The sequence below is a fragment of the Podarcis bocagei genome (assembly GCF_964188305.1).
Source record: "Podarcis bocagei genome assembly, chromosome: 4".
Lineage (NCBI taxonomy): Eukaryota > Metazoa > Chordata > Lepidosauria > Squamata > Lacertidae > Podarcis > Podarcis bocagei.
The window spans coordinates 34068143-34140231 of record NC_138128.1 but is presented as its reverse complement, the minus strand read 5'-3'; the positions used below and the strand labels follow the sequence as shown (position 1 = coordinate 34140231).

General features: G+C 41.7%; 1 protein-coding gene across 2 annotated transcripts; it reads right to left on the bottom strand.

Annotated features, from left to right (window-relative positions):
• Window positions 1–30962: 30962 nt before the first annotated feature.
• Window positions 30963–67597, bottom strand: SLC25A36 (solute carrier family 25 member 36). 2 transcript variants are annotated; one of them, XM_081192732.1, is made up of 7 exons: window positions 67438–67597; window positions 50468–50638; window positions 45394–45471; window positions 40914–41014; window positions 33001–33067; window positions 32381–32670; window positions 30963–31661 (listed from the first exon to the last, which is right to left on the bottom strand). In XM_081192732.1, the coding sequence occupies exons 1-7, from the start codon at window positions 67476–67478 to the stop codon at window positions 31468–31470; spliced, it is 942 nt and encodes a 313-aa protein (XP_081048858.1). In that variant the 5' UTR covers window positions 67479–67597; the 3' UTR covers window positions 30963–31467. The 2 variants fall into 2 exon arrangements, with proteins under 2 accessions (XP_081048858.1, XP_081048859.1); XM_081192733.1 differs by lacking the exon at window positions 67438–67597 and adding an exon at window positions 63620–64032.
• Window positions 67598–72089: the final 4492 nt, after the last annotated feature.

The window sequence follows — 72089 nt, the reverse complement described above, 5'->3', positions numbered from 1 at the left end:
AAAGCAAAGGCATCATAAAGTGCTTACTCTGGAGTAGAGATGGAAGATTCTGTCCATTTTGGGTCTCCTAGTTTCTCGTTTTTCCAATCTTAAATTCAGTTATCCACATTTCTGTAGCAGTTTTCAATTTTTAAAGAAAGATCCTCTTGAAAATTTATCAGCATTTTACTGCAAATTTCTTATAATAAATACATTGTTATGCTGTTTTGACTAATACACTCATCTTTCCAAGCGGGGTTTTTTTGTAATATTATCATTTTTAGGCACACTTTTACCTAATATATGCATTTTTGAAAACAATGCTTAGCGAACTGCATGACAAAATTTGGACAAGTGTGCATTTTGACAGATAGCTGTGTTATGGTTCTCATATTGTTTTGGAAAGTGAGCATTTTAAAGATTTAAATGTGACTGAATTAAATTTTCCCCCATCCCTACCTTGACGTATTCTGCCCCGAACTAGACCAGGACTAAGTGGTTTGAGACAGACTGAATTTTAACAGCTTTTAGGCTACATTAAAATAATGCCAGAGAGCTCTGCAGGAAGCAAAACCTCACTCTGGATGATACATCATAATTTGCCTGATCTTGTGGCTGATTCAATGCTGTCACCTGTCACTATCTGGAAGTGCTTATCACATACAAATGCTGATACGCTCAGCGCTGTTGATGGAAGAGTAACAGCATGACCGCAATCTGCAGCTTCTCAGATAAGGAGACAAGTATGCTTATCATGTTGTAGGGGATCACCTGTCAGTTTCACAATAAGGAGAACAAAGTGCACGCTCTCTGGAATACAGGATGGGTGTGCATGTAGCATCCCCAGTTGTTATCTGAAACCCACCTTGTTTTTCAGTGGAAATTGTGTTAAAGAGTTCCACCTTTGTCTTTTGTCCTTTTTTGGGTGAGGTGGGGTGGAGTGTGTAGGGTTTCCTGTCTCTTTAATATATTCACATTGCACAGAAATTAAATTTCACCACTGAGTTTTTTTCAATGTTATTCTCAGTGACTACAAGTGTCTTTTACCAGCTCTGTTTGGTAAGACAGCTATGGCCATTTCTGGACCGGGATATCTTGACCACTGTTGCCAATGTGCTGGTAACTTCATTGGGGTGGAATATTGCCATCACATTGCCCCACTACTGAAATAATTGCTGCCAGTTAGCTACTGGTTTGTGTTCAAGAGGTTGTTCTTGGCGTACAAAGACCTATGCATCTTGGAGCAAGGATATCACAAGATCATCTCATCTCCAACACACCCAACTGGTTACTGCTTTATCCAGGAGAAGTCTTGATGTCAGAATTGGGCCTTGGAACTCCCTCTTATTATATAGCAGCCAGGCAGCATCTCTATTGTCCTCCGTTGTTGAAGACAATTCTCTTTCAAAAAGCCTCCTAAGTGAATTTATGTGAATTAGTTTCTCAAGCTTAGTTATGTTGAGATGGCGCTGTGTGAGAATGCATCTATTTAAGATAAAGCTTCAGCCGGCACCTGGAATAAGGAGTATAGGATAGCTTTGGAAGTTATCTATGGTGATGTCCTACCAGTCTTTCACTCTGTTGGGAAACTCAAACGCCAGCTGTGACTTATGTAAACTCACCGTCACTTTGGTGGGAACAGACCCCAAGAGTATGTAAGCCCCAAGAACACCGTTGTGAGCTGGAACCTCTGAGTCAGGCTATCCCAAAAGCTCTGCATACCGGCAAGCTCCAGATGTGGAAGTCATACCCATTGTCATTTGAGGGGTTCTCTGACAGTGCCAGGGCTGTAAGATGATGGCAATGCTTTGTAGCTTTCTTTGGACTATTTAATTACCATTTGCTTGTTCACTGTGTTCCAAATTCAAAAAGAACCATTCCCCCTTTGGTAATACACCTGTTAACGGTGTTCACAGAAAAAGGTGCTAATATTTTTCAAGATAACATCAGCCCTGTTCAGATAGGACCATTCCCAGTGATCGTTCCCCAGCTGGCTCCACTTCTGACCTTCATATGTTCAGCATGAAGGTCCCAAGGGGGCTTCCAAGAGTGTCCATTTGAGTGTCCTTAGAAGCCTCTCTGGTGATTGGTCAGCATTCCCAATAGGCCTATTCAGCTCAACAGAGTTGGTGCCCCTCAGAGCTTCACACTGAACGCATAGTGGTCAAAACTGGAGCTGATAACGATATGTTATGGGTGGCAAATAGCCCGCATGTGAGTTATTTAATTCTAGTTCTAATAAGACCTGAATTGGGCTGATATTCTATTGAAGCAGAGGTGGATTTAGGGGAGTTCAGCTGGTTCAGTTGCACTAGGCATAGAGCCTCAGAAGCTGGAGGTGCCACAACTATGAGGTAGAATGGAAAGCTGAGAGGTGGGGAGTGCCAAATTTTGATGTCACACAGGGAACTGCTTAAATTTGGGTCCATTCACATGACATTGGATATCGCCCATGAATCTTTCTCCAACATGCACTTCCAGGATGATAATGAAGTCCACAGCTAGAATCACAGATCCAATAGAATCAGGTATCAAACGGTTCTTCATTAAGTGTGGCTTTTAAGACAATAGAGTAGTTTTGGGAATCCAAAGCGTATGTTTCCCATAGCATGGAGAAGGAAGTCCTTCATCAGGACTTCCTTCTTAGAGCCCTACATTTTCTTGCTCTTGATTTGACCACTAAAATTATCTTACAGCTCTAAACTTGGCTCACATCTATTTTAAGCTATATTTCTTTTTAATAGCACTAATAAAAATAGCATAACTGTGTTCTCTTGAATGTAAGTCATCGAGCTTCAGATTGTCAAAACAAATCAAATCAATTTGTTATGTGTTTGCATGAAGGGGTTGTGGCAAATCAGCGGTCCAAAGAAAAGGCTAAAAAAAGAGAGAGTTGTATAACATCTAAAATCAACACCAGCTATCAGTGGCCCTTTGAACTGCCATATGTAGTTTTATCTTCAATCTGCCTATTTCCATTCAACCATGTCTTTTTTAAAAGTAGAAGTCAAGCAAATTGACATTTGGTCTTAGGATAAATTGTATTTTTACAAATCTGACATGGTATTTTGTCTATTTTGCTCTGGCATAGGATGTAATGACACAGGGCCAGCTTAAGGCTGCCAAGCGATGAATATACTTCCTTCCAAAGAGAAGACATCAATAGTATAAATCAATAGATGATAGCTGTGTACAAGTTAATCTGTTTGCAGCACAAAAGTGTCTCTCTTCTCACTCCAAAATCATTTGTGTTTGTCCTGAACATGCTGCTTTCACTCTGGATCCTGCCATACATAAGAGTGGTTGTGATTACTTGAAATCCATTTGAAAACCCTTCTCTTGGTTCGGTTATCCATACCTTTCCTCCCCAGCATACCCAGGAGAATGAAGGAGGAAGTGGTGATTGTGATCTAGGTACATGCCCACACATAATGTCATTGGGCAAGGGTGAATACACGCCCCATTGCTGGGGCCACATACACCTGTTTTTAAATGGACACAGTGTTGGGAATGAAAATCAATCTGCAAGGAGTTTTTATTTTTAGAATGAAACCAGTTTGTGAAGAAGCCTTTTTCGGGGGCTAAAAATATGCAATGGATCTAGATTGTTTGTGGACTATGTAGAAAAAACAAGTACTCCATTGTTCTGGAATAAAATGTTGTCTTGAGCCTCATATTTGATGGAAGTATAATACTGCCATGAGGTTATTTACTTATTTATAGTTATCTCCTGCCTTTCTCCCCTCATGCTGTTGGCAGACTATATATCTTGAGTGAATTAGAGTGGAATAACCACTTACAGTTTCTGGAGTTAAAGGACTTTATTCATGCAGGAATAAATTTGCAGACTTAGTAGAGAAGAGACAGAGAAAGTCACAGACATCTTGTCATATGGAGAGAAGAATAAACAAAATGGTTCAGTTTTAAGGGTGGAGTTAACTTAGACAAAGAGGCTTACAAACAAGTGCTGGCTGGATTGCTAGACTAACTGTGCCCCCTAGTGGTTTAAACTAACACATGGATTAACTAGTTACAGATAGGTAGCCGTGTTGGTCTGCCATAATCAAAATAAAAAAATTCCTTCCAGTAGCACCTTAAAGACCAACTAAGTTAGTCCTTGGTATGAGCTTTCGTGTGCATGCACACTTCTTCAGATACACTGAAACAGAAGTTGCCAGATCCTTCTATATAGTGAGAAGGTGGGGAGGGGTATTACTCAGAAGGGTGGTGGGAATGGGAGATTGGCAGATAGCTGAGATGAGCCTGTTTACATCAAATCTGACATCAAGAATCACAAAACAGAGAAACCAGTAGGAGAACACTTCAATCTCCCTGGACATTCTATACAAGATCTCAAAGTAGCTGTTTTACTACAAAGGAATTTCAGAAATAGACTGGAAAGAGAAGCTGCTGAATTGCAACTCATTACCAAACTTAAAACCATGGAGAGACCTGGTCTGAACAAAGACATTGGATTCTTATCTCATTATACATGACTAAGCCATTTCTCACCTTCTCACCCCTTGCCTTTTCCTGTAAGACCTATTACAGTCGTTAAGAGTCGTCAACAGGCTCATCTCAGCTATCTGCCAATCTCCCATTCCCACCACCCTTCTGAGTAATACCCTTCCCCACCTTCTCACTATATAGAAGGATCTGGCAACTTCTGTTTCAGTGTATCTGAAGAAGTGTGCATGCACACGAAAGCTCATACCAAGAACTAACTTAGTTGGTCTTTAAGGTGCTACTGGAAGGAATTTTTTTATATGGATTAACTACAAACTCAAGCAAAGGAAATGCATTTGCTTTTCTACAACACATGGAACCCAAGGTGGCTTACATGTAATTCTCAAAGCACCTATCAGTCCCATACCTGCTTAACTCCAACAAGGTGATGGCCTCATGAGCCTTCAGCTCATACATAGATCTAGGGAGCAATCCTATGCACAAGAAGCTGGCAAAAAGCTTGCTGATGTAAGTTAAGTTCTAAATCTTATTCAGCTACGGGACTGCAACTGCTGCTCAACCTAACCCTGTCAGAGGGGAAATGAGTCTTTAATAAAGTGTTCTATGCTGAATTGCCAGATTACATGACAACCTGAATGGGCTTAGGTTCTAGCCTAAGTCTCTCCTCTCTGGTCATACCTCTGCCACACCCCAGGAACACCCTTTGGGGAGGACTTGAACCAGCCTTAGCTTAGTCAGCTTTGACTTAACTGACTGAGCCAGTATGAGCCAAGTTATCCCGGCATATTTTCAGTTAAGCCAGGGTTGGGGGCTGAGCCCAAGATCTGCTATATCCTGAGCTGTTCAGATCTTGCCATATGATTACCCCCTCCCAAATGCTAATCACCCATTTGCCTTCATGATATATGGCTAAGGCATCCCTCACCCCTCCTCAAAGTGTTTCAAATAGAGCTTACTTCTAGATAAGCATGCATCTAAATTGCATTTTTTGGTGTTTTTATATGCATGGTTTCAGGATTACGATAGCGGATAACCCAAGCAGTGGTCCTGGCATGCCAGAGCTAAGTGTACACAACTACAGTAACTATAAACAGATTTTATTTTTATTTGTTTCTCTAAGATGCAATGTGCTTAATAAGGAACAAAATGTGTTAATAAACTGGCACAAAAGACTAAAGTGTATAATTTGTTGCTACGAATTAAGGGAATAGTTATTGCAAAGCACCTCCCCCTTCTCTCTTTGTATTATGGATGCTACCTACACAGTAGTGCGCAGATATCTCATAACGTACTTTATAGCACAAAAAGGACAGTAAAGAGAAGCCAAACATTTTATTTAAATCTCAGGGGGAGCTTAGTTAATGAAAGCAGGCTATAGTAAAACAAATCATAACACTCACTCGGAAATCTATGTAACTTGAGAAGCTGTCCCTGCCTTCTAAATAATTGGTTGTGTTGTTCTCCTGTTACTTAGCATTTTTCAATAAACACAATCAAAACACTAGATTATTTTTTAAAAATTGGGTAAGAGTAATTGTAAACATAAATCAGATGAAGGAGCACCACTCCAAAGGGCACAAAAGATCTAACGCGTTTGGTTTGGGGAAGCTTTTATAGGTTTTCATTTTTACTGTGCTTATTATAGTTTCAATCAGCTTTTATTATTCAGGAGGTTATTAGGAAGTATAAATAGGCTTGGCAATAAACTAAATACGATGGTTTTAAGACTGAAATAAACAAGGCTAGAAGGTAATTCGAGAAAAATGACGTATCTAATTTTTTTCTTCCGTGTGCTCAAGCCCTGTTGGATAGGACCAAGGTTCCATCAAGTCTAACATTCTGTTTTCATATCATATGCTTCCAGGAAACCCACAAACAAGGCAGTATAGCAGCAACTTTTGTTGCCCTCTGCTAAGTGGCATGATGTTATGGACTGGCTGGATGCAGAGGAATAGAGGGAGGTGTCGGCTGGAGAACCCCCAAAGGGTAAAGGCTCAGAGCTCAGGGATTGGTAGTGGAATGATGTTGAGTGGTCAAAGGGAGTAGAGGGAGAAGATTGGGAGGAAAAGGTGTCCGAAGCTGAAGAGGTAGCAGGGTTTAGTGAGCAGGGAGAAGTCCAGAATATGAAGCGGGAGAAGAGGGAGGCTAAGAGGCAGAGATGAGTCAGGTTGTGAAGAAGCCAGGATGTCTCCCCCTCCTGGTGTGACAAGCTCCTCTGCCCCTGGTCTGCCAGCACCTGAAGAGGTATGAAGAGGGAGGAGCAAAGACAGGCAAATTGGCATAGCCTCAGATTGCTTGGGAAGGACCTAGGAGAGGAGGAGATTTAGGTAGCAGTGGGAATGCTGGGACCTTTAGCCTTCACAGTTGCCTCATAGGGGTAAGACCTATCGAGAAGAGCTGCTGAGCAGGCCTTGTTTCTTCCCAAAAAAATTAACTTTACATACACTGTGTGATTTATTGCTGGCTGGCTCCCGGACACATACTGACTTCCTGCTTGTAATCCTGATTATTATCACCTCGACCCAGCAGATGTTATTTTCATTTAATACAACAACCCCTAAACACTTGCATATTAACTGAAAACCTTAGTCAAATCCAGGACAGGCGAGCAGATCTAGGACACACAAGAGACAATGAGGGTAGAGGAGCCAGTCTTGCGGACTAGCCTGCTAGCAGCCACTTTAAAGAGCTTCCTGTTGCAGATATGAGGAGCTTATACTGCCCAAAGAAAGCCACATGGCATTCAAGGAACTGCAGGAATGCAGAGTGAAAACTGACACTGCAATAGAATTAGTCCCAGCTAATGACAGAATTATGGATATATGGAAATGCGTGTGGTGGCACTGAAGCCTGCCTACACGAGTAGTTGATATCATTTTATGTCTCGGTGAGGAGAGTCTCAGGCTTATCAATTCCAGGCTATCGAGCTCGCGTTCCTCTGATAATAATGCATATCCCCGACTGAGCAGGTGAAGTGAATTAGGAAGAAAGGGTGGGCAGACATGGAAGGCTTACATAACATGGTATTGTAGGATTCAGGCTCCTGCAGCTAGCTGGGTGGCTCTGATATCATCTGCATGTGCTGCTGCTGTTATAATAATCATGGGAATGAATCACAGTAGTATTTGCAGTTTCTGTGCATAATTTCCCTTCTCTTCACCCCCCCCCAATGCTTTAATTTGGGTCAAAGCTTCCCATGATGGAGACATCTCATTAGCCTATAATAGTTCTCCCCCTCACTCTCCTGCTCTTCATCTCATAACTATTATACCATTGAGGAAGGAGGAGGCGGGCTCCATCACGGCTCAAATCTCTTTAGAAATGCTACATAAGTAAATCCTATCCCTTCTCTGTCCGATAACCATCCATTTCTTTACATATTTTAGAGTGGATTGGACAGGAGAGAGTTAATGGAGCTGGACAGCGCCTTGGTATAGCTAAGTTACCATCACCTTCCTTTGTTGAAGAAGATTGTCTGATGGCAGTCTCTGTTGCTGGCCTTTTAAATGGCTAGGACCGGGGTAGTCAACACAATGCCCTCTAGATGTTTTGGACTGCAACTTTCATGGTCTCTGACCATTAGCTGTTTTGGCCTGGGATTGATGGGAGTTGTGACCCTAACTACCTTGGCAACCACAAACAGTGAACCACAGTGTGGTGTAGTGACATTAGGTCACTACACACAGTCTGTGTACAAATTACTGGCTTACAACTAGGTTATTCTTTTTCTCAGGTTGCATCAAAATGCAGTATTTCATAAGAAATGACAGACTAGATCTGAATTGTGGGCAATGTCTTGTGTGAACTGCTTCCCAAACTAATGGTGGGATTGCACCAGATGCCGAGTAAATAAGATTGTGCACACAGCTTATGATGGCTGGGAACGCATGATCAAAGATGTGAGATCCCAAGAGAACATCTAGTTTTGTACCAAGCGAATGGCTACAGGCAGGGTGCCAATGGCAGTAAAACACAACAGTTCCTGTTTGCCAAAGTATGTGACGAACATTTCCCCCTTACGTCTAGACTGAGAATGTTTTCTGCTGACACTCTAAGTTAGAAAATGAGGTGGCTATTACTAGAAGGTTGGATTGAAGTCAGTGGTGCATTCAAGTACTTTTAAAGCCATGTGCTCAATTGGAATCTCAGCGATAATAAGAATATGAAAATTGGCTCGTAAAACATGTCTAAAGAAATAAGAGCAGACAATAATGAGATACTTAAAAATGTAAATGAATCGCTTTAGATTTCACAGGGTTTGCCACCCCCACCCCCAGAAGAATAATGAAACTGAACTTTGGTTATCAAGTAAAGTTCTCCATAAACTTCTTTTATTTTATAAAAGAACCGCTAAATGATTTGTCCCATTGGGGTATAACTCTTAATGATTTCAGCTAGAGAAATAGGCAAAATTAAAGCCGCTTAATGTTTTATTGCTGGCTGATGCTTCCACATTGCTACTGGTCTTTCCCCTGTCTCACATGCTAGAGAAGTCTTCTCACACAGATAGGTCTGATTCAGTATAAGGCAGTTTCCTATGTTGCTAGGGTGTGAGAGTTCAACTGATCTGGATGTTTAAATAATGGCAGCTTCAAGTGAGTCATAGAAAACTGTAGTGAGATGCATTTTGATATGAAACCAGGTGTATTTTGACGTACGGACACTTCCAACACGCAACCTCTTCCCTCCTGCTGACAACCACCCAAGAAACCAGGACAGCTTCTTGTGTCCAACAGATCTGCATTGGACAAGTGCTTTAAAACATGTTCATAAAGAATCTGGAGTTAAGGGTGGCGAGGTGTAATCTTTACTGACGACACCAAATTATTATGTGTTGGAAATGGTGGAGTCAGACTCAATGGTAGCCAGATTTTGTCTCCATCCTCCTGCATTCTTCAAGGACAAAACTGAGACAAAGAAGAGGGGAGATGCACACCTGGGGCACAGCTACTCCATTCGGGACCAGGGAGTCTCCCACAACTGCCATCCCCCTGTCCCCCAGAAACAGTACTTCTGTTCTGTCAGGATTCAACCTCAATCCATTAGCTGCCAACCATCCTCCAACCACCTCCAGACACTCACATGGACAAGAGGAAGCGTGTCTTCGCACAATGCAAAGTGATGACTTGAAATTGGTTCTAATAGGGCTATTCATCATCATCATCAACAACTTTATTGCACTAGCCAAAGGCCATGGCATCATTCACAAAGGGAACAAAAAGAAAAACAACAATAACCATAAAAACATCAGGCACTGCAGATACAATAAACCACAATCACGTTTCCTCAAAATTATTTGTTGCATACGATGGAATAGCAAGGGGTTCTCAGGTAGAATGTGCCAGCTTAAATGTCTGAATCACTTTTGCAATTGACCACTGTCAGAGCTGCCCAAGGTCCCAGCTCACCAAGGACCAACACCAGTTCATCGTTATATACAAAAGTCTTTATTGAAGTTCATTTACACATCGACAGCTGCAGCGTGCAGCTCTACGTCTGAAACTCTAGACCGCCGAAGCTCCGTCTGAATCTCCTCCCCCCATACACCAATTTAAAACTCTAGCCTTGCTCCACCTTTTCCGCTGCTCTTTCCGCCTCTGGCTCCGCCTGTCAGCTGGGGTCTCGCCCTTCCTAGACTCTTCTGACGCTGAATCCCCTGACTCTTCTCCTTGCCTCCGGCGGGCTTTAGGACCTGGTTCCCAATCTGGGTTTTCTGCTGTCCCGTGCGCCTGTACATTTGAACTTGGCGCGCGCGCCCAGCCGGCAACCTTCCTCCTGACCGTTACACTGCTCCTGTCACTGCTTCCCCCTTCGGGGGGGCTAGCTGGACCCGACCTCCCTTCCGTTCCCTCACTCTCCGATGGAGGCGTGGTCAGCCCTGACTCATCTTCTCTCCCTGCTGGAGGAGACGCTGGCCCTGCCCCATGGGACTCTTCCCCCCCCACTACGCTCTGGTGGGGAAGCTCGTCCTGATTTCCAGCTGCTGCTTTGGGAGTCCCCGCTGGCCCCTTGTTTCTGGTGTGTCCCCCCCGGGACCCCCCTTGCCCTGACCATGGGCGCCTCCTTCTGGGAATCTTCTGATTCGCTGGAGAAGGTCATGGAATCTCTCGGGTCACTGTCGTATTCCCCTACGCTGCCCTCAGATTCTTCCCCTTCGCTTTCCATTTCCTCTCTCCCCTGTACCTCTGTACCTCTGCTCCTAGTTCTTTTCTCCTGATCTTCTTAGCTGCCAATGTATATAGTGCTGCTTTATAAGTTACGAAGTCATCAGTATCACTCAGCAGCCATTTCACCCTTTCCACCCTGTTTGAGTGTATTCCATTCATGAGCAGGGGTTTTATAAATCGGTCTCTTGGTTCTATATATAGCGGGCATTGCAATAAATAGTGGTACAGGCCCTCTACGCAAGGTTGCCCACACAAAGTCTCCCCTTGTACTGTACTTTGCCATACCGACCATCCACCACCACCAAGGGAATCGATTGGAATCGTAATTCTGTAAAGGCGATACTTAGTACGGCAAGTGGGAGCTTTGTCAAATAACTAGCTCAGATGTGCTCTGTTTTGATAAGTGGGAACCCTGGTGAACTTTTGGTAGAGGCAATCGTGGTTAAATCCCTTTCTGCATCAGACCTGAACAGACAATCTCTTAAGTGCCTCTTATCCCTCTTCATGATCACCTGAAGATCTTGTAATTGATATTGGGTCAAGAGGCGTTGGATTCAAGGGCGATCTGGCTGCGACATCTGTGAACCCATTGATCACCAGGGTTGATTTGGCTGATCTGGCTGGCTAGGTGGGTGTCCCCTTCCTACCTCACTGCTCCATGTGCATCCCTCCCGAAGCTGCACACTCGGTGGAAGAGGACAACCATCCTAGATAGAAGGAGTGTACCATTCTTCGGTCAAGAGTTCTAATAGGAGACTAGACAGGAGGAGGAGAAAGCTATCAGTGGCTACTAGACATGCTAAATGTATACTGCGTTTGAAGTCTTTCTGTATGTAATTAGTTGGGCACTGTGAGGAACAGAGTGCTAGACTGGATAGTCTTATGTTGACATGATATTAAATGCACACCCTCCAACATTTTGAAGCAAAAATTTGGGACGACATCTTATCATATGGGTATTGAAGGTGCAACCATGGCATTATCAACACACTCTAACCAACTGAGCTATCCAGGTAACAAGAAAAGACTCCAAAGAACTCATCAGAGACATGAACAAGGCAAGCATCAAGGGGGAATTTGATTAAGGGTTTGTATCTTTGGTGTCTGTTTCCTCAAAGCTATCTTCGTATCTTGCGTAAGTGAGGGAGAACAAAAGAGCACTTCTACAACTTTAAAATATAATTTGACAAATGGCTGCCTCCTATTTTCCAATTTGAAGGAGGCTCATGAGTTGTGGAACAGGCACAAGTCTGACTACGTTGAATAAAAATAGATTGAAATCTCTACTGCAAACAGAAAGGATAGCCAAATGGTAGTTTTTATAGATATCTCATTGGCACACACTATAAATTTATATCCGTTTGATGTCTAAATTGTTTCAAATAATGGCAAACAAAATGAATCTTCTCAAAAAGCAAACAAAAATTTGGCAGAAACCCATCAGCTTGCCAGAATCTCTAGTTGAAGATGACTTATTCCCCCCCTACAAAATGGTGCTTTTCCATCAGTATCAAGTCCGGAGTCAATACATCTTCATTCCAATGTCTACAAAAGTCAATAGTGTTTTTTAAAGGTTTTTGCGGTTGTTGGTGATACAATTCACAGCAGCAAATAATGGGGCCAGAGAAGCTTGCAGTCAAAATACAAGAGTAAAGGCCAAGCTTGACTTTCCTTCCATAAAGGTCATATAATATATAACTACTTTAATAAATGGACAGAGCAATCCAAAAGGAAAGGGGTGGGAAGGTAAACAGATGAACCACCTTTCTCAGTGCCCCTCCTGAGGCATACTTTCGCCCTTTCTTGTATATATCATATATCATATATTATATATCATATCATATCATATCATATCATATCATATCATATCATATCATATCATATCATATCATATCATATCATATCATATCATCTATCATAAACAGTTTCTAATATTGTGTAATATTGCATTTTAATATTAATGCTGTGTTTTGTTGGCATGTTTGTTTATTACATTTCTATTCCATCTTTCCTCCAAGGAGCTCACATAGTTCTCCCCCCCCCCCATTTGATCCTTGCAACACCCCAGTGAGGTAGGTTAGGCTGAGAGACTGTAACTGGCACAAGGACATGCAATGAGCTTAAAGGCCAAGTGGGAGCAGAACCCTGGTTGCCCAAGTCCTAGTCTGACACTCTGACCACTACACCACAGCCCATCTGGGGACCTCATGTGATGGTGGTGGTGGTGGTGGTGGTGGCGATAAGTATCTGTCTCTCTATCTTCTATCTATCAGCAGTCAAGGGCTGACATATGTTTTCTCCATTTGAGGGACATGTCTGAAGATTAGAATAGCTATGGATCCTTCAGATCCATGCCTTTCACTGGATCACCCCTACTTTGCCTCTATAATGTTGGTGCTCAGAAGTTCAGAAGGTTCAGAAGTTGGAGCAGTGGTGGACAAAAGACCTCAAAAAGTTGGATTCCCCTGTCCTAGAGAAAATTTCAGTCTTTCTCCACCTGCATGGAGGGAGATCCAAAGCAGCTTATGACCCCAGGGATGTCCTGAAGTGGCTTTCATGAGATACCTCTTAGCAGCGGAATGTAATCTGAGTGGAACCCACACACATCCATGCCTTCCCTGATCTTTGAAAGACATATTTCTGAAAAGCGTAAACTAATTTCTAACTACAGCATATAATGATCAACTGGCTGGACATTTGTTATATATGCACAGTGTTGGGTGCTGGTCTTCAGAGACAGCAGACTACCAATCACAACTCTCACATTTGTACGAGTTAATTGAACTATTAAATTCCTTAGTGGACTTGAAGGTTAAACTTACAACCGCATTAGAGCACAGCATCATATTGCACAGAGAGGTATGAAAACTAAGATCTATGTTTTTAGCTGCAGATAATTTGTGTTAGATAATAAAAGGCCATGACTTGTAAAAGGAAAACTCATCAATAGCTTGCTTCTTTATTTACTTGCATGCTTAAATATCCTATCTTTCCCCCAAGGTGATGTACATAGTTCTCCCCATCCCCATTTCCTCCTCAAGGAACCAATCCTATGAAGTAGGTTATGCTGAGAGGTGGTGGTTGGCCCAAGGATATGCAATGTGCTTCATAGCCAAGTCCAATACACTGACCACTACAAGTGTGCTCTATCCATTGTGACAACATTCAGTCCTACCCTCTGCTTCCCATTCTTAAGGCAGTGACCAACTCACAAGAAGGCTATCATCCCATGATGGCTAAGTTTGCTCAGTAGCCCTTAGTGAGGGTCTAGATTTTTGGCAGTACATGGCGGCTAGTGGATTCCACAAATGCACACGTTCCCTAACACTTTCAAAGACTCCTTCAAGGTTTCCAAGAAAAGACTTTGATTGCTGAAACCATACTGATTCTCCACAAGGCTTCTCCTTGGATGTGTTTTAATGTATCAATTTGTTGTTGTTGTTTAGCTGTTTAGTCGTGTCTGACTCTTCGTGAGCCCATGGACCAGAGCACGCCAGGCACTCCTGTCTTCCACTGCCTCCCGCAGTTTGGTCAAACTCATGCTGGTAGCTTTGAGAACACTATCCAGCCATCTCGTCCTCTGTCATCCCCTTCTCCTTGTGCCCTCCATCTTTCCCAGCATCAGGGTCTTTTCTAGGGAGTCTTCTCTTCTCGTGAGGTGGCCAAAGTATTGGAGCCTCATACGGACAAATGTTAAGCTTATAGGTGTTCTACCCCAGCACTGAACTGGACTTCCTGCCTGGCCACATCAAATACATAATTGTATTTCTACCATGATGTCACATGAAGAGGAAACAAGTCAACAATACTTAACAATAGTGCATGCTTTTGCATCACACAGACAGGGGGATGATGCCAAGCCAGGTATTCTCAGAAGTGAGAATCACGACTGGAATCTGCTCAAACTGAAAGTGAATAATATGTTTATGGTTTAATTGCATTGTAGTCCCTGTTTAACAAACACAAAACCAAATAAGCCCCCCCCCACCTTTTTAAGTGCAGCTTTTGAAGAAGTCTGCATGCCATTCAAAGCAGCCAGCAAATTTGATGAGATGTACAGCAGAGACAATCTGAGTTAATTGCTATGGGTGCATAAAAGCTTAGCCATCTGTGCTATTTGATAACTATCAGATAAAATAGTTGGCTGATTATTCAAATTGTTTTCAAATAATTCATTGCAATTCTGCAAGCGACACCCAAAGAGATGCCATCATTATTACTATGCAAATTTTGAATGGCACATCACAGCCATAATTTTTGTTATACGCTTATGAAGAGTCTCCTCCTATCAACTCAAAAGCAAAATAAATAAATAAATAAGCTCAACTGGGGGAAAAACAAAATAGAGTGGAAATGATTTCTGCTTGGCTTCCTGAAACAAGTTTGATGAGGCATTTGTGGTGTTTGAAAATGCTACTTTGGGATTGCTGTCAAGGAACCTTCCCCACCTACATGTGTTCAATTCACATGCAACTATGTATATATGGATGGCACTGGGAAATAATTAAATAACAAAACCACCACCAACAACAATTTATTACTGTATTTATACCCCACCCATCTGGCTGGGTTTCCATTTAATCCATTTAAACTGCAAAAAGGCTCAAAAAGATGAGAAACAGCCAGAAAAGAGTGGGAGAACTGCAAAAAGAGTGTAAAAAATGGGAAAATAACTAGCAATCTCAAGCAATTTGGGGTACCAGGATACCTCCCCTCCCTGCTTGTCATTGTTTCCACATTGTCCTCCAGCGGTGAGAAAGATGGAGAGCCACAATTGCCATCATTCATGCCAGTACAGTTGTTTTTTTCAAGGGTTTCCAGAGGTTTAAAGGGTCTTTACAAGCTTTTTAGATGATGTTCCCCACTATAGGTGATTTCACGTACCCTGGAATGTAGCCCTTGCATAAGTGGGGGGATATCTGCACACCAACACATACTGTATACATCTTTTTTGGATTAGAAGAGAGCCATTTTTTAAAAAAAAAATCCACTGAGGTGTATCTGGAAAACAGTTGTCCTGCTCACGGCATTAGCATTGAAGCATGGCAGATCTGGACTCCAGCTCTGAAATAACTTTCATCAGCCTACTACTGGCACAGACGTATTGTGGACAACCGCTATTGCCATAACTGTGCCTCATTGCAAGATGTCTGAGATCCTGCACCATCCAAAACAAAACTCCCAAATCACTCACAACTCTGTGGACTCTGCTCCTGTGTCTGTCTATGCCATTTTGCACATTGGGGCTCATCCCTAGGAAAGTGTGCGTGGGACCAAAGTCTGAGCTGCAGCCGTTGCATATAAAAATACCTCCCTAAAGGCATTCGGGATGTCCCTGCCAACAATACATAACAGAAATGCCTCTGGTCTTTTTAAAAAAGTTATTCCAAACGTGTGTTTTTTTAGTGGCAAAGGGGTGGAAGGAAGACGTCCCGACAGTAACGGATTGGCATAACAAGCTACAGTGGTACCTCGGGTTAAGTACTTAATTCGTTCTGAAGGTCCGTACTTAACCTGAAACTGTTCTTAACCTGAAGCACCACTTTAGCTAATGGGGCCTCCTGCTGCTGCCACGCCGCCGGAGCCCGATTTCTGTTCTCATCCTAAAGCAAAGTTCTTAACCTGAAGCACTATTTCTGGGTTAGCAGACCCTGTAACCTGAAGCGTATGTAACCTGAAGAGTATGTAACCCGAGGTACCACTGTACAAGAATTTGCTGAAATGGCACAGTTGACAAATAGCCTGAGAGGCAATTCAAAACAAACATTTATGGAAACGTGGGATAGATATAAGATACATGTTCAAAACTACAGTAAAGGCTCTCTATCTATGCTAGCATTCGAGAGAGAATTAGAGAGAGACTGAGTTGAGAAATAAGACCAAGGATACATATTGATATAGGAATGTATTAGATAAAATGTAAAGAAATATACAATAATAAGAGTACATTCATTTGTAAAAAAAAAGGAATATACGAGATAGACAGGAAGCCCAAATTGTTGGTACATATATGATTTTAGAATAGTTTTTTGTCCTTAGTTTTTTTCTTTAGGCATATAAACTTTGTATATACCAGTAAACTTTGTAGACATGCTGAAAATTATCTTATAATAAGCCTTGTAATGTAGTATGATAATGTTTACCAATGTAAATAAGAACGTTAATAAATAAATAAATAAAACTTTTTTTAAAAAGTGTGCATGGGACTGAAGCTGGAGGCATGTACCCGTGTCTTATACTGTCTGCATTTCACTGGACGACCCCTTTGTTCCAGTTCACCTGACTTGAAAAACATCTTTCACAAAAGATGAGAAATCACTTTAATGAATGGTTGGTACATTTTATTTTAGACTTAGGTTACTGCCTAAGCTGGCATTTTTACTTCAGTTATTCTCCTACTGACTGAACAACCTGACACATCCATGAGGAAGCACAGAAGAAAATGTAGCTACGTAAAGAGCCATGAAATGTGGCCTTTTGCCTCTGTCCCACACTTATTCTGCTGAGAAATGTTAAGCATTAGGGTAGAAACCATTTTTAATGGTATTACATAAAAGTCTGTTTCTTTTTATATAGAATAGATGCACTTTCCCAATGAGAGGATTATTTTTGTGCTTAAACCATGTCACAATTTTGCCAGAGGTAGAATTTGCATCATTCACTCCGAGATGAGCTAGGATAGCAGGGGGCAGGAAAAAGAAAGAAAATATGCACTGATTTTTTAAAACAACAACAGCAACAAAACAACTTAAAGAACACACAGTCCTTTCTTAACTTATCTTTGTTCTAAGTACAGTGGTACCTCAGGTTAAGTACTTACCGTATTTTTTGCTCTATAAGACTCACTTTTTCCCTCCTAAAAAGTAAGGGGAAATGTGTGTGCGTCTTATGGAGCGAATGCAGGCTGCGCAGCTATCCCAGAAGCCAGAACAGCAAGAGGGATTGCTGCTTTCGCTGCACAGCGATCCCTCTTGCTGTTCTGGCTTCTGAGATACAGAATATTTTTTTTCTTGTTTTCCTCCTCCAAAAACTAGGTGCGTCTTGTGGTCTGGTGCGTCTTATAGAGCGAAAAATACGGTAATTCGTTCCAGAGGTCTGTAATTGACCTGTTCTTAACCTGAAGCACCACTTTAGCTAATGGGGGCCTCCCGCTGCCGCTGCGCTGCCGGAGCACGATTTCTGTTCTCATCCTAAAGCAAAGTTCTTAACCCAAGGTACTATTTCTAGGTTAGCGGAGTCTGTAACCTGAAGCGTATGTAACCTGAAGCATATGTAACCCGAGGTACCACTGTATGCTATATTTTCAGTGAGCACAGCAAAGAGTAATCGTGGCCAAGGAATATTAGGGGGGGGGGGATATTTCACTTTCTCTAGCTCTTCTCAATTGTGCAAAAATATACTCACCTACTTTAATTTCTTCACTTTTAGCAACGATGAGCAAACCATTTGTTTCCACCACGACATCAAAATGCAAAAGAGATCAGGTGATCAATCCATTTCAGTGGTATAACTTACATTAGTATATGACAAGTTAATTCTGAAGTAAGTCAACTGCGAGGCAATTTACTGAAGCAGAAAAAAATGTGAATCTCTTTGGATAGACAGCACGTAAATTAACAGGCAATGTAGTCCTCTTGAAATCAATGGCAAAGCTCCCATTGATTTAATGGAGCAGGGATTGCAGCAAAATACTGTAGTTTGTGTACTTCCTTACCACAGAGACAAAATCTTCTGGAGGCCACTGATTGGAAATAGATGGCACACATCCAACGAAATGCACTGAAATCGACCTGGATTGGCTCTTGGCATGCTTCATTGAGACCTCAAAAAGCTTATCACAATAATATATATTCCAGACTTACTTCACCATGTGCCATTCACCTGAAGATGACTGGCATTTACCTGTGACAGCATAGCTGGAAGCAGTGTAGATTGACTGAAAACTACACCTGCCATACGCAGCAGTTGGCAGCCAGGACCTTTCTGGGAGGCTTCAGGAAAGTCTGTTTCTCAGCGCTGGATATCATTAGGCAGAGTGAGGTGGCGGCTGCCTCAGGCAACTGATTTGGGGTGTCATAGTAGGGCAGCAAGTTGCTATTAATTATTGTTGTGTTTTATTGCCAGTGTGGGAGAAAGGTTTCAATGGGATTTTCTGACTCGGGTACCAGAATAACTCAACTGGCCTTGGGTACTATCTACCCTGACAGGCAAGTCATTTGCTAATCCCCTGGCATAATAGTGTCTTGAGCCAGCCCTGTCAACTCCTTATCTGTACAATTGATCAGACTTAGTCTAAGGCAGCTTTATATGATCGTGTCAGTCATTTTACATAGGATTGTCCCCCTCCATGCATTGGGAACTTGCTCTTAATTTTTATTCATGTTGCTGCTACTTTATGGGAGACAGGGTTGAGAAGAAAACCAGCAACAGTCAGATCTACAACATATCCTTTCTCCAACAAGCATCAAGCAAATGGCTCTTAGGAGGTCTTCTAGCTAAGCAGCTTTTAAGAGAGAAGCCCACATGGCTTCTGTAGCAAAGCTGTATCAGATGTCTTCAGACTTTTGACTGGGCCGGAGCACAAACCTTGCTCACACCTGCTTGTTTCAGTGAAACAATTTAGGTTTGAATCTATATAACAGCTCTTGATATGAAGGTGGTTAACATTGGTTGTCCCCTTCATGGATCACTGCCTTGCCATGGCGAAGGGGCTTGAATAACTCAGAGAAGCTATGAGCTATGCCGTGCAGGGCCACCCAAAATGGACAGGTCATAGTGGAGAGTTTTGACCAAACGTGATCCACCTGGAGCAGGAACCGGCAAGCCACTCCAGTATCCCTGCCAAGAAAACTCCATGGACAAAGACAACAGGCATATAAAAGTTATGACGCTGGAAGATGAGCCCCTCAGGTCGGAAGGCGTCCAACATGCTACTGAGGAAGAACAGAGGACAAGTACAAGTAGATTCAGAGCTGATAAAGCGGCTGAGCCAAAGCCGAAAGGACGCTCAGTTGAGGATATGCCTGGAAGCGAAAGGAAAGTCCAATGCTGTAAAGAAAAATATTGCATAGAAACCTGGAATGTAAGAACCATGAACCTGGGTAAGCTGGATGTGGTCAAAAATGGGATGGCAAGAGTAAATATTGACATCCTGGGCATCAGTGAACTAAAATGGACGGGAATGGGCGAATTCAGTTCGGATGACCATCATATCTACTACTGTGGGCAAGAAACCCGTAAAAGAAATGGAGTGGCCCTCATAGTCAACAAAAGAGTGGTGAAAGCTGTACTGGGATGCAATCTCACAAATGACAGAATGATCTCGATACGAATCCAAGGCAGACCTTTTAACATCACAGTAATCCAAATTTAGGGACGTGGGTGGCACTGTGGGTTAAACCACAGAGCCTAGGACTTGCCGATCAGAAGGTCGGCGGTTCGAATCCCTGCGACAGGGTGAGCTCCCATTGCTTGGTCCCCGCTCCTGCCAACCTAGCAGTTCGAAAGCACGTCAAAGTGCAAGTAGATAAATAGGTACCGCTCCGGCGGGAAGGTAAACGGCATTTCCGTGCGCTGCTCTGCTTCGCCAGAAGTGGCTTAGTCATGCTGGCCACATGACCCGGAAGCTGTACGCCGGCTCCCTCGGCCAATAAAGCGAGATGAGCGCCGCAACCCCAGAGTCGGCCACGACTGGACCTAATGGTCAGGGGTCCCTCTACCTTTACCCTTAATCCAAATTTAAGCACCAACTACCAGTGCTGAAGAAATTGAAATTGACCAATTCTGCAGATGGTGACAGCAGTCACAAATTAAAAGACGCCTGCTTCTTGGGAGAAAAGCAGTGACAAACCTAGACAGCATCTTAAAAAGCAGAGACATCACCTTGCCAACAAAGATCCGTATAGTTAAAGCTATGGTTTTCCCAGTGGTGATGTATGGAAGTGAGAGCTGGACCATAAAGAAGGCTGATCGCCGAAGAATTGATGCTTTTGAATTATGGTGCTGGAGGAGACTCTTGAGAGTCCCATGGACTGCAAGAAGATCAAACCTATCCATTCAGCCCTGAGTGCTCACTGGAAGGACAGATCCTGAAGCTGAGGCTCCAGTACTTTGGCCACCTCATGAGAAGAGAAGACTCCCTGAAAAAGACCCTGATGTTGGGAAAGATTGAGGGCACAAGGAGAAGGGGACGACAGAGGACAAGATGGTTGGACAGTGTTCTTGAAGCTACTAACATGAGTTTGACCAAACTGTAAGAGGCAGAGGAAGACAGAAGTGCCTGGAGTGCTCTGGTCCATGCAGTCACGAAAACGTCGTACACGACTAAACGACTAAACAACAACAAATATGGTATGGCCGCAAAAGTGGGTCTTGGCAAACATTTATTCCTGAAAGTTCTTTACAATTTTGTTGCTTACATTTCCAAGCAAGAAGAACCGACAGCAACCAGTATGGTTCACTGCAATGAAGCTGGATTTTGGAAGATTCAGGGTGGATTTTTAAAAAAGTACTTCTTCATGCAGTGCACATGTGTATCTGAAGAAGTGTGCATGCACACGAAAGCTCATACCCAGAACAAACTTAGTTGGTCTCTAAGGTGCAATTGGACAATTTTTTTAATTTTTATATTTATTTCGACTGCGTCAGACCAACACGGCTACCTAGCTGAATGCAGTGCACAGTTAAACTATGGAACTTACTCCCACTGGAGACAGCCATCAGCTTGGATATCTTTAAAAAGGAATTAGACAAATTCATGGAGAACAAAGCTATCCATGGCTACTAGCCATGATGGATGCCTCCGCTGCCAAAAAACCAGTTGCTGGGAATCACAGGTGGGCAGAGTGTTACTGCCCTCATGCCCAGCTTGCAGGCTTCCCACAGGCATCTGGCTGGCCGGCCACTGTGAGAACAGAATGCCATTAGCCCTATCCAACAGGCTCATCTTCTCTTTTTATCATAGGCAAAGAAACTGTCACACACCATTGTCACAAAGATTCTGTTTTGGTAACAGCCCTAGGCTAGGCACTGAACCATTTGAATCCCACTAGAATGAAACTGTGTTCTTTCCCCATTTGCTCCTCTTGAATAAACAGAGCAAAAATACACACAGCAGTTTTTACGGCACTATTTCACTACTTATTTGCCTCTCTTTATTATTCAGCTTCTGCATGATTTTTAATTCCCTTTACTCAATACCATATATTTAGTCTCCTTGAAGCCATAGGAACATAAGACCAGTCCTACTGGATCATACCAAAGGCTTATCGAGCCCCAAATTTTCTTTTCCCCACAGTGGCCAAAGAGATGCTCCTAGGAAGCTCAAAAGCAGAACATGAATGAGCACAATACCATACTCCCTTGCTGCTGTTCTCTAGCAACAGAGAAGCATTTCAAACCACAGCTGGTGGTGAAGAGAGGTTTAACCATTCCCTCCCCAATGGTGATCACAATGGAAAGTGCCCCCATGCCACAATTAGCCTATATCTCCATTTCCCTCAATCATTAATTGCAGCAGGGCTGGAAAGGGAAAGGTTAAACCTTACCTCCCTGTGTGCTGTCGACTCAATGGTAATTGAGGACTGCAAGACCTGGGAGAAAGATAGATAGATGATAGATGTGGCCCCTAATGTGGCCACAATCCATGCAATTAATGTAACATGTAGCTGGGCCCTAATACAAGAGTTTCATGTATTCAGATGTAATACATGAATGTAGCAGATCTAGGGTGTGCATTGCCATCTGCAATCTTGAATGGAGGTTTTTGGCTTGAATACAACTGGATGGGTTGAATAATAGGATTAGATAATTCCTTTATGTAGTTTTCCTACAGCACCTGATATGCTGTAGGGGAAAATCATATTCTGTTTGCATGGAATATACAAGCCCGGCCACTGAATCACTATTTTCCTTTCTCGAGTTAAAAGTTTAATATTTTTACACATGTCCAATATTTTGTTAGTGCTAAAAATGGCACTTAAATTTTTAATCCATTCCCTGGAAGGATGTCAAGATTTCAGACCACCCTTACAGCAAAATGAGATGGCTGTCATCTTGCAGCCTACCTAACCTCCTTGGTAATCATAATATATCATTTTTGTTGTGAGTAATTTGAGCCACGGTCCCAGGCCTTCAAGCATATCCAGTATCTATCTGCCTGGAAATCCCCTAAGCAACTTGTGAGTCATTCAATCACCGAAAAGGCTTGGAAGCATTTCTACTAGGAAAGAAATCCCTTACAACCTTTTATTATTACACGTTTTTAAGCAGGCTTCGAAGAGAGAGAGACCTTGGGGAATGACGGATTTGTGGTTTATGCCAATACCTGTGAAAATAGCTGAGCAAAATTGTCATGAAAATTTACTTCCACGGGAACAAAACATACACAACTGCTTTTACCAGACGGTGAATGTTTCTTTAAAAAAATTAATTATATTTAACTTGAACATCCATCAAAGCAAACTCCCTTCAGGAAAGTAGACTAGTGCAAAGCTGTGTTTAGTTAAGAATTAGATAGCTTGTGAATTGGACAAGAAGAAAATAACCCATGCTCCAAATTGGAAAGTGAGCCCCATGGACCGACTGTTCCCTATAAAAGATTTTATAGGATGGGGTCTTTTTTTAAAAAAGGCCAAGGCACTTGGCCAACAACATTAAGGTATCTATTGAAGTAACAAATGCATTGCTTCTCCATGGAAACTGAACCCTTCCTGATAAACAAAATTGAATGCTGTGTCAGGATTCTTGGCAAGGTACAAACAGGTTATAGGAAGGATGAGCAAGAAAGAATAGGCCATGGATGGTGCCTTATAGCAGAAATGGGGAATCTGTGACCCTCCACTTATTGCTAGACCACAGCTCCCATAATCCCTGTGCTGGGGATTTGTAGACTGGGCAGTATCTGAAGGTCCACAGGTTCCTCAACTCTGGTTCATAGAAAGCTGCCATACCTTGATTCAGACCATTAGTCCCTTAAGCTCAGTAAGGCCCACACTGACTGGCAGTATCTCTCCATGGTTTCAAGAAGGGATCTGTTCCAGCCCAACGTGGAAAGGCTGGGGAGTGAATCTGGCACCCTTCTACATGAAAAGCATGTGCTCTACAACTGTGCCATGTCTACAGCCTGCCTTTACTGTTGCTTCTCCTCACACCTGTTCTCTAATTGGATGCATTTCCTTAATTCGAACACCTCTTTCCCTCTGTTTCAGATCTCCAGTGTAACTCTCATCCTTCCTTCTCAGTGGATGTTCCAAGAGTGGATTCACTGGTGTGTTTTGTTCAGTCCAGACACTGAGGTCCAGCGCTGAGGGCCTTCTAGCAGTTCCCTCACTATGAGAAGCCAAGTTACAGGGAACCAGGCAGAGGGCCTTCTTGGTAGTGGCACCCACCCTGTGGAACTCCCTCCCATCAGATGTCAAAGAGAAAAAGAACTACCAAACTTTTAGAAGACATCTGTAGGCAGCCCTGTTTAGGAAAGCTTTTAATGTTTAATAGGTTATTGTATTTTAGTGTTTTGTTGGAAGCCGCCCAGAGTGGCTGGGGAAACCCAGCCAGATGGGCGGGGTATAAATAAATTACCGTATTTTTTGCTCTATAAGGCTCACTTTTTCCCTCCTAAAAAGTAAGGGGAAATGTGTGTGCGTCTTATGGAGCGAATGCAGACTGCGCAGCTATCCCAAAAGCCAGAACAGCAAGAGGGATTGCTGCTTTCACTGCGCAGCGATCCCTCTTGCTGTTCTGGCTTCTGAGATTCAGAATATTTTTTTCTTGTTTTCCTCCTCCAAAAACTAGGTGCGTCTTGTGGTCTGGTGCGTCTTATAGAGCGAAAAATATGTTGTTGTTTTATTATTTTTATTATTTTTATTATTTTTATTATTTTTATTATTATTATTATTATTATTATTATTATTATTATTAAAAAACAGCTCGGAGAAGGAAGATGGTGCCCCATTTTCACTGCAACAGTGGAACTAGAGATGGAGGGTGTTTAACCCACGCAGTGTCTCTGATCAACAGCCTGCCCTGGAGGAGGAAAATGTTATCTATAACCGGAAAATAGGAACCTGCCCTATACTGAGTCAGACCATTGGACCATCTGGCTTTGTATTGTCTACTTTTGACTGGCAGAAATTCTCCCGGGTTTCAGACAAGCTTTTCCCAGCCCTTCCTGGAGACATCAGTAAAGGTAAAGGGACCCCTGACCATTAGGTCCAGTCGTGACCGACTCTGGGGTTGCGGCACTCATCTCGCTTTATTGGCTGAGGGAGCCGGCGTGCAGCTTCCGGGTCATGTGGTCAGCATGACTAAGCCGCTTCTGGCGAAGCAGAGCAGCGCACGGAAACGCTGTTTACCTTCCGCTGGAAGGTACCTATTTATCTACTTGCATTTTGACGTGCTTTCGAACTGCTAGGTGGGCAGGAGCAGGGACCGAGCAACGGGAGCTCACCCCGTCGCAGGGATTCAAACCACCGACCTTCTGATCAGCAAGTCCTAGGCTCTGTGGTTTAACCCACAGCACCACCCATGTCCCGGAGACATCAGTAATTGAACCTAAGACCTTCACATTCAAGGCAGATGCTCTTATTTATTAAGAAGTCAGGTGATCTAATCATGGATTCTCCATATTACACTGGCTTTTGACCCTCAGTACCCAAGGCAAGGTGATGGACCTTCCTGGCCTGATCTTTATCTCCATCACTGCCCCTGAGCCAACTCTGACAGATTCCACAAGCTCTCTGCCTCTCTCCAGATCACCTGCCTTGGCCTCAAGGAAATGTATTCGTTCACCGTGGGCTGGAAACTCATTGCACCCATGACTTCTGTCAAGCAGGCAGTCATACATGTGGCTTTCTATGCAACACCACAGCCCTGCTGGTCTTCTATTTGCACACCCATTATGTCAGTTTACCTGAGAGTTGTTAGGTCACTGATGGGAGATGCAGCCTGGTTTGCCCTGGTGCTGAATTTGCCCAGATGTTTATGTCACTTGTTCCCTTGGTTTGATGTTTTGTCGCTAGTACAGAGATGCTACATCTGCTGGGGCTTGCCTCTTGCTTGTGGAACAGATTCCAAGTAGTCATCATCATCACTAATCCCTTAAGGAAGGAACTTCTATATAAAATATTAGGGAGTATTGCACGCAGCTGCTGTAGCTGACCGTATCCATTTTCCCTTGAATCTTTCACCTATTTAACATCCCAAGCTACTTAGCATTTATTTATGGAGTTTTAAAAAATCACTTTTCATAAATAGTATTCTAATCAGGACACCGATATCACTAAGGTAGGTCAGTATTGTATTCTCAGCATAATGCCAGGCCACCTATACACTGACTAAATCACTTCGATCATCCGGAGAAGCCTTCTCAATTGTCCCATTATGTCATAGTCATTTAGTTTATATCCAAACTAAAGCTTTTGGCATAGTGGTGCCAGTACTTTGGAACACTGTTCTCATTGGAATCAGCAGCCAACAACGATTCTGATATTTTACCACCGGCTGAAAACGTTTCTCGTTTCATCAAATATTATTAGGGGATGAGATTGATTCAGAGTTGGCCATTTCTTTTGCACCTTATTCTTTTGCAATGCTTTAATTATTGTACTCTATACCACCATGGTATTGCCGCCTGAGTGTTGGTTTAAAAACTCTCCTGTAAATAAAATTAATTGCACAGAGGTGTGTGTGCTTGTGTGATGGAAACAAGGTAGCGGCTTACCTAGTGAATTCATAGCCAAGGTGACATTTGAGCCAGAGACTTCTCGACCCCCAGTTTCTGGCCTGAGACTGATCTAACTGGATTATTATTATTTTGGGATAAACCATTAAAAACACTTAATGACCTTGCTAAAATGGATAAATGGCCCCAAATCAGTAAGTGTGATATCCTCCAAGGGCAAAGTAGCAGTTTCTCTTAATGAATATTGGCAAACTTTAACCCCCGCTCCCAAGGTCAGTTGAACTAAATCCATGGGGATTTAGTAGGAGTTGCAGTTGCACAGCTTGCAAGACAAGCAAGGCACTAGATGCCTCACTAATAAAATTTCATTGCATATAAGTTCAGGCACTCTCCTTTGACTTCCTACTACTTTTGCCCACTTTTTCCACACAATGCAAAATTTTACAAACTATTCCTATTGTAATATTCCATTTAAAAATAAAGAAATAAAATATTGAAACCATGGTTTTCCCCCTATATTAATCTTGTATTAAATTTTATGCTTTTCATCTTGTCAGCTTGATCTGGAATATTGTCCTAATGGAAGTTCACCCAATTCCCTCTTCACTGTCTTTTAGACAAACTGAATATGTTTCTTTTATTTCAACACTTTCAGTGTCACTGTTTTTAGACTGTTTTTGACTACCACTTTTAAATTGTCTTCTTTTAAAATGTGTATTTTTTTGTAATGAGAGACTTGTTTTGTTTTGTTTTATTTTGGTGTAAGGTGCTTTGGGTGCTCTATGATCAGAAAAGTGAGGTACAAAAATATTAAGCTAAAATCCCCCTTTAGTGTTTCAGCCTTTGCTGAATCCCCCCCCCCCCACCAACTGAAACTCATTAAGCAGTCTGTATAAGGCAAATAAACAGCAAAGTAGGGCATGGAGGATATATTTTTGGCCAGTATTCCATTACAAAAGGAGGGAGGGGGGACCTCATGCAAGGCTAACAGATTTGAATAAACACATTTTATTTTTGAAGTTTTGAGCAGTCCAAACAAAAAGTTGTCGATATAATATAAATACAAAAGTATTTAAAGCACATCATTGACAGCCAACTACATGGTATGCAAGAACGATAGCAAACCACAGGAGCAGCAGAATGTTGGAATATTGGTAAATAATAATGGTTTCCTAGGGCATCACGGTATGTTCACATATACAGGGTATGCAGACTTTTTGAAATAAAACTGAAATTGTACAGAACTTCAGGTCTTTTCAGAAACAGATCAGCATTTTTAAAAGAGTAATACATTTACATAGGCACACATCAGTGTTCTGCTTGTTTCAAGAAGGTAAAAAGAAACTTGATAAAGAGAGTCTCCAATTTGTAGGTCTCCATCATTCTTTAAGAATACTGCTATCAGAAAGAATACAACTATTAAGATAAAAACAAACAGAATGGAAAACAAACAAACAAATTCAACATCTGAGATTTGAGTATAGGCGTGGAGCATTCTAACACTGGGCTGGGATTCAGACAAACAAGATACACAACTCCATATGCCCAAGCAGGTTTGGCTTTATGTTTCTTAGGTTGCAGCTTCCCAATGTCATATGGCAAACCACTTTTCACACTAAGGAGAGTTTCAAGACAGCTTGCAAAAAAAGGAAGTAAATAAATGAATTGGGCACATCTAAAGTAGGGCTCTAGTTCCAAGCCCTGGATTAAAATCCAAGACACTTGTCAGAAAATCCCTTTCTGATAAAAGAGACTTTATGCCAAATAGTATTTTGCATTGGTGCCTTATAATGACAAATTAGTCATGTGTGTTACTTGTTTGTTGTGTAAATCAAAAACCTTTATTCAAACCATTCAAACCATTTGTGTATATCCAAGAACAAAGTTTATTTATAATGATTTTAAAAATTATAAACCAAAGCTGACTTTGAAGTTTCTCTTTCAATTCTAGCTGTGCAATATGCATGTTTATTCCTTGGTTTAATGCTATTTTGTGTTGAATTTTAAACACAGGAACAAAAATTTAGAAAGTACAGGTTTACTTGTTTAAAAGCATCTGTTATGGCTCATTCCCACAATGTGTATGGCACTCAACCAAATATTTTTCAAGAGCAGAACACAAAACAGTTTGACACACCAGATATTATTTCAAGGATGCATCCTTCCTGAATTGGCATGTACTATAGTGCCACCTTCTGGTCAAGCCTACTGTATACATACAGCCTCACAGCAAGTTTTCAATTATAGTGTGTAAATTGGGTGTTTGAAGTAGTTCAAATATTGATTTTCCAAGGCATTGTGGTTGAACTCCACTTTATCAAAGATATATTTTACTAACATAGCCAAATCACAATTAGGACGGGAAGAATTTCTCCTTGAATTAAAATGGTGTTAATTTCCTACCCGGCCGATCATTATTTCAACCATGTTTTTGTTATAATTATACAAGGAAAGCTATGGACAGTTTTTGGGAAACAGTTCAGAGGTATCAATAGTTTAAAAACATATAATTGGTTTAATAATAGCTGCATTTAAAGAAGTACCCTGTGAAATGCTAGAAGCCAAATGTGAAGGCTGAAAAGATAGGATTTTAATATCAAGAGTCTGCAATCTAGTGTTATTTCTAAGACGGTTAAATGGAAGAAACATCAACTGTCTTAGAGACCCTAACCAGTAAAGAGAATTACTTTCCTACGGATTCAAATTTTGCTACTATTAGGATCATGGGTTAAGTGAAGTATAGTGGCGATGGCAAATATGTTTAGAGAAAATTGTTTACTTCATTAAATAACTACTTCCCAATTTGTTACATACGATAAATGTAATATGTAATAAATTTATTACATATGAGCGGAGTGTAAACTTATTACAACCCACATTCAACAAATGTAGACCTTTCCAATTGGAAAGGTAACATTTCTTATTATCAGGCAAAATCATGAACTTGTGATAATTGAAAGTGAAGCTCCCACGGTGACACTAAAACATCTCCATTAAACCTAGGGGTAGTTGTGGTCATACAGGGATAGAGTGGTCTGTTTTGAAGGAGCAGAGAATGTGGGTTCATGTAGTTGACTTTGTGTGACTGCAGGGAATTTCAAAGTCATTGAAATAGCTTCTGAAAGGGTTTCCATTCCTGTGACAGATTTGGTAAGTCACATAGTAAACTAGATCTGACTGTTCAGAACAAGTATGGTTCACTAAACTTGTTTAGACAATTTATTACCATTGGAATTCCACTCACAATCACTACACAATGGGGGGAACTCTTGGCTGCCCGAATCCACCTGAGTGTTGACTTTTAGAAAAACCAAAAACACAGAAAAACTCCCCCCTCCACCGAAGTAACTCAGGCTTATAATTAAACAATTTAACATTCCACACTTTGGCCTTTGTGTTGTCCTTTAGCACATCTGCCATTTCTTACCCATGGATGTCAGCAGCAAAATCTACAAATATTTATATGCAGGAAGAAACTAGCTTAAAACAGAGGTTATTGAAGAACAGTTCCTTTAAATAGGTTTTCATATTAATCACTAAAGGAATATGACTACATTTGCCAAGTTTATGGTAATGTGCGTATAATGGCTATAATGAGATCACTTACAACATTAAGGAAAAGAAGTAGACTTGTTTGCTCCCTACTGAAAAAATCTGACAGGTCACTGTTCTTCATTAGTGACTCTAGCAAGGAGTAGTGCTGAACACTATCTTCAGACCAACGGTTTGCAAGCCTACATTGAGACATTTCTGCCACAGGCCAGAGGACACATAAACCAAAAGAAACTGCTGTTCGGACTGTGCACACATTTGACAGTTCCAGCATTATTTGGCCTAGCAAAATAAAGCCATGATATGCCTGTTTATGCACAGTTCACAGAGGAATAAAATGTCACATTTTTTTACAACTTTTGCATGAGCTGAGCATTACAAAGATTAGGGTACAGGACTGCCAAGAGGAAGCACTTACGTTTAATTGCTTTAAGTGAGTGAGATATAAACACACTCAACATTTATCTGCTTTAGGGTGCAATCCTATAAAGATTTAACTGGGAAGAAGTCCTATTGAACTCAACAAGGATTATTCCCAAGGAGAAAAGCATCAGATTGCACTCTGAAAGTACTAGACTTTGGGCAGGGTTGTGCTCTAAATTACAATTCTTCTCCCCTGGTGTCATTACCATTTAACACAGCTACATTGTAATGACAGGATGTATGTTAAAAGGTAAAAATGTAGGGTGTACTGTTTGTTGGTTTTCAAGGATTTAAAAGCAGCATGCGAAAAGCCCTTCCAACACACCAAGCCAATTTCTCTTTGCTGGTGGTTTGCTCCACAATGCTGTGATTCTTAATACATTTAGAGGTGTTTTCAGTTCCAAAGGGATTTATGGACACAAATTGTACAAAACTGAAGACAGGACGATTTGATTTCAGGTGGATCTTAAGGCTCTTCTCTATTTCCACGGTAGAAAATACTCAGGGTAATTAAAACAGTATACTGCTGCAACACTAGAAATCCCAGGGTCTGATATTAAAGCAACTGGAACTCGATACAAAAATGAAACAGCCTGTCCCCCATCTTCACCTCGACAAATAAAGGCCACCTTTTCTGTAGTAAGAAACCTAAGATCCCTGTCAGATCCCCTGAGGTAGTAAAGTGGGAAGCTTAGTGAATCTTCGTCTTTCATTTTATTTCAGACTGCAAAAGTGGAGTTTCAAGAGATAAGCATTTATGAATCTGCTTTAAATGTACACAGGCATACCCTTCAAACTGGCTACTGTGCAGTAACAGAAAATGAATTTTAAACCAGCAATGAACACGAGTCGGAAAAGAGATGTACGCTTTCCAGTGAGAACACACATGTTGTTATGCCTCTCCTTGCTCACAACCAAGTGTCTGATGCTCACTGCATAGCGTTAGAAAAGTTGACACAATAGGAGAAAATTGCAATGTTGAAATATGAGGAGTTTAAAGGCAATCCTTTAGGAGCAGCTTCAGATCATCACATTGCAAAAGATGCCATATGATGAGGCAGCATGACTGCCTACCAGCCTTCCATTTTGTCCATAGCTGCATGTTCTTGATAGATTTACTCCTACCTACCCACACTGAGAGTTCATGGTCCACTGCAAGCTTTTGGTCTTCCATCTTCCTGAACACAGCTGGTAATATTGCTATCCATTCAGTAAGTAGACTACCACTTCATATGTAGACATCATTATAGCTGTGTTTGGAATCTGTCTAATCAGATGCGTTGTTAGGCCACGGTATAGGGCGTTATAGCCTTCTTCTCGCACAAGCAAAGACAGTGTCTGGAAAAAAGACCTGTACTTTGTTCCTTCTTCCCGTAGTCTTGTTCGTACAACCTCTGCATCAAAAAAGGAGAAAACATTTTATCTTGAGGACAGCTTTCCACAATCTTGGAAGGATTACAACACTTGCCTACTTCTACAATGCATTACTTATTTCATCTGTTGTAGGACCCTCGTACCCACGGGACCTCCTCTCCTGGTATGCCCCATGGAGGACCTTAAGGTCCATAAGGTCAACACCCTTGAGGTCCCGGTCCCTAAGGAAGTTAGATTATCCTCAACCAGAGCCAGGGCCTTTTCAACACTGGCTCCGGCCTGGTGGAACGCTCTGTCTCATGAGACCAGGGCCCTGCAGGATCTGATTTCTTTCCGCAGGGCCTGTAAGACAGAGTTGTTCCGCATGGCCTTTGGCTTAGAATCAGTTTGATTCCCTCCCCCTCTTTCTTTTTTCCTTTTTCCTCCAGTGAAGAGGCTGCATCTTAATGTTTTAATGTTGTATTTTAATCTTGTTTTTAAATGTTATTTTAATCAACTTGTTTTTATAATTGGTTGTTAGCCGCCCTGAGACCGGTCTTGGCTGGGGAGGGCGGGGTAAATAAAATTTACTATTCTTTTTATTCTTATTAGCCAAAACAGTACTCAAAAGCAACATATTAGACAACTTGTGCACAGTTCTCAAAGGCAAAATGTGATGAATGTATTGAAAGTAACTTATCTCTTGGACCGGGAAAAAAAAAATTTGGTTGCTGATTTGCTTAACAAAAGCCTCCCTTACCGTGTGGATAGGCTATGGATGTAGCACAAGTTTTCGAAGTAGCTGCAGCCATCATCATGCCAACAAAGTCAGATGCTTCTTTGGCAGTTTCATCTTCCTCATCCATAGCAGAAGCAGACTTATACTCCAAAAGTCTTCGCTTAATACTCTCATAAATAACAAAGTGAATAACAGTTTCTGATATGCCTGCATAGCTCGCAGACATTCCTCGGTAAAAGCCTTTAATTCCATCTGTCTGATAAACCCTGCGCACACATTCAAAAGCGCTCATCCGTTTTTCTCCACGATTCCTGAAAGAGGGGGGAGAAATTCAACACTCAGAAGAGCTTTATAATATTTTGCCAGATGCAGACACCACTCACCATATCTGTAAAGTTTCCCATTTCATTATTTCATTTCATGAGTCTACTTGCAAGCTACAGAAAACATACACCTTTATTATGAACACTGAAATGATTTCTAAAACTAACCCAGATCTACTGAAACAGTTTTCAGGTTATACTGATTCAGATGTTACAGAAATCATAAGAGGTACTGATGATACCTCACACCCAGCAACTTCACAAAGATATCAAATAGCATTGGGGACAATATTTACATTTTTTTAAAGAGTTCAATACCTTGCATCAAGTTGTAATCGTGTCTTTATTAGCCAAATTGGATTGGTTGCGGTGATTGCAGTGAAACCTAAATAAATATTAAAAAAGGAAGATTAGTTTTGCAAACATAATGAAAAATAGCAAAGCTAAAACATGAATAAAGATACAAGTTGATACAAACTGACCTGTGCTATGCTAATGGTTAAAAACCAAAAGTAGGCATCTTGACATTTTATTGTTTTTTTCCAGTCCACGTAGCCAATATTTGTTTTTGCAAGATTTCAATAAAGTAAAATAAAGCCTCTTTATTCTTCTTAGTAACTAGCCATAAGTACATCTAGAACCCAATTTGTGCCCATTTATTCATACAAATCCCTTTTTGACACCTTTCAAACAGCCAGAGTGAGACTAGGCTAACTGAATTTAAATGCACTCCAAACAAAAGCAAACTGCAGTGAAACTAAAGCATGCCAGAAGAGTCTAAAATGTTCTCTGCAAATTTAATTTATAAACAAATCAGATCATAAAAACACGTTAACTACTTAATGTTGTACAGCTCAGAGACACGTTACTGTACATCAACACAGTATAGTTTATACAGTATAATTTAGCTGGATGTTGTATTAATTGTGCCAGTGAGTTCCACTAGCAGTAAAAGCAAGGATTTTTGGTTGGTCCCAGGAATACTTGTACAAACATACAAAAGTGAGTTGTGAAAGGAAAGCAGCTACTCAAAATCTAAACGGTATTAACAGCCAATAGTGTGCATGTTTTGCCACTTGCAAATAATATCTCCTACACTACACTACCATAAAGAATAGAAAAGCAGTACAGGAGGGCAGCTTTTGAGAACTGTACAGTTATAATATAAAATGCATTGCATATCAGGTAAAATGTCTGCAGAAGGGAGGTTGGGAATTTGTTGTGCTCAAAGTACCCAATTTATTACTATTTATTCAGCTGGAATGACAAGCAAATCATTCCTCTAACCATGCAAATCCTGTTCTCCTCTTGCAGAAGTGAGTGTTCAGGAGCACCTTGTGCAGTGCATCTCCCATGCACATTTCAAAACAGAATGGAAAAGCCTGCTAGTGAACTACACAAAAAGGAATGTTTGCAAAGCAGTTTCCCGCCCCCGCTGGACAATCTCTATTGGTATTCACGTGGGGGGGGGGGAATGTGAATGAAAAGGTTAAAAAAAGAACTGCCAAAGGATCTTAACTGTTTTAAGGTTTAGTTAACATTACAAAACTTTCTCTTACTTCATGTCACAAAAAGCACACTTTAATTACTTGCACAGAAGCAGAACTGGTAATTAATATTGTTTGGCTAAATGGCAATATGCCTAGCTAATGTTAAGCTCCTTTTAATGTTTGCATCCCCCAAGTCATTGTTCTTCCTAAACACAGGCATCATCTTTAGCTTTTAGCCACAGAAATATTGCGTAAGTGCATTAATGGTGGGAGGTTTTTTTTTTGTTTCATACGTGTTCAAACAAATCAACAAACCTGGAGAATTGGTTTAGACATTGCCCATGCATACGGGATATAACACAGGACACAAAAGGAACTGTGCCCTAGCTGCCCTAGATTAATCACTATGAAATGGTTTTATGGAGAGTTAACTAAATGGTCTGTCTGCCAGTGATGTTTACTGCCTACAGCACATGCAAACACAGGTCTACTAAGAAGCAAGCTCCACTGAGTACAAGGCGGCTAACTTCTAGGTAAGTGTGTAAAGGTCTATAGCCTTAATGTATTTCTAATTGGTAATCTAAAGGGGAATAGAGGCAGAGAAGAGACTGGGTACAACATTCCATGAACGCAACTTCAAGTCCTGGGTATAAATGCAAGCAAACATGCTTATACTTAGCATCTTTGGAACCTATACAAGCCTAAAAAGGAAGAGAATCAAGACACTGCATATGTTGGACAATGTTTATGTCCCTTGTTCCATCTGAGGAAATAACAAAGTACTTAATGCAACTCAGAAGAGTATTTAGCATTGGGCAGATTGTGATCCGTTTTTACTTTTAAGACTTAAGCAATGTTCAGCTATATATAATCCCAAATTTAAAAGCACTAAGGTGCTTGGACACAAAAAACTGCTGGAGGGTAAGTTCACAAATACAAATGCACATGCTACAAAAGAGGGATTACTCTTTTGGCAGTTGTTGAATCAATCCATCAGATCACGTTTAAAACTTGGCTAAATTTTAAAAGGTATTATGAGGGTTCAAATGCTGCTCATAGGAATGTCTCATACCAAAATGCATTTGAACAGTGACTACATATGACTTCAGCTTTGATCCAGCTGCATATCTATAGGGCTGGATCCAAATTTTCCATGATCAGAGGAAAGTGAAGAGATTTTTTTTTGCCAATTCCTTCTTTTCCCTGAACATCTGCTCCAGAGGGTAGGAGACTATCAGAACAGCATGGGAGTGGTGCTAGGGGGTGGGGAATCAGCAAAAATGACCTTTTCTAACTCTCCATCCTCCAGTAGGAGCCTCCATTGGATCAGAGTCCCTTATGTGAATGGAAGAAGCCCTTTTGTTTGTGTAAAAGCATAATGTTTTAGTTAATTATTATCTTTAAATACTGGAATTCAATGCAAAATATTTAAGGCCATTTATATGGCTCCATTAAAACAAAATGAAACAAAACAAGAAGTTGCTCAGTGCAATCCTATGTATATATTTATATTTTACTCAGAAGTCCTAGTATGCAATGGGAATTATAGGCCTTATTTCAGTTTGCTGTTTATTTCTAAAAGCAATTCATGTGAACCTCTAACCAAAGAAGGAGCGCTCTCTCTCTCTCTCTCTCTCTCTCTCTCTCTCTCTCTCAAGATTTTTGGAGCAAAACAAGCTTAAAAATAAAACAGCTAAGATCCCAGGTATGCATCTGCATTGTCTTTGTTTGCAAGGGATAATGTATTGATAAATGCATGTGAATACATATTATGCCAACAAAATTTAAATAGAAAGGAAAGAGTGTGGTGACACATACAGTTAACTGTACTATTATTTAAGGGCAGTTCTGAAATACTTTGCCTAAATAAAATAGAAATATATAAATTAAAGGTAGGAATCCTATGGATTGTCAATAAGGAATGTAATTTCACCAACTTGGCTAAACACGCAACAGTAGTCCATAAAACTGTTTTTCCACCTTTCCCCAGGCTGCACTGGAAGGAATAGCTGGGTGATGTATTAAAACAATGTATACAACTGGAATTCAAATAAAAATATTCCCCTTACATTGTTTGTTTACAAACCCAAGGTGTGGTTCTTACGCTAGAGGCTGCAAGAGACGCTCAGTTCAGTACTCACGAGGTTTAAGTTAGTCCATATTTCTGCAGGAAGTGACCTGCGGATGGGGAGCATGAGATGACACGATCTCACTCTTTTCACGGGAGAAATGTACAGTAAATGCCTAAAATAGACACAGGCTTTTCTGTATCATAACAACAAGCAGTGACCTCATCAGACATATGTGACAAAACTGAATCCCAATGGAAGGATTTGTGAATTAGTAAATGTGAGATCTAACTTTTTTAAAAAGTTTAGAACAATAAAAAAGGAAAAAAGGTAGTACAGGCCACAGGTATTTTTTTTAAAAAAAGTTTTGCAAAATGCACTGAGTACTGAAATTTCTGCCATCTGCAGCAGTTTAACCATTTAACAGCTTGCAAAATACTTACCTATACTTATTTTTAAAAGCCCAAAGTGCTGGGTGTGTATGTGCGCATGTCAAATAAAAATGCTAACCTTGTCACAATGGGCAGAAAAAACAAGCCTTAATGTCAGGTTGAAACCAGTTTAATTTAAAATTTGAGACATGCCTGAACTGAATAACTTGTACCTATTTTACAAATGTTTGAAGTTATAGAATAAGCTAATTTTGAGTCTTTGGGAAGTATAAAGCAAAGGGAAGACAGACAAAATTAGAACAGATCATATAATTCAATTAAGCCATTATCTTCCCTCTTTGGCTCAAAATGGGCTATAACGGAAAGCCGGACTAAGCGTAACTTGACAAAAGATCTTCCATACAACTTTTTAAACTTTGTCTATGAGTTGGTTCTATGAAAACAGCAAATGACTTAATAGTAAAGGCCCTGAAGTTATCAAAGATTACAGAGCATGTTGTAGTTGATGGAATAGGAATGCTCCTTAGAACACAACAGCTTCCAACTGTTCCATCAAACAGTTGGGTGTATAGTGTCAACAAAATCACAAAAGAAAGTGTCACTGCTCTTTCACCCTAAGTAGCATCGCTCTCCATTACGTGTGAAACTCTGAAATTCACAATGCACTACCTCACCGCAACACCACCTCAAAGGACAAGGTAGAATGAAATGCCCAGCTTCCACACACTCAAGGGGGTATATTATACTAAACTGAATCATGTAATTCTTTGTCATGGACTGGCTGGACACAGTGGAATGGTGGGAGGAACCAGGAAGGCATCTCAGAGTCCAGTTGGTACGATGATGAGTGGTCAGAGGGAGAAGAGAGTGATGACTAGGAGAAGGTGCTGTTGGAAGCTGAAGAGGTAACAGGGTTTAGTGAGCAGGAAGTCTAACAGAGAGAAGTCCAGAATCTGAAGCAGGAGCAGATGGAGACCAAGGGACAGAGATGAGTCAGACTGGTGAAGAAGCTAGGGTGTCTCCCCTTCTGCTGTGACAAGCTCCCTTCCCCCTGGTCTCACAGGACCCAAAGTGGTATGAAGAGGAAAGAGCAGAGACAGACATGCCGGTGGAGTCTCAGATTGCTTGGGAAGGACTCGTGAAAGGAGGAGACTTAACCAACTACGGAAAGGTGGGGATCTTCAGTCCCCAAAACTGCCTCATAGGGACAAGATTTACCAGGAAGAGTTGGTGTGCTAATTAGACCTGCCTCCTCTGAGCAGGCTTTGTTTCTGCTAATAGTTAACTTCACGTACTCCTTGTGATTTATTGCTGGCTGGCTTCCTGACATTCTGTATGCACACTGGAGTGTATGCAAGGCTTTAGACTGAGATGATAGACTCATTTTGGAACTAGCTTTTTTTGTAACTGAGGCAACTAAATATCTTTGAGGAGTTCTGTTAATTTCCCTGTACAAGTATAGTTTGCAAAGGGGAAAAAATCCAATTAGGCTTTCTTTACATTCTTAGACTACAGTTTATTTTTGCTATTTCTATTCAGCAAAGCAAATGGAGCTTAAAAAATAAGGCATTTTGTTGACTGAACTCATTAGGCAACATATTGAGGGTGGAATGGGAGCATGATGGCAGTCTGGCTGGCTAAGGGTCCCCTGGGTTCTGCAGCAATTCTATCGCTGAATACAAGTGGCCCTGTATACTTGTCTAACTTAACCCCGAATACATTCCAGAATGAAGGATGATAAGCAACTCCAATAAGGATTGTGAAAAAATGTCTGAGAAAAATGCTTCTCCTTCGTTAGACAGTAAAAGTACAATAAAGACTAGGTACAGAATAGCATGAATTTTAAACATTTCAGACTTTGAAAGATTGTTGTTTTTTAGAAATTTAAAAAGGAATACTGTCTACAAGGTTTCAAATAAAAGCTAATTTAAAAAATAGTTCACAACCGAAACAGAGTATAGCAATATTTTGAGTGTGTAGTTTTGAGACTGTTTTGGTGTCAAGTGACTCAAATCAAATGGTATATATATTTACAATTGCTAGTGATATGAAAGCAATAAAAACATCTATAAACAAGGTTTCAATAAAATAATTTTTTTTGAGAAGCTAAGACAGAAAAAAGCCTCATACTTCTTAATTGTTCAAGCAACTTTGAATTTTAAGCCAAAACAGACTTTGTGGGTACAATTGTTAATAGCATAATGTAGTGCATTCAATGAAAGTTTTAAGAAGCAATTAGAAAAGTGACAAGGTTAGCATTTTTTCTCACAAGCTATGTTAACGGCCCTTTATATTAGTTATATGGCTACACAGCCAACACTATGAATCAGTATTTTATGCATCTTTAGCGGAGGTTTTAAAATGGAGTCTATGGGATTTCTAGCATCCTAAAGCTATGCTAGTTCAAGAGGAAAAAAATAGCTACCTTCCGAGCCAATCTGCATGGGACATTCTTTCACCAACCATGTGGTTTAGGTGCATAACTGCAAAGCTGAACGTTAATGCTCCGTCAGTATTGCATGAGCACAAGAGCAAAATAATTTCAAGTAGTAAGATCAAAGCCACAGAAGTGCAAAAGAGGCAGCTTCGCATTTTAAAAGCAGAATAAAATATGTACAGGTCTTGAAATGACAAACAGAAAAATCTAAGTGTCTCAAGAGATTCAAAATTTAAGTTTCGTAAACCCAGGGTTTAAATAGCAAAAATTCAAATACCAATACAGAAATTATTACTGGACATGTATGTAGATATGAAACCTGCCAACAAATCAGATTTTCACATTTATTTAACTGGGCAAAGATGCACATCTCTTATGAAAAACAGATAAGGAACCTTTAAGTTAGTTCTGAATAACCTTTTGTGTGCAATATACATTGCATAAACTAAAAAATAATCTTAAGATTACTAATCCATTTTCTTATCTTCTGCTCTGCTCTTTTGTCAAGAGAAATAATATTTCTTTAGAAATTTCTCTGGAGGGAAAAAAAACACAGGTAACAGAATAGTCTTTCATATTAACAAAGCCTCTGAAGCAATTAATTGAGGTGCAGTTTCAAAAGAATAGCCAATCACACAGTTATCCTTCTCCCACCAAACCCATTTCATTCCCAATGGATTCCTTCGGTGGAGTGTAAAAAGAGATAAACTATATTAGAAGTACAGTTCTAAGCATGCCAGACAATAATCTTAAGAACACAGTTTTCTTTTCTATTCATTTCTTAGATCTAACATTTTTAAGTTTTAAAAAAAGAACATTTGGGCCACAGTGCCCAGTTGGGGAGAAACCCTATGCTACAGGGTTGGTTAAATTATTGGGCCATTATAATTTTCTTTCATCAGATCTATTTGTGAGCCACTCTAAAAGTCTAAAATCTAAAAATATTTGTATGCTATATAGAGAAGATTCACAGCAGAAGCTATCATATTCCCTGCAAGTGTCATAGAGTATTAAGAACCATTATGTCCCACTTTAGCCCCATTCTTCTCTTTTGAAGAAACAGAAATAAAAAACTTTACAAAACACGTCATGGCTGTTATGCTGGAGGAAGTACACAAAAAGAATCTACATTTAAGCCATGAACTGAAACATTCAGTAAATCCCCCTGGTTCAGGTGGGGCTACTCTTGGGGAAAAGGGTACAGCATTGCACCCACAGGCTGTAAAACCATGCACAATGACTCTGGAGTAAAGTTCATGAAGTCAGCAGTACTGCAAAGAATTGTGCTGGATTGCATTTTTATTTCCCTCTTTCCCCAAGAGGCTTATTCACCTCCAAAACAGGAAAAACATATTTACTGGCTTTCTATCGCCTTATCAAGGGAGGGGGGCAGATTACCTAATACTGCAGCAGCAAATTTTAAATATTTCAAGCACAGGAGGGTGACCAAAATCTGCTGGTATATTATTACAGAAAGTCGGAGCAGTTGTCTTAACACAGGAAGGAGTTTCAAAATAAAATGAAGGGGCAAGGAGAAGTCTCATTGCTGGCTTCTTTAGTTCCTATAAAATTTGCTTAGCAAATTTGAAATTAAGTCCACATGACTTAGCTACCTGGAATGACAGCAAGAAAGTCTGTTCATATACCATAAATTCTCTATTCATTCTCAAGCCATAAACTTTCATACGTAGCATTTAAGACCAGAAGATAGTCTGCCCAGCCATTCTGCCGCTATACCCCGAACCAACCATTTCCTGTATTTCTGCAGTTCCCCATTCACCATAGCCACTCTAACACTAAAAGGCTTTCCACATAATTAAAGCACAAAGTTACAGATCCTTACCTGCTACTCCAGCTGAGGTCATGTGTACCTTGGTAGATTCTGGCTCAAATATATTATTCAGCATTTCCTTGCAATTGGAGTATGCAGCAAAATATATTGCTCTGAAAGGAAAACAAGTTAAATATGATCAATACAATATAGCTTTGTAGTAAAACTAGTAACAATGATGATAGTTGCATGGAAGTGTATTCCAAGCAGATAGGTCTCTTTCTCCATTGAAATATAAATGTACCATTGAAAACAATAAAAGGAAGCAGTGCTAGTTTTTTCAGATGTTCTGCAGAAAGACCCCAGCATAGATCCTCATTCTCACCACACTCTGAACTTCCAATTCTTCTTAGATATGCATCATAGGAATTACTAGAACCTGCTGTTAAGGGCTGGGTGAGGTGGAAACAATACACCATTTAGAATAGTACTGTAATCACAAGACAATGACCACCTTCCCTCAGACCTAAAAAGTTCTGACTTACAAAATGGCTAGGTCTGAACTATGACAAGTTGGTATGTTTCACCCTCTGTTGGATTCTTCAAGAGCACCAAGCAAGGGCAATACAGTGGTGCCTCTGGTTACGAACTTATTTTCTTAAACTGAAACCGCTCTTATCTTGAGGCGCGCTTTCGCTAATGGGGCCTCTCACTGCGTGCAATTTCCGTTCGCATCCTGGGGCAAAAGTTCACAACCAGGAGCAGCTACTTCTGGGTTAGCGGGGCTCATAACCTGAAGCATTCGTAACCAGGAGTGTTCGTAACCAGAGGTACCACTGTACTGAGATGCTGCCATACATTTGTACCTTGGTTCTTGAACGCGTTGGTACTTGTACGTTTTGGCTCCCAAACGCAGAAAACCCAAAGTAAGTGTTCCGTTTTTCAACATTCTTTGGAAGCCAAATGTCTGACGCAGCTTCCGCTTGAGTGCAGGAAGCTCCTGCAGCCAATCGGAAGCCGTGCCTCAGTTTGTGAATGGTTCCAGGAAGAAGAAGAAGAAGAAGAAGAGTTTGGATTTGATATCCCGCCTTTCACTCCCCTTCAGGAGTCTCAAAGCGGCTAACAGTCTCCTTTCCCTTCCTCCCCCACAACAAACACTCTGTGAAACGGACTCCTGGAATGGATTAAGTTCGACAACCAAGGTACCACTGTATTATGAAGTCGCTTCAATACAGTTTTATATTTACAAAAAAGAGAAGAGATTTAGAAACTTACATCTTACATTGCCAAATGGAACATTACAAATAAAAATAAAATGCAAAATGCAGCCACATTTAAAGCTGCAAGATAGAAAAAAATATTATTTTAATCAAAACAAGAGACACCCACAAGGGGGCCTTGCTTACAGCTGCAAGTTAACCCAAGCAATAAAATGTTTTGGATGTTCAAAAGCGTTATGAATCACCTGCTATCACAGTTTCTCTCTCCACAGTCACTGAAGACAAAGAAAGTTGACCAGGCAACAGCTACATGTAGTAGGAGCACACAGTGTACTTGTTAACACAGCTGGTAAATACAATTTTGTATTTTTATTTTGTGAACCACCCTGTGATCTACAGATGAAGGCCAGTATACAAATTTAATTAATTAACTAATTAGAACTAAGCAGTAAAAAGTTCTTTAACACTTGAGCTAGGATTCTTAAAAAATCCAGCGTTTTTAAAAAAGTGGTCCACTTTTTTTAAAAGGGACTTAAAATTGACACAGAGCACACCCAAGCCCTTCCTTTCTCAACCTGTGGGTCCCCAGATGTTGTTGAACTACAATTCCCATCACCCCTAGCTAGCAAGGCCAGAGCTCAGGGATGATGGGAGTTGTAGTCCAACAACATCTAGGGAACAGCTGCAAGCCATTTCCTGAAGAAGCTATTTACATCCAGCACAAAAACTAGTGCTTCACTTCATTTTCATGTTGAGATGTTTTAAAGTGCCTGATAGGCAAGTATATATATTTAGTTTTAAATGTTTAAAGCAGATAACAAACTACCCTAGTAAATACATATTTGTTGCAAAAAAAAATAATTTAAAAAAATCATATAATCAACTTTTTGCAACATAGATAATCTTGCCACAAGGGGGCAGGAGAGAATTTTCTACAATATTTATTATATATATAATTTTAACAGCTTTGTTTCAAATTTGTGCTATTCTAATTACCTAAGAAGTCCCTTAAAACATATTTAATGTACAGATAGTAATTAAGCACACACCAAGGAATACTTCTGTAATACTCTAAAATTTAACTGATGTACATTGACTTTTGAATGGTAGTAACATTTTGCATGTTGTAACAAAAAAACAAAAAACAAACCACATACAATCAGCAGAGGTTGCTATATGAACAGCCTCTAAGTCTTCATGAAACAGAACATTAAGTTAACATCATTAGCTCCTCAAACATGTGGCCTTTCACAAGGACCTGATAAAGTGGTTGTTTTACGTGATGTAATGAACAAAATGGAATCCATAATCAATGGTGTATGCTATACATGTTAAGAAACAAGCTTATTCAAACAGAGAGAAGCTGTTAAAGCTACTTAGTGGATGTTTAAATGAAACAAAAAAGTATTTGTCCATGGTTGATGACTGGAAAAAGTGTGCTATGTTCATTCATAAGCCTGAGAATACATTAGCAAATGGACAAGCCTAGCATGAAAATTGGGTAAAGTCCACAGCCACATTTTTAGGAGAAAGAGAGAGAAACAGGTTAAGTTATATCCTGAGGCTAATCTGAGACACAAAATACACAAGACTGCCTGCACCTTTCTATGGCTTAAGGAGCTATACACCAAACTATTGCATTAAACTTATTAGAATACTAGTCCCATCTTATGTGATGCACCTTACTTTTGCCCACTTTCCTTGCAAATTAATGCAAGATGGCGTCTACAGAATAATCTCTTATTGACAAGTTTAAAAGGAAAGCATCCGGTGGGTGAGGAAAAATGAACCGTTCACCTTCAAGCCTCTTCCAGCTCTAATGCTGCACTCATATTACAGACACAAATGTATGGGCCACAATATTAAAAAATACTGTGCACAACAGCACCCCCAAATATTTATGAAATAGAAAAGGGCTAGGTAAAAAGAAAAATGCTGTTTCAGCAGAAACTTTTAGTAAGGAGTGGAGGCTGCAATACTAGCATCTATCATCAAGACAGAAACCTATTTCATTTTTATATTGCTGTGGTTTGTATTGTCTGTTATTTTGCACAATAAATGTGATTTATATGAGGCACTAACCAGCCAGAAATTAACTTTGGCTGAATTCCAACCCTAAAGTCAGGGTTTTAATATTAAGAAGCAAAGAGAATGGCTGTGAAGGAATCAGATACAGCTGCGATTTCTGAATGAGGAACAAGACAAAAAAAAGTTTTTACAGTGTTATTTTGTAGACACAATTCCATTAAAACCAGCCATAATGATTTTTTTACACAAGATGCCTGGGACTGCTGTATTAGCCCACTATTGTAATCTACACTTTGTTTTAAGGATATACAAATGGTCCTTCTTCCCTCTGCTTACCAAACAACTACAATTATTTGCCTACGTGGCAACAGCTTAAAGCAGAACAAAAGCAAACAGTATTTAGCATTATGGAAACTTTAAGCAGAACAATATCACTCAGAGAGTGAGAGTGGACCGAAAGTTGGACCTGCCAGAATCAAATCTTTATTTCGTACAAAAGGTGACTGGAGTGAATTCAGAGGAAACAGATCACTGCCTCTTAGTGCGCATCCAAAACTGGGCGTGCAGCCACTGTGACTCATGCACAGAACAGCTGTTTCTTGGCATATGCCTCCAGCACTTTTGACATTACAATCTAATGATTTTTTCCCATTGCTCATTCCATACATTTATTGTCTTCTACAGAAACAAAGCAACAAATTATCTCCATTAAGTCTATTCTTCTGTTTCACTTGAGTATTTTGTACAGCATAAAAAACAGAAAACCTCTAGGACTTGTTGTCGACCTCCAAATGAAATCACATCAGTTTCACAGTGTAATCCTAGCCCTGTATTGCTGACTGCTGGGGAGAAGTCGGGGGTAGGATGCCAGCTAGGTGCTGCTCTGCTGGCCTCCACCAGCAGAGGAGAAGAGTGGTGATGGGCTTCACCATGGCAGAGATCACAGCTGCAGCCTAACAGGTGGAAAGCTATCACTGGTGATTGCAAGTGGAAAGCCCTGAAATGGGGAGATTCAGGTGACAAGCACTAGGGGCTTTGGATTCAAATCCCCATGGATCCTCCAATGGACCCAGAACTCAGGTCACTCAGCCACCAGCACAGGCATAGCAAGGAAATGGCAGGAATTGCCTCCCCCAGCAAAATCTGGAGTCAAATCATCCGCCGACCCCACAAAAATGTTGCCCAGTGGCTTCAAAAGAAGGAAAAGTATTAGAAGATTTATTTGTGTGATAACATAATTACTCTGGAAAACTCTACACATCACCTAATCCTAAATAAGCTATGATAACATTTGTTCATTTTACCTGGATGGAGCCACGCCTACCAAATTAGGACCCAATCCCCGGAAAAGTGAGCGAGGGCCTTCCTTCTGTAAAATCATTCTGCAAAAGAAGCACACATGTAATAATTTACATATTTAGGAATACTGAAGTTATATTGAATCAAATAATTTTATTTTGAAGCACTAAACATATACAAACAGGCATATGTATACACAGCACTTTTCTACACCATAGAAACTAAACAAATGTTGGGGGCTCTTTTGTAATTTTGTACATTTTCCTTTTTTTAAGCAAATCCCATGCTCATTGCAGGACTCTTTGTAGACAGGATCCCAGCCCAGCACAACTTCCATGCATTACATCATCCCACCCCTGTCTGACTGGGGATCTTGTCTACAAAGAGTTCTGAACTACGGTGAGCAAGTACTCCCCACCACCACCTTCCATAGTTCTTCCTCCACTCTCACCCCCAGCCACACCATTCACTTCTTTTTTCCTACATTGCATGCTGCATTGCTGCAGCCTCGCTCCTTAAGCAACAACCATTCCTGTGTATGCACTGTGCATGCAGAGAGCAGCTGCTGTTAGTATCTGTCCAACCACAGGATACTGTGGTCTTGAGGCCCACTGGTGGCCCTGGTCCATAGTTTGAGAATGCTGACTTAACTGTTCTTGAGTCTACCCTACAATTACTCACATGCAGGGAACCAGGGCTAAAACTACAACACATAATATCACTGCTGATTTTAATGTGCTTTTATGATTGAATGGTCCTGGTGATTTTATTCTTGCACAATTGTTTAATTTTGTGTTGCTGGCTGCCCTGTGCTCCTAACTAGAGGAAAGGTGGGATACAAGAATAATTTAAACTTGCAGTTGCTGAGAGCTGGGGCAGCTGCAACTGTTCTTGGATGACACATATTAGTTAGACGTGTTCTAGTCTGGGCTCATGCCTGGCCATTGGAATTAGTCTCCCTTGGTTGCCCTGAGGAATGACCTTTTTACAGAGAACAGGACAAGCTCCTGCTTCTTATGATTATTTTTAATACCTGTTTTTAACTATTATTATTACTGCAAACTACTTGGAGGATTTTTATTTTTATTTTTAAAAAATCAAGCAGTACAGGCACACCCACCCACCCACCATCATTTAGTTCACATGTAGCCACAGAAAGCCAGAAGTGGGGGAAGAGACCTGATGAGTCTCAGCAAAGCCCCACTGCTTTGCCAGCTGGCAAGCAGACCCTCCCCAGTCTGAAGTGGACATCCTCTTTAGGCTCCAGGGAGAGTCTCCTGGTGAGTCAGAGGGACAGCAGGGCTTCCTTGACCAACTCAAATGATGTGTGGGGAATCTTCTTCTGTGTGCAACAGCAGAGCTTTGTTGAGCCGACAGGCAGCTCCTCGTTTCACGCAATTTCACTGATGCATGCGAGGGTTCAGAACATAACCTCCGTGTAAACGGGAAGTCGCCTATAAATTTTGTTAAATAAAAAATAAAAACTGGCCACATCAAAAAGTGCCTTTAAAGAGAAATCACATTTCCTAAGAAGTCAGCACAGAATTTGTTTAAAGGTGGATGAGAAGAGTTAGACAATACATGTATCAGGGAACAAGACACGGCACTTAACATTTGGGTATTTAAATTATAACCCTTAAAATATAGTGCTCCAAGGGCACTAGGAATTCAGGATGAATTCAGGTAACTTTAGGTTCAAAGCCAAACGTTATCTAATCAGCATGTTGCAATATGCACCATATTATGCTTATCAATACAGATAAAGTGTCCAATAATGTCAAATTTTCTTTAAAGCACTTCTTGTTCAAACAGAAATACAGGTTAATGACATAAAAAACTAAGCAATCTACAAACAATGTTGCAAGAGACATTCACTTGGAACTGTTTGAACTAATCCAAGTATCTACATTCATTTCAACACAGTGGTTTAAAGATTCAGTTTATTTATGCAGGCTGCACTAGAATAAAAATCTCGTTCTGCCTCATTCTTCTATCCAAGGGCAAGATCAGAAGTCACGTTTGAAGCATGTAGTTTTAAAAAGGATTTGCTTGTAAATTACACTGTGCCATTTGTAATCACCGCTGAGAGGTCTGAGGTATGTTGCACAGCTGGATTCCTGAATACCAATGCATCTAAGATTCATTATGTAAGGTATGATTTTGCAATCTTAACTATGGAGTATGTCACTGCACAACACCAACAACAAACAGTACAGCAAGCAATACATGAAAGATACTGCAGGAATTGTAGTTAATTTCATTGTTATGTTTAAAGCCATTTCTTAATCTTAAAAGACAAACTTTCATTCAGGTTGGAATTGTCAAGCATGCCACCATTAAGTATCCCACAGGGTGCAGATCCTGATTCTACAACTAGGGGGGGGAACCCATGAGGAATACAGCAGCCTTCCAGGCACTTTAGTTGCCACTCCTTAACATTTCTCAGTCCCATAAGCACAAATAATTAAAGTGAGTGAAGTATGAAAGGCTCAGTACCCCCACAGTTGCCTATGCTTTTAGAAAACTTTAGAAAAGGCAGCATGATTGAAGACAACCCATCAGCCCATTCTCAGCACAGGAGGATGGATCCCTCTTTTCTTACAATGGATCCCTCTTCTAACAATGACACTGTAAGACAGGTCATTATTACCTATCCATGCTGTAGATGGGATGAGGTGGCTGGGACTGAAAAGACAGAATGCCCAAAGTAGGACTTCCTAGTTCAACACAACTATTAGCTAAAAACAAATCTGTAAAACAAATTTGTACAAGTCTCTTACTGTCTGAGGAATACTGATGAAAATACATTTTAATCTACTTCTTCTTTATGGGTTTTCTGCCAAATGATTTCTCTGCGCTTTTCTATCAGAACAGTTTTGTCCTTTGGACTCAGATCTAAATTTGTAATCCTACTTACATAAGCACTACAGAAACATAAACTGTTCACAGTTCATATAGAAAGATGCCCAAATCATTCCATGTTATAGATCCTACAACTGCAAGCTGCAAAGAAAATTCAAGAACACAACGCTGTATTCTCAAAAATTAATAAACATATCATTTCAAAAATAGCAACACTTGGGTTCTTCATGCAGTGGTTGTTCATTGTCGCACCTTAACTCAAATCAGCAGCAATCTTTCATCTGTCTGATACCCAGACCACTTCAGATTTCTTTAAACTACGGTGAGAAACAGTTTGCAGCCTATTACAGACTTTTCCCCTGGTGCCCTCCAGACATTTTAGACAACACCTGCCTGATAAGTTACAGCCCCAAACATAGAGAGGGCACCAAGCAAGGAAAGGGTGGAATAAACCAATTGCCCTGCCAAGGAGGGAGGGACACAGCACAGTCCCCACCACTATGACACTAGCTTTGCAATGGAATAGCTTGTTATGCAAATGCTCGCCTAATCAACAATCAACAATGCATTGTGTTTGATAAGTGGGACCTGAGTGTACATTAAAGGTGCCAGATGCTCACCTGTGGGGAAGGAATTCCACAATTTAGGGGCTGTCACAGAAAATGCCCTCTCTTGGATTACTCCTTCCCTCATCCTCTGAGGGTGATGGAACTACCAAGAGGTAGTCTTAACACCCAAGAATGTATGTAGGAAGGAGGCAGTCATGCTATGCTCCAAACTGGGTTGATGGCCAGACAGCTGTCACACTGAAGAGATAGAATTATAATTCCGAAATATTGTTACAGAATTCTTTCTAGAGACCAATTGTATCTCAAGACAGGAAGCCAAAATGCAAAGGACTGTGCAGCAGGCCATTATTATTATTTTCCATTTCAAGGACTTAGTTTCCTTCAAGAAATCTAAATTTGCTCAAGCCAGAAGACAACCATTTCCGCAAATATTTAACCTTCAAAAGTGTGAATGAAATACAGATCAATAGTTAACACTAACATCCAGAGATTCCAGGGTATCCAGTATGAATTACTGTCAACAATCAGATATCAGTGCAAGAAGAAATGGAGAAGGCAAGACCCCTTTTTTCCATGTCAAGTATATCAGAGCACAGTAATCAGACACTTTTGTTTTTGGTACCCATTAAAGATGGATCAAAATGGTGGGTTTCAGCTGGCAGGGCACATTCTTGTCTGCAAATAGGATTGCACCTTGTCTTAAGTATGGGCGGTTGTGCACAAACTGTGACCTGGAGCTTACTTTCTAAAACCTGAAAACTCAAGCTCAGAAGCAACCAACTTCAAAAGAAGGTGCCATAAAGATAACAGAAGAAAAGTCATTTATTGCTCATTTTGTGATGACCCTTGACAGGAATCTGTGACACGCCCCCCACCCTAGTAAGATGTGTCTGTCTCTCTCATTATTGGCTTTCAAGAGAAATTTAAAAACATTCCTGTTTACCTAGGCATGTTATGGCTGAAAGACATTGTTCTTGGCAACCCTGAGATAACTGGTTGAGAATGTTTTAAACTGCTTTTTAGAATGTTTTAAAATTGTTTTTAGTATTTAAAAAATATATTTTGTGACTGCTGTGTCTGCTGCTCTGGGCTCCTTCCTCTGGGAAGAAGGGTGGGATATAAAGCAAATAAATAAACCAACATAAGATACTGTGTACAGTCCTCTGGTTTACCATATAACCCAAGACAGTCACTTTTTTACAGTAATATCAAAATCCTGCAGAACCTCACATTGCAGGTCAGAGGAGTAAGGATAAGCCAGGGAAGACTACCTACAGCAGATGAAGTGCATCTCCAGCATGTCTTATTTGAAGTTTTCCTTATATCATTTTCTCTTTTCAAGGGGCATAAGGGTATACAGTGATAGCTCGGGTTACATACGCTTCAGGTTACAGACTCCGCTAACCCAGAAATAGTACCTCAGGTTAAGAACTTTGCTTCAGGATCAGAACAGAAATCGTGCTCCGGGGGCGCGGCAGCAGCAGGAGGCCCCATTAGTTAAAGTGGTGCTTCAGGTTAAGAACAGTTTCAGGTTAAGAACAGACCTCCGGAACGAATTAACTACGTAACCAGAGGTACCACTGTATAGCAAAAGGGCACCTTTCAGCAGACTTAAAAACAGGAAAACTCAAGGAGGGTTGGTACTCACTTTAAGCAATGGAGAGGCCCTGGGGAAACTCTAGTTACACGATTAACACTGGCACCATTCACAGTATTCAGCTGAACTTCAGAGATGTAGAGTGTAACAGAGGAAGACTGCAGCCGTGTTTTTACAACTTCTAGTGGACATGTCAGAATCGCACCTACGGTGCCCCCACATCTGCAAAGAAGAAGAAAAAAATAGTAAGTTATCAAGGAATGCGGAATGTCTACAATCAAGCAATTTTACAAGATGGTATAAGATAGCCAGGAACTGTGGCAAGACTCTTGACAGAGGAATACTTCCTTCCAAAAGTAGCAAAGCTTTGGTGTAGTATTGCCCTTGTGTTATGCTTTGTAGGCAGTGCATGCATGTACGACATTTAACAGAGACATGCACTTCCTGTAAGAAATCCTCAGCAAATTGTTTGATAATATGGATTTCAGTATTGCTTCTGTACTGAAACAACTAAAGATTGCAACTCATTCTTTCTAAAAAAGTTCTTTGTTGACAGCTCCTTTCATAAGCATTCAGTACTTAATTTCTATCATTCGCTTAATCTTGTAAATATGGCTGAATAGCTAAGGCTTCTAATATTCATTATCAGATCTAACTCAAGTTGAAGTCGATTGCATTCTCTCAACCTTCGTTTAAGTTACCCAAGATATACAATTAGACTTTCTAGTTCAGTTGTTTAAAATTGCATGATACAATGTTCCAGTGTTTTCCTATATGATTTTGCATGCAATACTGTGCTATATTAGCAGAATTACAATAGTGTTAGGGAGGGGTAGAGAGAGACTTTTGAATGCTGGTGAGGAGTGATGTTTGGATGAACGTTTGAAAGGGGTTTTCAATGTTGGGGGTATGACACTTGAGAGTCAGTGGAGTGGAGAGTGGAGCTGAGAAAGGGTGTGAAAGTTGGTGGAGGATGGGAAGCATGGTTTGTTAGTCAAGAAATATAGGGAAAGCATTATAATAGCAATTGATGTCACTGTAATAAGATAACAATTAACAATAAGATGTTATTACATCTGTAATAAGATAACAATTAAAATCATATGCCTCAAATAATCATATAACCTTTGTTTATTATTTCTCTTTAACGAATCAACTGTCACTATGCATGTCTCTTACTTGGCTCTCTCAAAAGTGAAGTCTTTAGATAAATATTATCTGTGGTGGCAGCAGGAATAAAGAAAGATGAGTGAAATACCCATCAAAAAAAACCCCAGCTCATAGCTGTACATCTTATTAAGAATGAAAAAGTGGTACAGGGCTGAGCGGGGAGTGCCAGAGCATCTCAGAGAAGGAGGGGTGGAGGCTACAACACATGAATGCAGAAAATTGCCTGCTGTGTAAATGTTTAGTTTCTTGGACTAGTTATTCTAGTAACAAACTACTATAACTTGGCATATGTTCAAATACACCACAGCAGCACATGAAAAACTGCCAGAAAATAAGCAAAAATAGAAAGCCAACAAAGCACAGTGGACATATTCAAATATTGTGCTACAAAAATAAAATGTGCACCCTTAATTTGAGGCATGTTCAATGCTATTCTTAAAATTTAGAAAGCTCTAATCCTTGAGGCCTTTGGTGCTGAAAGGGCCAACCAAATTGAAACTATAGGCATCTCTGTTTTTCACTTGCCACCTTCCATCATGGTGAATGCTCTATAGCTTGCTGGCAAGCAACCACGGTCCCTCCCAAGCATGAAGCTGTGAAGATGGATGGGAATCATCCCAAGAGCTGTGCCTGCTGCTTCCCCCAGCTTAAGTATCAGAGGAAGTCTAGAAGTTATTTGGCAAATGTGTGGCCAAGGATCCTGCTCTTTGACTACAGCTTGGTGAGGTCACTACAGGCACCTCTGCCAAGCAGTGGTCAAAGCTGCCATACTTTCTCTGCTTCCTGCCCCTTTTTCATGAAAGAAAAGGGGACTAGCTCCCTTGGTAAAGGCAATCTAAATTAAGCTGGTAGAGAAGGCGGGAAAACAACCTGGTGACCACAATTTTCGGCTTGGATATTGAGCCTAGGCAAAAACTGTGGTCCCCTAATGGTTGCAGAATGCTATCAGTCAAATGCTCTTTGCTGCTCAAGTGTCCTTCAAATTGGAATCTGCCTCCTCATGAAAACCAAGTAGATTAAATTTCTGCATTTTTAAAGAGATAACACTTGCTTGTGAGCAGCACAGGAGCACTAGGCTTTTGTCATTAGGTCTGTCATTAGGTCTACAAGCGAACAGTCAAGCATAGTTAATTGAGGCATAAAGACAACAATAAACTCTCATCTAGATTACGTTTCATGCCAGTGACCTAGATGTATCACTTTACCAACCCTTTCAACTATCTTGTCTTTGCACCAACACCAAAGTAGCATCAAGTAAGCTTCCAAGTTTATAAATAGAAATGAATTAGAATGTGCATTTTCAACTTCATTCATGTGATTTACCCTCTGGTGAAGAGACATTCTCTCAATTACAGTAAATGATACCACGTCATGCAGCCTTTTAATATTATTTTACTAGTTCTGACTATGAGATGCTTTTATGAACAACTACTTGTGTGATCTATACAGAATAATATTTCAGAATTGCCTTTGAACCCTGCCTGGGACCTATTTTTACCCTCCATTTATAATTCTGTTTTGTTACATTAAATTTCCTCCAAATGATCAAAATTATAGGCTGCTTACTTAGATGAAACTTCACACTTGAATGCCACTTTAGGCATGAACAAGCGTAAGGAAGCCTTGGGGCTCTCATGCTTCCTCCTCCCGTGTGATTGGAAGGAGGAATCTGGAAGCTTTCCTCCTCTTGACAGTCAAACTAGGGAAGATGAAGTGAAGGGGGGACACAAACCAGAGATTTAACTATGCTTGCTGATGTTACACTAGTTTAGTGTAACATCCTAATGTGGCTGTTCCATACTTAAAGAAGTGAGAATCTAGAACAATGTAAAACACTGTAGCCAAAGTGGGAAACATTGGACTAGGTAGTCAAATAGGTTAATCTGGTTTAACAACAGCTTCTGATGCCGTTCTCTGGTGGTACAGCCTCATGAATGGACCATATCAGAAGAACTGAAGCTGCTAGTTTCAACAACACAGAATGAACTGCTTTCTGTCTGAGCTACAAGGAACTGGAATCATTTGGTACAAAGAATTAAACATATTTTACACATATATACATATGTTTACTGCCCAGCATTTTTTACTTCAGGTACATGTTTTTCTAAAATGAAGTTTCCCAAAATAAGATCTGCACACAAAAACAGAAAGCCTTCAACAGAGCTCTTAAAGAAAACAAATGTTATTTCTGTACGAATTAGTTAGACAGCCAGGTGCCTAAAATGGGACTAAAGTTTCTACTCTTAACAGAACATGGGGGACTCTGTATTGAAAGACTGTTTTTTCCTACCTGGACTGTTTATTTACCAAGCTTGTTACCAGAAATATAGCAAAGGAAGCAACAAGTGATTTGTCTGCATCAACCTGGAAGGTCATTAAGACAAACAGGTACCAGCAGTACTGCAAACAAAATCTATACATATACAGCCACAAATACTTTTTATTATAGGTTGAACTCTTAATAAGCAGTCAGTTTAAAATGTTCAATAGCTCCTATTTTCTGTTATCACATAGCATTAAGCTATTTTAACTGCATTAGCAGAGCATTATCTCTACAACATGAAGTGTTAATAATATTATTTGGGTTTGACTTAGCTCAGTGACCAGCACAGATAAATATATGAACTGTGCTAGCTGAACAGCTAAAGAACCTGAGCAATACCAAATGAAGAAAACAAAATAGTAAGTTCCCTTTCCCAGTTCTTTATACCTTTTCTTGCATCTAACAAAACCTTTGAAACAGGCAACAGAACTCATTATGAGTAAGAGTATCTCAGGAAACAAGCTTAACTCCCACATTTCAAGGTCAGTTTGCAGAGCTGAAACTTAAAAGATCAGTTATGCATTTATGCATAAAAAGAGTCATTGGATGCACTTCATCCTATTCTCTGCTTTACAGCTCTTTTACAGAGTGCTTTACAATCTATGTGTATGCATACACATTGTCTCTATTATTTAGCCTGTCAATAATCAGGTTCAGGGCTAATTACTGTGAGTGGGACAGTTAGTTTATTAAAAAAATTAATGAGTATACAAAAATGAAGGGAGAGTAGTCATCAACCTGTGCCTCCATTTTATGTATTTTGTGTATAAAGTGAAAAGAAATCAAAGAATTACAGAATCATGGAATTGTAGAGTTGAAACATACAAACTAATCTTATATTAGCTCTCCTTCCCATATTTTGTGTAACACTTAAAGCAGCTTTAAAATATATGAGCTTCTGAAAGTGGGGCTTCCCTTTCAGATTGTTTGGAAGCTGCAACAACCACAGAATGCAGCAACAAGGCTGAGTGTAGACATTTCAGGCCAAATACACACATTTTGCTGGTACCAAAATATATATATTCTGGTTGCCAGTCCACTACTGTGCACAGTTTAAGATGTCAACACATCTAAATTACACCTATAGGACCTGGTGCAAAATATTTGCACTTTCACCCATTGACAACTACGTAATATTTCAATACATTATCTGCCAACTGAGTACCACTCACTGCCTTGCTTCCTCTCTAAGCACTTTAGTATGGTGGCAACTACCCTTCGGAACTCCCTCCCACCGGATATCAGAAGCCTTCTGTATGTTTTTTCCAGAATGTGCTATAGATGTTCCTCTTTCAACAAACCTTTTAAAATACATATAGCATTTGGAACTAAATTGATTTTATGTGTGCGCTGTTGCTTTAAACAATATTAATCATTTTTTTAAAAAAATGTAATTGTTTTAAAGGTGTGTTATTATGTGTTGAATCGATTCAGGATGCTCCTTGGGAAGTGATTCATAAATGAAACAAAAAACTACCAAGCTATTGCTGGATCTATGAGAGGAGTATTCATCTATTGGTTAGTTTACATGGACATAAAAATGTGAGTTGCTTTCCTGGATCAGGCTAAAGTTTTAATGAAATGAGAGCTATTTCTGCGAGCGATCAGTGAGATGCCACCAGACAACTAGCACAATGAACATCAAGGAAGAGATAACCACTCTGTTTGCCCTGAAACTTCATAGTGTTATGAACATGGAGATTCCATTATTGGTTGGAGCTATGAAAGTAAACCCTCCTCATAGAGGAATTTGTTGATTAAAAAAAAATGCTATCTACATCAATGGCCCAAGACATGGCACCAGTGCATCATTTAGAGACGCAGATGGTGAAACATATGAGGACTAAGTTTGCTGATACTTGGCAGGAAAGGTAAGGTTCGAAATGACATTCATTTTTTAAAAAATCCTAATATAAGTAAAGTAAGAACAGTCAAAGCTTTGGTACTATTTTCAAGACAAACTGTGTTTTTCTGAGAAGTTAGCAATGACTCAAATAATCTGAGCCAACACCAATATTAAGCAAAACTGCATTTCTAATTTTCAGAAACCATATCAGGTTTTTCATCAACCGTGGTGTAGTGGTTAAGAGCGGTAGTCTCGTAATCTGGGGAACCGGGTTCGCGTCTCCGCTCCTCCACATGCAGCTGCTGGGTGACCTTGGGCTAGTCACACTTCTCTGAAGTCTCTCAGCCCCACTCACCTCACAGAGTGTTTGTTGTGGGGGAGGAAGGGAAAGGAGATTGTTAGCCGCTTTGAGACTCCCTAGGGTAGTGATAAAGCGGGATATCAAATCCAAACTCTTCTTCTTCTTCTTCTTCAAATGACCCTGGAAGGAAAGTCCAACTCTAACAAGAATCTTATTGTGACAGTTAAGGTAATAGTTACCTATAAAGCAAAGTTAACAGACAGACCTAAAGAAGAGCTGTAAAAACTTTATTTTGAACATGCGTATTTCTAAAACCTGCAGGTGGCAAGCACTATCTTAAGAGGCATTATTTCTTTAATTGGATAGCTGTGGTATGAGAGCCACAAAACCAAGTCAAAAACAGATTCATGGTTGGAATAATCGAATCATTGTTAGGAAGGAACTATAAATGATGGAATTTGGTATCAGGATTTGAGTGTTAATACTGACGGGGTTTTTTTAATTGCAGACTTGCACATATACAGAGGGGAGGGGAGACACTGTTGACATTTATGAAGAATTGAACACAGAACTCAATATTCTTATAGGAGTCCCTCTCTGCTCACATCCAACTCAAGGAAGACTTTCCACAACACGTACTATATTGCTACAATAATGAAACAATCCAGGTGTCAGGCTCTGGACATTATTGGCAGAAACTGCTTGCATCCAAGCTCACTTTCAACCTCCTGCAACAGACCATAGTAATGGGCTGTAAGAAATTTACTACATCCAGGCAACCATCAAGCTTCAGAAATCCACAAGTAAATGATTAGCCATACAAGCTGCTGAAAGCCCAGGCAAAAACCATATTTGTACAGCAACACAGGAAGAAGCCTACTGTTGTCAAGATAGTTTAAAAAAGAGAGAGACAGGCATTTAGAAGATAAAGGTCCCCTTCCCCCACAACACAGCTTTCCAGTCCTATAAACACTTTTATCTATCTGCTTTAAATGAAGGGTGACTTCTAATGTCACATGATGGACTTTCCCTTTTGTCCCTTCTCCACTGCAGTTCCCCAAGCAGCCCAAATCTACTGAAGAGAGTCCCTCAACCCCCTAGAACAGATATTGGTGGAACATCTGCAGTAGAGAAGAGGAATCTGTTCCACCAACAGAGCCGTATTCCGATGGTGGATGGGCACAATTTGATTTCTCCAGAAGTCTGAAGCCATTATACCTCAGGCGTGCCTTAGATTATATCTGCTCTATCATAAGTTTCCCTTCTAGGAAAATATGCCTCAAGTCTAAATCTAAGGCTTAAGATGCCTTCAGTTTGACTTCACACACCTGAAAAAGTGGTTTATAGTGAACAGTTATATTCTGAGAAGGAGAGGAAGTCACATATACAGAGCACGGCAACATCAGAACGTTCAACCTTTGCATAATACCACCGTGCTGAAAAGAGAAATGTTTTGCAATGTGACCACTACAAACTATTTCTTAATGTTACTTTTGTTGTATAATCCTATACACATTTAACTCACAGCTCAAGCAGCACACATGCCTTCTTTCTTCTTCAGTGATCACTTGTAGCCGAGTAAGTTTGTCTTTCATGAACACGGTCTTTAACAGTGAGTTCGTAAGTGACCGTGGAGGCCAGTTCTGGATCCACACATCCTTTCACAGTGAGGACATAGGTTTCTGGGCGGGAGTTGATCACGGTGTGGATTTGCCAAGCGTGCCTTCCTCTTAGCACGTTTCTCCCTTGCATCCTGAGTTTGAGTGTCTTCAAAGTCCATGACACCTTTGGTAAAGGCTGTTCTCCAATTGGAGCGCTCACAAGCCGTTGCTTCCCAATTCTCTGTGTTTATACTACATTTTTAAAATTTGCCTTGAGAGAGTCTTTAAACCACTTTTGTTGACCACCAGCATTACGCTCCAGTGGGGTGTTTCCCTTCAACAAAGTGCAGAATCATGGCAATGAAAATAGAGTTGGGGTGATAACACAACCCTGTTTAATACTTGATCCCACTGTACATGGTTCACTTTGAGAGCCATTGTTATCTGCTATTGTTGCTGTCATATTATGGAGGAGCTGAAGGATATTCACAAATTTATCTGGGCAGCTAATTTTCAGGAGGACAGTCCACAGGACATTAAAATTTACAGTGTTGAAGGCCCTAGTCAGGTCAATAAACGCCATATTTGGGGGTTGGTTTTGCTTTCTGCATTTTTCTTGAAGCTGTTGAGCAGTAAAAATCATATCCACTGTCCCCCTAGAAGGTAAAAAAACATTTTGGGATTCAGAAAGGGTAGCCTCAGATATTGTTAGGAGACGGTTTGCTAAGATCCTTGCAAGAATTTTGCCAGCCGCAGCTAATAAAGAGATGTCTTGACGCAGTGGATTCTATCACCTTTTAAAAAGAGATTAATAATTTTGGCATCCCTAAAGTCTGCTGGGATCTCTTCTCCCAGATTTTTTTCGATGAGCTTGTGAAGTTATTGTGTAAGTTCAATTCCGCCCACTTTGAAGACTTCGGCAGGTACCCCATCAGGTCCACTGGCTTTGTTGTTTTTCATATGGTTAACAGCTGTACACAACTCTCCCATTAGAGATACTGCAAGCTCATTTCCTATTTTTATTTGTGGAATTTGTGAGAGGAGATGCTGGTAATGTTCTTTCCAGCGCAGTGCAATACTGTAGCTTCTTTACCTTTTAGAAGTGTGGCACCATCTGTTGAGCATAGGGGGCATATGCCATGATTTATTGGCCCATAGATGGTCTTTGTGGCTTTAAAGAAACTCTGTACATCATGAGTGTCAGCTAAGTGCTGGATCTCTCTAACTTTTTTTTATCCACCGGGTGTTCTTTAGTTCTCTGGTTCTTCTTTGAACTTCAGTCTTAGTGTTGGCATAGGTTTTTTTCTTAGCAGCACCATTTCTCTCTCTTTGCAAGAACTGAAAGGCCTTCCTTTTCTTGTCAATAACACATTCAATCTTACTATCATTCTCATCAAACCAGTCCTGGTGTTTCTTGGTTTGGTACCCAATAGTTTTTTCGCAGGCTGAAATAATGGATGTTTTTAGCTTGATCCAGTGTTCCTTGATGTCGTCAGGGAACTCCAAAAGCAGACTGTCCTTAAGAGTCATTTGGAAGCAATCCCGCTTAATAGGATCTTGCAGGGCTTGAGTGTTCATTTTGCGCCTTGGTTTCCTTCCTTGAAGCCTGCGTTGAGGTATAATCTTGATAGCCATCATGGAATGTATTAATCGGTGATCTGTCCAGCAATCATCAGCACTCATCATAGCTCTGGGAAGGAGCACATCACGGTGATCTTCAGCTCAGACAATTACATAGTCTAAGAGGTGCCAGTGCTTCGATTGAGGGTGCCTCCATATGTTTTCAATTTATTTTTTGTCGAAAGAGTGTTTCGGTAGTATCAAGATTGTGCACTGCACATAGTCAAAAGTAAGCCTCCATTCTGGTTGTTGTTGCCAATTCCTTCTTTCCCAATAGTCCCAGGCCACAGATCAAAATCTCACCCAACTCTTGCATTAAAATCACTCCAGAGGATACCTCAGGCGCCTCTGATAGGATGGTATCCAGCTAAGAGTAAAAAAAATCTTTAATGTCTTTATCGGCATCCAGTGTTTGTGCATAAGCGCTTATAATAGTAGCAAGTTTTACTCGGAGGGTTGGAAGTTGTTCATTAATGCCAGTAGGGACTTCTGACAAGAGTTTCAAAAGATCGTTTTTGATAGCAAAGCCTACTTCATGTATTCAAAGTTCTTGCTCAGGTAGACCTTTCCAGAAGGTGTAGCCTCCTTTTTCTTCCTTCAGTTGTCCCTCACCTGCTCTTCGAGTTTCTTGAAGTGCTGCAATATCGATGTTAAAAAGTCACAATTCTCTTGCAATGATGGCAGTCCTGCGTTCAAGACGTTCATTATCTGTGTTATCCAACAAAGTTCGTATATTCCATGTTCCAAAGTTCAACTGTCTTTTACGACCACAGGGTGGTGACCCCACTGGATGCGGTCAGGGGAAAAGGGAGGCAGTCTATGTTTAGGATATGTTTTCTAGCCCCTCCCCCTATTCAGGGTGAGAGGGTAGATCCTAAATAGGACTGCTCAATCATGGGATACAGCTGCCGGGCTACTCAACTGCCGGAATTCCTTGAATCAGAGCAACTGAATCTATATCCACTGCCCATGTGCCGGTTCATGACTAAAGGCTTTCAAATTTCATGGTCCTGCCCCCATTACCATTTGCCGATTGCCATGGGACTTGTTTGGGTTTGGGATGGGTTTTTGGAAGACACCTGTGCATGAATTTGTTTTATGTGTGTAGATCCGTGCATGGTGACCAATGCAGAGTCTTCACAGTAAGGCTCTATGCATGAGTATCATGACGACTGGTAGATTCTTATCTGTTGCAGTCTTCACCCACCTTCACAGCCGTTGTAACATACCACTTGTTATCTTCCGCCTGTTCTGCAGTTGAGGACTTCTTGGATCATTCCTTGTCCAGCTCCTCCCCTTTGACCTTACCACCTTGGGTGACCCTGCTGAGAGTACGAGACTCCCAATGGCTTCACTCACAAGGGTCATAGGAACGTGCAAGCCCACTCACCACAACAAGGTGATGATCCAGTGAGAGCATGCATGCTACCAGGCAGTGTGGTGTAGCGCTCAAGAGTGTCTGACTAGGACTGCAAGGACCTAGATTCAACTGATGACCTAAGCTCTCAATCTAACCTGTGTCACAGGGTTGTTGTGAAATCATAAGAGGGGAGAGGGAACCATAAAAGCAGCCTTGAGCTCCTTAGAGGGAAGGTAGGATATACCACTTTGAAGGGTTTTTTTGCAATCAATAAGCGTTTATGAAATAAATAAATAATAAAATATAAATGTAATAAATATATTACAAATGAAGAAATAAGTCCTAGTAAACTACCACTTTTAGCTTAGTGATATCTATTGCCAGGGGAGGGTTCTATTTGTAAGTCATTTAGGACCTATGGATGCTCAAATTCCACCCTTCCTTTATTGTACATTCCCTGCCATTGCTGCTACTGAAAGTTAAGTTTTGGGCAAAGAAAACGGGTGAGGGAAGAAAGCTTCCCAGGCTCACCAGGAAAAAGAAAGGGAGTCGGTGTTATTGCAAGGGGGAACAAGAACAAGGTAGTCTTTCCTACAGCCATTTCTTCTTCTCCTTTCCCTTGACAAGAAAGCTTGGGATAGCAGAAAGGAGAGAAAGTGACTGCAAGAAAGATTGGGAACAAGTTGTCAGAAAAATATTTGCAATAAGTAAGGTTTTCTGAGAATACACTGCAAAATGGAGCTTTCTCCAATAATTCCCTGAAACAAGCTTCAAAAGACCAGCACCACCCAAGCAAAGTTAGAAACTATCCAATTAACATATTTACAAGCCAATAGGATTTGAAAAAAACAATGTTTCCCTTTGGTGCTGCTGTTTTGGTATTATCAACTCCTTTGTCTATCTCAAATATATACTGTATAGTCAAGCGTAATGATCAATACAAGTGAAATACAGCTGCTATGTGTATTCGGTAGTCAAGATAAAGTGGGAGAGAGAAGCATGCCACTCGAGAAATGATGCCAGAGCAGCTAGGTAACAAAAATAGTTGAGACGGATGACCCTGAGTTACTTTCACTCTGCTATGCATTGGACTACATGCATATTTTGCAGCTCTGCCGATCCAGGGTTTGGGGATAAACATTCAGCTGCTACTCCTAGAACAAGAATCTCAAGGTCTCTACCGTATCTTCTACACAATATGAACTTTGGCCAATTCCATGGGACCTTGAAGCAGAAAACAGATTCTAGCTCAGCCACCTTCCCAAAAAAGTGGAAAATTACTAGCTTCAAGCAAGTGTCATGTGTCTCTGAACCCGTTATCTAGTTATACAACACTGGTTTTCATCCACACACAAAACAAAAGGGGTGTAGAAAAATGTACATTTGTGGAGGAGACAGAATAGGAAGAAATATTTGTAGTTGGTCTGTTCAAAAGCAGCACAATAAAAGAGATGAATAGTAAAACCTGTGACCATTCAGAAAAGGAAGGCTAAGATACTATTTTCTCTTATCAGAAAAAGGACAGGGACAACAAATGTGTTTCCCAAGAAAGTAGATGAGATAACATTGGTCTCCTGCTACTCAGATCTGCCTGGAAAAACTGAGACCACACAGCACAGTGTCATTCACCCAACACAAAGCAGTTTTCCAGAGAGTTAAGGCTAGTGTTTCCATTTACAACTAACAAGTCCTACCACATTGACATAAAACCATACATATTCATCCCATTGCCTTCAAGATTCAGTCACAGTAGATTCTTTTGTAGGTTAGCTCCTGAACTCTACCCCTAAAGTTACTTATGGATACAAGAAAGCCTATCTTTAAAGCAACTTAAATATCTGCTTTTTTACTACACAATAAAACACTAAGCCTTTATTTATTTGAAAAATAATGTCAGCAAGATACTTACAAACTAATCCTTAAAAAGAAAGGATCCTTTAAAAAAGGTGCAGACGTATTCAATGAGGCCTATTCCTATATATATCCAGGATATGTATGTATACACAGGATTGCTGCCTAACAGTATAATCCTATGTATGCCTACTCAGAAGTATGTCACCTTGAGTTTAATGGGTTTATTCCAGGTATGTATGACTGGCCTATTTACTAGTTATGTAGAAGACAACAGTATTACAGTAAATTTATTCCAAGATGCCATGAAGCCAATCTAGAAAGAAGAACACTGTGTCAGGCAATGTGAAGTATGCTTGATCCCTCCCTTTCCCTTATCAAAATAAAAGCTACTACTTTTATGTCACTGCTCTGCTAGGATTACAGTTCCCTCCAACACAGCAAATTTGGGTGGCTGAACACCTATCACTCTGGAAACAACCCCCCCCCCAAAAACACACACCACCCCAGCAGTTTCTACATACCCAGAAAACTTCCTAGGGACATGAACACATTTTCAAATTTAAAATCCCAAACGCAGCCTCACAATGATGGGTGAGTTGCCACATCTTACATAATGTCAAAATCACTTGAGCAGGGAGACAAAAGAATTTAGAAGAAAATGGTTAAAGCCTTAAATTATAGGAGGTATTTTGGAGAAGGGAGATTGTAATCTGACCCAAAACACTCCCTTCCCAACACTATAGAGGACTGTATTCTGGAGATACGTGACAACATTTTCCTGCAGGTCCCACTTGTAACTATTTATTAGAAATGCTGACTTAGTCGCCACTGGTGATGCATAAAGATTATCTAAATAAGCAGGCCAAAATCAACCCAGTAAAACAGCAGTTCTGTCTCCCGGCGCCCGAGACGAGTCTCCTCTATCCCATTCTGCACATTCTGGGCAGAAGAACTAACATTTCCTCAGTCACCCCAACCAAATAAGTTTCGTTTTCCCTCAGCACTTGGATGCTGAGGGAGAAGGTATGAGTTGTGAAGAAACGATAGAAAGGGAACGAGGGAGAGAAAAAGGGGGGGGGGGAGGAGGAGAAGGAGAAGGGCAAAAGGCCAGTGACAATTCCCACCTACCCTCCAGCAAACAGGTGCACGAAAGTGTCTTTCTGGTTCATCTTCTCATGCTCGTCCCAGGAAGACACTCGAGGGGAAGGCGGCGGGAGGATCAGCCTCCGCCCGGCGCTCCTGGGCAGCCTGAGGAGAGAGGAGGACGCGGGGCCAGGAGCGCTGCCATCGACCTCGGAGAGGAAGGCAGCCCAGGAGGGAGCAGCCTCGGCCCTGCCGCGCTCAGGGGCCCCCACACGACCCTCTCCCAAACGGTTCCTCCTGCCTCAGCCCCAGAGAACTCGCCACCCCGCCGCCGCCTCCTTCCGCCTCCTCGCCCAGCCGGGGATACGCAGCGACAGGCAGCTTCCAAGGCACCGAACTGCCAGGCCCGCTCGCTTCTTCCAACGCGAAACGAGGCCCAATATAAACAGACGCCGCCATTGGCTGGCGGGCGACGTGACGTCGCCGGCCCAAGCTTTAATCAGGCTTTGCGCACGTGATCGGAGGCGCTCAGCGCAGCCAGCGAATCAATGGAAGGGAAGGAGGCGGAGGAGGAACCCGATGCATTTGCAAAAGCTCTGGTGGAGGGAGAGAGCGTGCTAAAACAAGCTGTAGCTTAGGGCCCCACTCTCTTGGGGGACCCGCAAAATTTAATTGTATTTCACTATTAATATACTTCTTAATTGTATTTCATTTCAACAATTATTTTGATAAAATACATATTTTGTAATGTGCAAAGGGCTTTAGATCCCTATTAGGTGCATAAATTACCATATAGCATATATTCAGCACAAAAAACAGCGACAATTTGTTGCTGACAAAGTACAGCTGGACATATAAAGGGCCCCAGTAGCTCATCAAACCTAAATCCGGGCCAGATCCTATACCCGTGCTTACTTGGGAGCAAGCAATGCCCGTTGGACTTTTCGGGAGCTGCTACCCCCCCCCCCCAATACTGAGCGCTGAGACGTGCGGTTCACACGGATTCCGCAGCAAGGAAAGGCTCACAAACGTTATCTGCCCGGATTAGAGCGCTATCTCTCCACCTTTGGCTCTTGCAGGTAAAGGGGGACGGACGCACGGGCTGTGCACGCCGCCGGTCTTTTGCAACTCGACTGCCTGTCCTCTTGGGCCAGAGGGAAAGGGAAAGGAAGTGAGCCTTGTTCAAATCGTTCCTAGGCTTTACAGGATTTATGCTCCTTAAGCCAGAGGTTTCACCCCAAAGCCAATTCCATCTGCCTAGGGGAGGATCTGCAAGCAAACAGGGTTGTTTTGTTGAGTTTTTTGTCCCGGGGTGGGGTGGGGGCTGCTTATTTAACACCAGTCAGCATTTATATTGGAATTTCTTTTAATGCGTTTTTATTTTGTCACTTTTTTTTTTTTACTGTCCTGGGCTACCGCGGGTGGGAGGGAGGGCTAGGTGTGAATTTAATAAACAAACCCCAAGTTGCAGATTGGTTCCCTCAAAACCAAGATCAGATTTTTAAGACTTGGAGGAAAAGCAAATGGTATCCTTCTCCAGCTTACTGTTCTGCCTACTGCTGTCAGATCATGCAAGTGTTTGATAAATACTAAAGGCGAGTGCGGTGGGGGAAGGTTGCATTCCCTTTTAGAGATTTATAGTTTCCCCACCATTTTACGCTTCCTGCCCCAATGGTGTTCAGATGCCAGGCAACCCCTGCTCTTAGGGCATTTTCCAAACTACTTGCTTTTTTCATGCAATATTTAGTAATTCTTACTGGGCCACAGGATCTTTTATTGTACTTTAAGCAAGTTTTTTGGCCCCTGGTATTGGAGAAATAGGATTCCCCCGTTAACACTCCAAAAGCGTGATAGTGTTGAGTGGGATTTCACAAGCATCATAAAAATAACATAGGTGTCACTCTACGCCCCTCCTTCAGCCACCAACATGGGTGTTGGGATTGCACTGCTAGGCTACAATTCTTACCTGGGAGTCAGCCCCACTGAATTCAGTATATTTTAGACATGTATAAGATTACATTAACATTTCAATTGCCTTCCCCCTCCTTTGGCTTCAGCTTCACACCCAACACATTCTTGTGTCCTTTTGGCCTATCAATTAGCTGAACCCAAATGAATCCAGTAACTATGAGAATGGAAATTCTTTTAAGTCAGACACATTTGTGCTTCTGTCTTGTATTTTTATGTTGTGAACTGCCCTGAGATCTACGGATTAGGGACAGTATACAAATTTAATAAACAAACAAATAAAATAATAAATAAATGGAATCTGGCTTATTCAAGAGCAACATCTCATGAAGAAAAGCCTTTCCTTGTTCATAAAACTTATATTATTCCAGCTCTATGCACATTTACACAAAATCAAACCCCGTTGAATCAAGAGGGCTTTATTCCTGAATAGAAAAGCAGAGGCTTTGGATATAGAAAAGTGTCCTTAGGATAATTGGGGGGGGGGGAGGGTAGCAAATGACCACATTACATGAATCAATTGGCAGAATTAGAAACACAAAATAAACAGGCCACAGTATAGAAGAGAAACTAAACTGAATAGGTATAAAAGTTGGGTCTAGCCCAGGAATAGGTAATTATTATTTTTGAGCTTGAGGGCCACATTCCTTGCCACATATGTAAAACCTGATGAATGATGAATTTATGTGGTGAACTGCCCTGTGATCTTTGGATGAAGGGCAGTACACAAATAATAAAGAATGAATGTAAATTCTCCCTTTATACAGTAGGCAAGTTTCTACACACATGCATTCAAACTCCTCTTTATCTACCATCCAGTGACCTAAGCAGCATTGTCAGAGGTAAAAGACATGTTTTAAACCATGCAAAAACATGAGAGTCAGGAAGCAGGGTGGCTAAGGGGGGGGGTGGCCTGCAGAGAATCCAGAGGGGAGAATCATATAGACCAGGAGGGCCACATTTGCCTCCCAGCCCCCAGGCCTGAGGTTCCACACCCACTCTACGATTCTATGACATTTTCAGCAGCATGCACTGAAAAATTTGCTCAGTTTTCCCCCTAAATGGTTGTTCCTGTACTACCATGAAGTAAGGGGTCCTACATAAATACTCCAAATATTGACACCTTCGTCTTCAGGGTACCTGTATGCACAATCCTAATCCCGCTTGTCTGGAGGTGAACCCCACTAACTTCAGCATAACTTGCTTCTGAGTAGTTGTGGTCAGGATTGCAGAATGTTGCTTAATTAAGTCCCACACAAAACCAACCGGTGTAGATCCACTGTCTCCTCCCCTTTCCCCCCAAGCGCAAAATACAACCCCAAAAGGTGACGTCACGGCCTTCCCAATTAAGGATGCGAAAGCGGGGGAGGGAGGGAGAAGAGAGAGATACGGAAGGAAGAGGCTCCTCCGCCCAAAGTCAACACAAGGCGAGAGATTCTGCTCCTTTGCTACCTTCCCACCCCTCTCTGGCGCTGGATCAGGCCGGGTGCCTGTGCAAAGCGTCTCTTGTTTTGTCAGGAAATCAGCCCTGCCGGATTTCAGAGGGATCAGGAATGCAAGCCTCAGCGCCTACCCCACCCTGCAGCAGTTGCTGCTCCTACTCCATTTGCACCGCGGCTGCCGCAGCCCAACCGAGAAGCAGAAGGGAAGGTTTTCTCCGGAACGCTGCCTCGGGTCTCTCCCCAGGCGGGCCCGCTTCCCTCCGGGAGTCCCCTTAACACCCCCAGCCAGTCGCCTTTTCCCTCCCCGGCAGGCCTTGTGTAAGCAAACCGATCTGGCCCGCTTGCTCCCCGAGCGGATCTCTCTCGCGCTCCTGCAGAGGCAGAGGCGCTGCGTTCACACGTTCCTCCCTCTCCCCCGCGCGCCCCCGGCAGCCCCCGCCCGCTCGCACCTACCCTCCAGCAAACAGATGCACCAGGGTGTCTCTCTGGCTCATTCTCTCTCATTCTCGTCCCCAGCAAAACGGGAGGGAGGCCGGGGAAGGGAAGGACGCGAGGCGGCGCAGCGCACTTCCTTTTCTCCCAGGCTGCTCAATGGCGCAGCGCCGAAGGAGGGGCTCTGCCGGCCGCCCCCTGCCGGCCGAGGAGCGAACCGCGTCTCTGCGGGACGAGGAGCGAGCGCGTGCCAGCCGAGGAATCCATGCTGAAGTGGAGATAAAGGGGCGTGCAATAGCAGACTCTAACCTACGGATCACCTGCCCAGCCACCCCCGTTTCTTTCCGTCGCGCAGGCTCGTGGGTTTGTGCCCAGCATTGGGCTAAATAAATAAATAAATAAATAATCCTGCATCGCAGGGGGTTGGACTAGATGACACTAGTGGGCCCTTTCGTCTACAGTGGTACCTCGGGTTAAGTACTTAATTCGTTCCGGAGGTCCGTTCTTAACCTGAAACTGCTCTTAACCTGAAGCACCACTTTAGCTAATGGGGCCTCCCGCTGCCGCCATGCCGCCAGAGCACAATTTCTGTTCTCATCCTGAAACAAAGTTCTTAACCCGAGGTAATATTTCTGGGTTAGCGGAGTCTGTAACCTGAAGCGTATGTAACCTGAGGTACCACTGTATTGTATACAATTCCACGCTGAACGCATGGAACTGCTATATAAGGGACTGCCAGTGGTGCCCAAAGTGGGCAGTAGCGCCGCCGGGAGGGGCACGCTGGGATTACCTGAAGGTGTACTATCGGCCTTCGAAAAGCGGCTGGCTACCACGGGGTCAAGTTCATCCACTTTGTTTAAAACATTGGATTTTGAAGAAACGGGCAATTAATTGTTACTGTTTCGAATTTTGTTGTGGTCCTTCCCGAGTACAAACCGCGATTCTGAATAAGGTTTTTTAGAGGGTAGCGGGCACTGGGGATGGAACCAAGAGGCAGGAGCAGGACCAAATTTGGGAACCCGGGCTTCTCATAACGTCTCTCCTGCAAAGCCTGCGCCTCGCAGTCGGTTTTTCGCGTTGGGGGGGCAACGCACAGCAGCTCTGCCGCAGGACTCTTCAATCGGGGCTCTTCAAAGTTCTCCGGATCCCAGACGGCTGTCCCTGAGCCAGACAGACACCTTCCATATGTGCCTTTTTTGCAAATCCTCCTGCCACCGTCCCTCTCACCAACCCTACTATTTCTATTAGCAGCAACCCTTTATGCTTCAGCTCCTTCCTCATTCAGCATTCGCAAGCCGGTAGGCGGCACAGCACCAATTCATGTCCAAACCACACAGGCCTTGCTTCTCCCTTCCTCGTCGTTTGTATCCAGGATCCCCTCCTCTTCCTTAAGGCACACAGATCACCTGATCACAGGCTCTCCCATAATGGCAAGATGTACAGTATTGTAATTCTATCTAAATGATGGCGATGATTTTTTTAATGTGCATCTCTACATATATTCCAGTATAATCAAATTTTGGCATCTCTGCAATGGGGTGAGCTCCTGTTGCTCAGTCCCTGCTCCTGCCAACCTAGCAGTTCAAAAGCACGTCAAAGTGCAAGTAGATAAATAGGTACCACTCCGGCGGGAAGGTAAACAGCATTTCCGTGTGCTGCTCTGGTTTGCCAGAAGCAGCTTAGTCATGCTGGCCACATCACCCAGAAGCTGTACGCCAGCTCCCTCACCGGCGCTCATCTTCCTAAAGCGAGATGAGTGCTGCAACCCCAGAGTTGGTCACGACTGGACCTATGGGTCAGGGGTCCCTTTACCTTTACCTTTATGTACCTCTTGTTTAGGGATCCATAAGTGGCCAACCTAGACTTACCGGTACTTCAAATGGCCTTGGGAGGGGCTCTTTAGTTTAGATGGTGCTTTATGTCCCACTTTAGATAGTAAGATGTTAAAATGTGGTAAGCCAAACCTTCCTTTGTTTGGGGGTCTGTCTCATCCTGTTGGGGGACTTCTGCTGCAAATTTCTGCCTCGATGGGACCACAGGACACATAGAACCTCAGAGATGAAGTTAAAGAAGTGTTCATATGGTACAGAATCTGAAGCCAGGAGAGGGAAATAAATCAGTCTGACAGGTTTTATGGACTCAGTTTTGCACCTGGATGCTCAGGTGGTGGCTGCAGCCAGGTGTACCTTTGCCCAGCTTATAGACTAGTGCACCAACTACATCTGTTGGATGATGCCGGCCATGGCCCATGGTGACACATGCCTTAGTTATATCTAGATTGCCTTGTTGCAAGGCATTGCGCTTTATAAGTGCCAGATGCCAATTTGCTTCCAGGACTCATTTTGTGTTTTAGGAGGACAATTTGATGTACTTTTTAATATGTACCTAATGTAAAAACGGGACGCGGGGGGTGCTGTGGGTTAAACTACAGAGCCTAGGGCTTGCTGATCAGAAGGTTGGCGGTTCGAACCCGGAAGCTGTACGCCGGCTCCCTCGGCCAATAAAGTGAGATGAGCGCCACAACCCCAGAGTCCGTCACCACTGGACCTAATGGTCAGGGGTCCCTTTACCCTTTACCTAATGTAAAAACACACACCAAGAAGCACATCACTGGAAAGTGTTCAGAGGCAGAGGATGCAGCTGTGGGAGAGTCCATTTTTAGTAAACTACATAGCTCAGTCGGTAGATCATGAGACTCTCAATCTCAAGGTCATGGTTTTGAACCCCATTTTGGCCAAAAGATTCCTGCATTGCAGGGGGTTGGATTAAATGACCATAATATTCCCTTCCAACCACAATTCTATGATTCTACCCCCCCCCCCAATTCTAGCACCCCTTCTTGCTATTACTTTTCTGATTGAGCTGTTTTTCAGTGCAAAGTCGGGACATTGTTACATGTTGTGCAGCTCTTTAGTCTCTTTTCAAACAAGAAACCTAAAGATTCCTCGCAAAAAGTCACCCTTTGTCCTCTTATCAGAACATTCAGTCATATTTGGGTATGATGTTAATACTGCTTTTCCATGTGAGCACAAGCATTAACCAATTATACGTTTTGAAAGAGTCTGATTGTGTACATTGCATGTGCCTCAAATATCTCTAAAAGCGTTTCAAATGTCTGGACAAAGTGAAAGACTGTGCAATATTAGATAACATCATGCGGAACTCATTTTTCCAGTGAACTGCATCACCACTAAATAATAATAATAATAATAATAATAATAATAATAATAATAATAATAATTCTATATTAGTATTCAGTTGAAATTGAAATTCAGTAATCTTAAACAGTCAGACATGAATGAAAAGTGAACAGTGACCTTTAAAGGCTCCTCTCTTCTGAGGATTTCACCATTCTTTTATAATGCTTCTGGTGTCATTTTACCTGCCAGGCAGCTGGTTCTCTGGCAGGCAAGATGCCATTAGAACATTGGAATCACGGCCCAGTCATTAGACAGGAAAACGCTGCTGCTTCAGGCGGCAGAAATGTGCACCCCCCCCCCAGCTGAGTGCCCTGTCTGCCCTGCTGCCTCCACCAGCAGCACCAGTTTGGGGCCTGAAATCACATGAGATTCTGTGGTGGATGCGGCAGGGCGTGTGGTGGTTGCAGGAGCAGGTAGGTTGTGGTGGGAGAGGCACAAGTGGCAGGGCACAGCAGCACTTCAGTCAGGGGCTGGTCTGGATCAGAAGACTGGGAAATGCAATCACAGAGAGATCAGCTCCTAACAGAAGAGGAAGTGGAATATTTGCGCCCCCACCCTGCCCTGCTTCCCATGTTTCCAGAAGCAGAGAGACAGGCAGACATAAGCTGCTCAGTTGAGAGAGGAGCTACCCAGCTATAAAATAGTAGCTAAGCAACCAGAAGGGAGGGAGCAGCTGGGCGATACATCACTCAAGAGTGCGGGAGAAGCACCTCCCTCCCCCCGAACTTGGAGGTCTGAGCATGTCATAGAACAAAGGAGACACGGGGAGACTTCCCATTGGTGTGCTTCTTGCTGTAGAAGTGGGGAGGAGTCACAGTAGGTAGAATGTCAGGTAGTTGTTTATCTCTTTGACATCTGATGGGAGGGCGTTCCATAGGGTGGGCGCCACTACTGAGAAAGCCCTCTGCCTGGTTCCCTGTAGCTTTGCTTCTCACAATGAGGGAACCGCCAGAAGGCCCTCGGTGCTGGACCTCAGCGTCTGGGCAGAGCAATGGGTGTGGAGACGCTCCTTCAGGTATACTGGGTCGAGGCCGTTTAGTGTGTGTTCGGCCGAATTGTGTTCGGAAACGTACTGGGAGCCAATGCAGGTCTTTCAAGACTGGTGTTATATGGTCTTGGCAGCCACCCCCAGTCACCAGTCTAGCTGCCGCATTCTGGATTAGTTGTAGTTTCCGGGTCACCTTCAAAGGTAGCCCCACGTAGAGCGCATTGCAGTAGTCCAAGCGGGAGATAACTAGAGGATGCACCACTCTGGCGAGACAGTCCGCGGGCAGGTAGGGTCTCAGCCTGCGTACCAGGTGGAGCTGGTAGACAGCTGCCCTGGATACAGAATTGACCTGTGCCTCCATGGACAGCTGTGAGTCCAAAATGACTCCCAGGCTGCGCACCTGGTCCTTCAGGGGCACAGTTACCCCATTCAGGACCAGGGAGTCCTCCACACCAGCCCACCCCCTGTCCCCCCAAAACAGTACT

What these genes read in the sequence shown, in the direction of transcription:
- SLC25A36 (XM_081192732.1), bottom strand. Translation starts at nt 67,478, where the DNA reads ATGAGCCAGAGAGACACCCTGGTGCATCTGTTTGCTGGAGG. An exon ending in GGGCCTCTCCATTGCTTAAA is followed by an intron (nt 45,472 to 50,467) that starts GTGAGTACCAAC and finishes CTTCTTTTGCAG; the next exon opens with AATGATTTTACAGAAGGAAG. An exon ending in ATCCATAGCCTATCCACACG is followed by an intron (nt 31,662 to 32,380) that starts GTAAGGGAGGCT and finishes TTTTTGATGCAG; the next exon opens with AGGTTGTACGAACAAGACTA.